The following is a 72,089-nucleotide window of genomic DNA, read 5'->3' as shown; positions in this document are numbered from 1 at the left end:
GGGGAAGCTGAATGTCTTTGCAGGAGGCACAGACTTCCTCAGCTGCCCCAGAAAGCCACCTCTGACTTCAGAACACCCAGGTCTGCAGGGAGAGATGGTGGGGAACCCAAGGGCACACCACAGAGAGCGCACCTGGGAGGAAAGCTACCTGCAAGGACTGGCATCTGCTCTCACTGTGCTTTGGGTGTTCCCCTCAAGTCCTTGCTCACTTTGCTCCAATAAAAAAAAATTACATGAAATTCACTTACAATTTTAGGGGCCATTATCAAAAAGCTTGATTCCATCTTAAGATTGAGAACCATCTCATCACAAAGCCATGAAAAGTTCATTTCTGTTTTACTATAAATTACTGTAATTTCTAAACTAGTTTGCAATTCATGCCTATGCCTTGAACTCACCCATGCCTGGCTTTCCCTAACCAGATGACAGCCTTCTCTGAAACCTCAGTGGCACCTCATAAATTCTAATATTGGGATTTAAATATTCTCCCTACTTTGAAATATCATGCCCTGTAGATCATTAACCTAATATCCACATTTGTATTATACTTGTCAAAATCCTGTTAGCTGTAAGTTCTCAAGACGCTCCTTTTGCAACTTTTTGTGCTATAAGACCTTGTTCCTGGATGCTGACGGGCTGGTCTTTAGCCTGTGTTGGGAGAGACAGCCGCTGATCAGTCTCATCATGTACACAAACACAAGCTTGCTTTAATTTAATTTAAAATTGGAGTTGGTGGTCTTTTCTTTGTGTCAGGGTTCAACAATAGATGCTCAGGGTATATTTGTAGAGGAACTCAATCATGCTTAATTGGAGATGATATATGGGGTTTACTTTATCAAATTCATGGAAATGCTTTTGTTTGTATCTAACTTAAACTACACATTCCTCCTGTCAATGTGCAGACGCAGATGTGGTAAAGGACTGTGACATCATACTACCACCAAGAGTTGGATAATGGGATTCACTTTGACCCTTTCTCTCATGAATGCTAGATGATTCACCTTGTGTGCAACAACAACAACAAAAATTAAAAATAAAATAAAAGTTTCCACCTAAGTGGGTCCAGCCCAGTAGCTCAGCCTGTCTCCTACCTGAAAAGGCCAGAGATGCCTCTTAAAAAGCTGGTGACATCCCTAACTTAAGGTCCTAGATAAATTGACCTCTGATTAATTAGTCTGTCATGTGTTCCCAAGCCCAACTGCTTTGTACTTCAGAGAAATGTGGCCCTGTACTACACTCTAGGATGCTTGTGGCCCTTGATAATTGTCTCAAAGCAACTTATGTAACCTTCCTAAGGAAGGTGGGTCCATGAGACCAATGCTAGGGACAGATAGACCCAGGATTGCATCCAGTGCTATTTATTGGAGACTGAAGGACAGAAGCATGTGTCAGGCAGCAGCAAGATGCTGGACTTCCACTGGGATGATACCTGGACATTCTCAAAAACAATAATGCGTCTGACATGTCAGTGTATATTAAGAAACAGGTCAGGCCAGGCTTGGTGGGGGCACACCTGTAATCCCAGCAGCTAGGGAGGCTGAGGCAGGAGGATGGCAAGTTCAAGGCCATCTGGGGAACTCAGAAAGATCTTCAGCAACTTAGAGAGATCCTGTCTTAAAATAAAAAATATAAAGTAATGGTGAGTAAAACATCCTTGGGTTACATCCCCAGTAAAAAAAAAAAAAAAAGGGCACAAGAAAAGTAAAGGTCTGGGAATCAGAGACTGGGACAACATGTTTGTGTGATTGTTAACAACTTTGTTGGCCTCTAGGGCTTGGGATGTGTGTCAGGATCAACTGGTGGGTAAAATGGTGGTTATGACTGAGATGGCTCTGGTCACATCAAGCTGTATCCCTATGCTATGGTTTGGTGCAGTTTCATGTATTAGAAAGCTTCAGGTATTAGAAAGATAAACCTCATTATGGTGATTTTAGGAGGCAGAATCTCCTGGGAGGTCGTTGGGGGTGTGTTCTTAGAAAGGAATGGCTCTCCTGGGATGCTGCGTCTGTCCTTTTGAGAGCTGTTTAGAAGCCGGAGCCTGAGCCTCTGGGTCTCTTGCCTGTCATGCACCTAGGTAGTCTGTCCTCAGTTAAACTAGTGGTGCCCATTGAAGGTATCCAAATTACCTTTCAGCAAAATAGTAGAATCATATAGGTAGATAACACTTGCAAATATTTCAAAATGAAACTGAATAAATTACAAACTCTGGTGGCGGGGGTCGCACATAACAGACAGATCTTCCCCTAACACTTCCTTCAGCTGAGGACTGGGCTGATGGGGTTGTAGAGTGATTAGCCTTAGCTTCCCATCCAAGGATGAAACGAGATCCACCCAGTCTTCATTTGAGGTGTTCTAAAGCTGCCTGTGGATGTGTTTTAATTATGGCTTGAGGAATTCTCCACACATAGTGAATTGAAACCCACTTGGATGTGTAAGCAGACTGCAGCTCGCTATTGGAACTGGTAGCAGAGTCTGGGCCATGCACAGCCAGACTATCTTTCACCCACAGAGCGATCTTTGTGCCTCACCCTCTCTTCATGGAAGTTCCTTTTCTGTGGCTCTAAGTCTAACTTGCACACGTGGCGGGAGGAAGGTTCTGAGCGGCATTTGTTCTGCACTGCTTCTGGACCCTAGGTTCAAATAAAGCCAAAGATATGCAAAATGAAATCTGTCATCATTTGTTCTTTTAAGAGTTATCATGACTAAAAAGGGACTTGAAGATATCCTGGTGCCTCCACACCCCTTGAACACTGGAAGAGTTTTGAGGGCTCTTGGTCTTCCCAGAGCCCTGGGGATAAAGCACTCACCTCTCTTTGAGCTGCTCATTTTTTACTCTAGGTTCATTTGTGCTGTGAGACAGCATACAAATGTAGGATGTCATGACAAACAGGACCAGGTGTGTAAGGGTGGCTGGATCAGGCAGATGGGACTGGGTTCCACTCCTTGTGTGATAGTCCAGCCAAAGTGACTCCATATTGTTTTGTGACTCCATCTTGTAAAACAACCATGCCAAGTAGAAGGGTCATGACCAGGGCAAGATGTTCTTTTCCTTTTGCTATAGAAACCTTTAAGAACACAGAACTACCTATTGGGGCATTGTTTCTGTCACTAGGGGAACAGGGCTCTGTTTCTCTAACTGGGGTGACTGGGCTAATTGTCATTGGTTGAGCATCCCTCCACCTGACTGCACTCTCCTGCTTTTGTAACTTGGCTTGCTTGCATTGGCTGGACCTCCAAACACCCCTTTTGTGGTTTTCAGGCTTATAAGGAGCAACCTTGCAATTGTTCAGAACTTATCAGGGGAACAGCTTTATGTGGTGGTCAGTCACCACCTGAGTGCTTCAATAAAGGCTTGATTCAATTATATGTCAGTGTTCTAGAAGTCAATCTGTGAAACCCCAGGAGGATGCTTAACTATAACATTTGGATTGGCTACTGAAAGATGCAGAGTCCTTTGTGCATCTGCATCAAAACAGTGTAGAACCCCTTCTGGAACACTGACCAATTTCACCTGTACAGTCTAGGAACCCAGAACCCATGCTTTTCTAGAGAAATGAGTGAACTTCATCAAAACTAATTCAGGGAGCTGGCAACATCGCTCCGTGGTAGAGCACTTGCTAGCATGTGGAAGGGCCTGGGTTCCATCCAAGGCATCACAGAAATAAGTAAACAAATAAATAAATCCAAAAATGAAGTGACCATATTGGGAAAGTTTCATTGGAATATAGGTGTCCATCTGTTAGCAATATTTGAAAATAAAGAACCAGAACCCACATGAAAACAATGGAATGCATTCCTTAATTGGTCTGGACAGGTGGGTCAAATTGATGTACTGAAAGATTCTCTTCCAAAAACGACTGCAAAAGCTGGCTTGGTGGTGCTCAGCTGTAGTCCCAGCAGCCCAGGAGGCTGAGGCAGGAGGGTGGTGAGTTCAAAGCCAGCCTCATCAATTTAGTGAGGTTGTAAGCAAGTTTGTGAGACCCTGTCTCAAAATCCCCCCTGAGGGTGTGGCTCAGTGGCGAAGCACCATAGAGTGCAATGCCTGGTCCCCAAGACAATAACAAATATGAAAAGCTGGTTCGAGTGGCACATGTCTGGAATCCAGCTTCTTGTAAAGTTTAATTAACTCATATCTTCTCCCAATTTTACTAATTTGAGGCATAGTCCATGCTTATATTTTCCAGTCCCTTGACATACAGGACTAGGCCATTTATTTGAGACTTTTTCCTAATGTAGGTATTTCTTGCTGGAAACTTCCCACTTAGAATTACTTTTGTTGTGTCCACAGGTTTGAATATCTTGTGTGGCCCTGTTCATTGGTCTGCAGGCATTTTACACTTTCATTTTGATTTCTTCAAAGACCCATTGGTTGTTGGGGAGCACGCTGAAGAATCCCCATGCTTTGTAACTGCCTGGGGGTTCCTTCTGCTGTGGACCTCTCATGGTATTCTGTTATGATCAGGGGAGAGACTAGGAATGATTCCATTCCTCTTAAATTCATTGAGATTTATTTTGAGAATAAATGGAGTATGTGTCGTGTGCTGTTGAGAAGGATGTTTGCTCTGCAGTGTTGGGTGGGATGGTCTGTAAATGTCTACTGTGTGCAGAGATGATCTGTCCAGTGCTGAAAAGGGGAGTTGAAGCCCCCTCTGTTATTACTGTGTTGTCGTCAACTTCTTCTTTTACATTCCAGTAATATCTGTTTTGCATATGTGGGTGCTCGGGTGTCGGGTACATGTATGTGTACAATTGCTGTCTCATGTTGCTGAATTGACCTTTGATCATCGTGTGATCCCCTTGTCTCTTTCTATTGTGTTTTAATCTCTAGTCTATTTTATCTGACAGGAGTCTATCCATTCCTGCTCTAGGTTGGTTCCTTCGTGTGGAAGATCTTTTCCATCCCTTCACTGTCACTGTGTGTGTCCTGAGGTGAAGTGACTTTCTTGTAGACAGCAGGTGACTGAGTCCATTGGAAAAGAAAATCTATTCAGTCACTTTACATCTTGTAACTGGGGAGTTTAATCCATTTACATTCAAGGTTTATGTTGAGAGGTGCAGGATTATTTCTGACTGGTCTTACTTGGTTCTGTTTGTTTTTCTGATTGTTCTTTAGGTCTCTTTCTCTCTTTTCCTCTCTCACTCTCTCATCTGTCTCTGTGGGATGGTGTTTTCTTCTGGGATCAGCTTTGATTTCCTTCTTTGTCATTTGTGAACATGCTGTCATTTTTTTTCTTGGTGGTTACTCTGAGCTTTAGAAATATTTTATAGATTTTAAAGACTCTTTTGAGCTGAACACAGCCTAATTCTGTCCACACACAGTGCTCTGGATATGGGCCTTTTCCCTGCAATCTGTGCTCTGGTTTCCTTGATTTCCTTCTTCTGTTTTTGTGCATTCATCATCTTCTTATTGTGGCTCTGCTTAATACTCACCGTTTTGCCTTTAATTATCCTATTAGTGATTTGAAAGTCTAAATAACATTGTTATGTAAGCCAGGCACAGTGCTGTATGCATGAAATCCCTCAGAAAGCTGAGGCAGGAGGACCCTGAGTTCAAAGCCAGCCTCAGCAATGGTGGGGTGCTAAGCAACTCAGTGAGACCCAGTCTGTAAATAAAATACAAAATAGGGTGGGGATGTGGCTCTGTGGTTGGGTGCCCCTGAGTTCAGTCCCTGGTACCCCTATAAAAATAACCATGGTTGCTGGGTGGAAACATGGAGGGCTCCAGCTCCCCAGAGGTGAAAACCATAGGTGGAAAGTATAATCCATAGCCCCAACATGCCCCAAGGCCAGTCTTGAGACCCTTGCCGCTGCAGCAATTTTCTCCTCCCAGGAGAAGCTTTACTCCTCTGTGTGTTGCAAAACACCTGAGAAACTACTGTGGTCCATTTCTGAAAACAGCTTCTACCTCAAAGCCTGTCCAGAGGGAGGGGCCATGACCCTTGTCCTTGGAAAAACCCACAGAGCACTCCTAGGCACATACCCACCCTGCTGAGTTGTTTGTCTGCAAATAACAGGAGAGATCTGAGGCACCAGGTGTCCCTGACTCAGTTAGGCTAGGTGAAGACCCATAGCAACCCCCTAGCAACCACCAATCAGCATGAGACAGGGAAAATACCTGGGATGCCAGATGACCCCCCAGTAGTGTATGATTGTTGATAACATGTTGGGAAACCATGTAGTTCAGCACGTACACCCCTCATGGCCTAAACCAATCAGTTCAAAGGAATCCCCCTCTGGTACTAACCAATCACCCCTACCCAACTTGTTCCCGCCAGGGAATGTGCTAATCAATGTTAAGAGTTGTTGCTTGACTTTCCCGTGTTATGGAATGACTTGCTGTGTGATGTTGTGACACAGAGAGTATCCCCCCAAAACCTATAAAATCTCACTGAAGTAAGGGCCGGGACTCACTCCCTGGGACTGCTGCACTGGGAATGGTTGTGAGTCCAGGCTCGAGCTTGCAATAAAGACTCTTGTGTGGTTGCATCGGATTCAGCTCCGGGAAGTCTATTGGGGTCCCAGGAATCTGGCATTACACACCAGCCTTGGGTACCATTGCCTAGGGCTACCTCCTGGGTGTGTCAAGCTGCCCAGGGTCATTCAAGTGCAAGCCAGCCTTTTCCACCTCAGTGGCAGAGTCCTCTGAGGGTGTTCTTGTTAATTTCTTATAGTGAATATGGTCCTCTCAACAGCCTTCTGGAAATGGAAACAGGTCTCAGGCCATGTTCCAACAGTACCCAAGCCTGCCAGTTGTTTCTTAGCAAGCCCTGCCAGGGAGCACCTCTACAGCCCCACCTCCCTGCTCTCCCCTAGATCAAGGGGAAGAGTTGTCTCCCACCTCCCTTCTGTGGAAACCTCCCAGCAGAAAATTCTGAACATCTCCCCACACCCCTTCCCACTCTAGTGGCTTGCTCATAAGGTTATTCCAAGAGACCTGACAAAATGTCAGACTGAAAGACTGTAGGACAGAAAGGACAGGACTCTTTGAATTTGGAAAAGCCCTTGAAAAAGGAAGACCCTTGAGGAGGAAAGTTGAACTGTGTCCTGGGTGGGATGGCACCTCCCTGGGTTATGGAAACTGAGCTAAAACCAGTCATTGTCAGAAGACCTTTGCAGCCAGAGAGGGCTTCTGAAACTGCATTTTGTCAATGATTATCTAGGATTGAGGAAATGCTAATTATCAGAATATACTTGGAAAATACTTGAGTATGGGGAAAAGGGCTAATTAATTCATTGGATGGATTAATCCACTGATTAGATTACAACTTTCATGATCTGATCATTTCACATCTTGCATTAATACAGGAGCTTTTGGGGGACACCTCATATCCAAACTATGACAGGGACACATGCCTTTGACCCATGTCTACTTCTCCCCAACTTCCCCAAGAGCCCATAGCTCCCACCCTCAGTGGATTATGGAGACTAGTCCCTCTGGCTACTAAGGTCCTCTGACAAGATTTGTTTTAGCTGGATGGGAGGCAACTCATCACCTTGAACTAGGGGAGAGCAGGGAGGTGGGCTGGAGAGGTGCCCCCTGGCAGGGCTTGCTAGACAATTGATAGGCTTGGGAAGAATTGGAACATGGCCTGAGCTCTGTTTCCATTTCCAGAAGGCTGCTGAGAGGACCATGTTCCCCAGGGGGAATCAACAAGAAGCTGGGACACCACCAGAGGAATCATTGCCACCAAGGTGCAAAAGACTGGCTTACACTTGAGTGACCTTGGGCAGCTTGTCACACCCTGAGGTGGCCCTGGGCAACTTGACCGAGGTTGCCCTTTTGCACCACACAGAGGAGTAAAGCTCCTCCTGGGCAGGGAAGAAACCTGCAGCGGCAAGGGTAGTAAGACTGGCCTTGGGGGAGTTGGGGAGTTGAGGCCCTGGGTTCCCAGGGGCCACAGGCAGCCAGGCTCTGCCTGCACCAGGGGTCACAGGAGCTCTAGTCCAGGAAGAAACAACACCCAGCAGGACAGCTAGATTCACCAACAGCCGGGGTCCAGTTTTCTAGTTTCATCTCCCCAGGGCCCTCCAAGATGCCTCATTTCTCAGATGGAGAAGCCAAGGTCCAGAGGCATGGTGAAGTGTGCCAGCACCTTCATATCTGGCTGAGACAGACCTCAAAGTGAGCCCCACAAGAGTCAAGGCTAACAATGGTTTGCCTTCAAGTTCAAGCTCTCCAAGCATCAGGACACTGCCCAAGTGCACCACTGGCACCTACATGCTGTCCAACAACAAAAACAAACAAAATCACTTTCGGGGGTTGGCGAGGTCTGGTTTCGAATTAACTTTCATGTCTGCTTTCCAGAGCCAGCGCCAATCACAGAAACCAAATCTGAAGTCAGAGCCACCTGTAAATCAGTGTCAAATGAGCCACTAGGGGGCAGGCTTGTCTCAGGGTGTCCCCTCTCCCCCAAGCAATTTTCTACTGCTGGGTTCTGGTCTAGAGCCAGATGTCATTGTGCCCCTAGAGGGAATGGTCAGCTCATGAGTGGACTCTGCCTCAGGTCTGGGTTGTCCACTTGCCCTTAGATGTTTTCTTTTTCTTTCTCTCTTCTTCTCCTCCTCATTCTCGTTCTGCCCACCCCGCCCCCTTTCTCCTCCCCACCCCTCTTTTTTTTAGTACTGGGGAATGAACTCTGGAGTGCTTAACCACTGAGACACATCCCCAGTCCTTTTTATTTTTTATTTTGGGCAGGGTCTCCCTAAATTGCTTGGGACCTTGCTAAGTTATTAAGGCTGGCCTTGAAATTACAATCCTTGTGCCTCAGCCTCCCAAGCCCTTGACTGCTCTCATGCCCACTCTGTTGTCTTTGAATGTCAAACAATAGCAGTCACCAGGCACGGAGGATATATTATGCATACAGTTTGGGCTCATTATTTTTATCTGAATTCGACATTACCACATTACCATTGTACCCATTTGATAAGAGGAAAAGACAGATTCAGAGATGGGCAGTGACTCCTTCAAGGCCACACAGCCTAGGAGGAGTAGGACTGTAATTCCCACGTCTATCAACATTCTTGGCTGTTACATTATACTGTCCCCATCCTCAGCGAGTTCCAGCAGCAGCACCTCCTCTGGGAACTTGTTAGAGAAACCGTTTCTCTGCCCACCTCAGACCTGCTGATCCACTCCGGTGGACAAGTGACCCTGGGTTAACAGGACCCCCGGGGGAGTCTGGTGCTGATGGAGGCTGAGTGAAGCTGGGCATAGGAAAAGCCACCTCCTTGGGGAGATGGAAAACCCTCCCCTCACTCAAATGGAGCTGCTGCTACTAGTTGTGCACCCAGATTTGTTGATCGGTGGCCATGTTGACTTTTGGACATTTGCTACTCCAGCTCAAGTACTTCTACTGCCTTGGTGTTCACGGTCCCTTGTTGTTGAGAGCCACAGCCGAAGGGGCCCCAGCAAACTTTCAGACTGCCAGCTGATGATTGGCTCACAGCGGCCCCAGCAACATCTAGCTGATTGGCTCCTCTGCGGTGATGCTCATTGGAGATGCTCATTGAGCTGTTTCCCTGCCCTTTCAGACCACGGAGCTGCTCACTGGGGGACTTTTTTGGCTCCACCCACACGACCCAGCCAATCAGCCTCAAGAGCAGGAGGACTGTGGGAGGTGGAGAGGCTGGTGGTTGTGGGAGAGGCTTGTGGGAAGCTGTTGGTGGCAGTTGGGCTCTGAGGGTTTTTCCTGAGGAGCTGTTTTGTTTGACATGTGTGGTTCTAAAAATAAAGTTAGTTTCTTTTGACAAGTGGCTCCTGAATTGTGCTCAGCCACACTGCGGCATTTGGTGGCTCACACTGGGAACAACTGAGGGTAAGTCATAAGGTAAACTGCTCGCCCCTGAGGGCAGGGCGAGAGGATGGGTAGCCATTTTAAGATTCCTCTCTTGTTTTGCTTCACTTTTGTTTTAAGTTGCCTGTCCCTGGAGATGAGTGAGATGGGGAAAAAACGCTCACATCTGAGGAAAAACTATTTGCATCTGAGGAACAGATAGGGAGAAAGGACGGATGCACATGTCAGGAGGATAGAAAGGCTATAATGATTTTTTGTTTTTCCCTTTTTATTTCATTCTGTCTCTGTTTTGTTTGGCGTCATCTTGTTGGGTTGTATTACAGTAGAAATATGGGATCAGAAATTAGTAAAAAACAAACCGAAAGAGTGTTAAGTAAATTGTTAGAGGATGGAGGCATCCCAGTAAAATCAAGAGCAGTCAGGGCATATGTTGATACAATACAAAACTGTAGCCCATGGCTTTTTGAGGAGGAGTTGTTGAATATATCACAATGGAACCATCATGGTGATGATTTAAAAAGAATAGAAAAGAACAGCCCAGGGACTCTGCCAGTTGGCACATTGCCATTGTGGACGTTCGTATCTTGTTTGCTTTGTCCAAAGCCTTCAATTCAGACAAAGGTAGAGGAAGGAGAAGACATATTGATTCAAGTAAAAGAGAAGGTCTCTCAAGTTAGTCAGACACAGGAAAAGATTCAAGTAAAAGAGAAGGTCTTTTGAGCTAGTCAGACAGAGGAAGGAAGTTTAGAGCAGAAAAAGCCATCAGGGGAAAAGTTACAACAGGAGACTGCTACTAACATCTTTCTATCACCAGAGGACGTAAATGTCCAACTAACAAGGCCACCTCCATATGCTCCTCCATGCTTCAAATTTCAAAACAGTGAAGCAGCTAAAAGAGGCTGTAACAACCTATGGTCCTCAAGCACCCTTCACTGTAAGCTTGGTCGAATCCATTAACAACATGAACATGATGCCAGCAGATTGGGCTAATATGTGTAAAGCTGTGCTAAATGGAGGACAATACCTGTTATGGAAGGTTGCCAATGAGGAATTTTGCAAGGAGATGTCTAGGTGAAATGCAGCAGTTGGTTATCCTCAGAGAAATCTAGATATGTTGTTAGGAAAGGGACCTTTTGAGGATCAGCAGCAAAAAATTGCATATGATCCTGGCATATACACACAAATTGCTGCAGAGGCGGTTAGGGCATGGAAGACTTTACAAGGACATGGAGGTTTACAAGGTAAATTATCTAAGGTAATACAAGGAGCTGATGAATCTTACGCTGAATTTGTAGATAGGCTTATTCAAACAGCTACCAGAGTTTTTGGGAATACAGAACAAGCAATGCCATTACTAAAACAACTGGCTTATGACCAAGCAAATTGTTGGTGCAGAGAAATCATTAGACCATGGAAACATGAAGATTTAAACACATATATTAAATTATGTAGAGACATTAATGAACAAGAGCAAGTCGTGGCAGCTGCAGTAAAACAGGCTTTAGATGCTAGAGACATCAATGAACAAGGGCAAATTGTGGCAGCTGCAGTAAAACAGGCTTTAGATGCCAGGCCAAGAACATGCTATAATTGTGAACAAACAGGACATTTTAAAAGGAATTGCCCCATTGGAGGAGGGTTTAACAAAACTAGGTATCAAAGGAGTAGAATACCGGGTATTTGCCCACGATGCCATAGAGGGAGACATTGGGCTAATGAATGCCATTCTCAAACCATCATAGAGGGTACTCCATTATCAAAAAATGATCAAGGACCAGGTGTTTATCCACGATATTGTGGAGAAAGGCATCGGGCTCCGTTGCCAAAAAATGGACAGGGGGGCCCAATACTCTGGGGCCCAAAACCACAAATATACGGAGCAATGGAGGAACCCAGCAACCCCATCAGGTTAGTGCCCAGGACACATTGTCCATCAGATCCCTCATCAGACAAACCAGAGGGAGTGCAGGGTTGGACATCTGTGCCTCCACCAGAGCAGTACTAACTCCAGAGATGGGAGTTCAAATCATTCCCACAGGGGTAAAAGGACCTCTTCCCAAAGGAACAGTAGGCTTATTATTGGGACTCAGCTCTTCTACTCTAAAAGGACTTATGATAAGTCCTGGCATAATTGATCCCGATTATGAAGGTGAAATAAAAATTATAGCCAGTTCTCCAAAGGGTATATCAGTAATTTCACCAGGAGATAGAATAGCACAGTTACTAATAATACCAAGCCTACATGATAAATTTTCCAGTCATGCTGTAGAAAGAGGTTCCAAGGGATTAGGCTCCACAGGTGTAGATTGGGCTATGCTTTCGTTAAATTTAGATTCTCGCCCCATGCTAAAACTAAATATTTAAGGACATGAATTTAATGGGCTCCTGGATACAGGTGCAGACTTTAGCATCATCTCTCGTCAAGAATGGCCAAAACATTGGCCATTACAACAATCCACTCAAACGCTTTGAGGCCTAGGAGTGGCGACTAATCCCCATAGAAGTGCAATGGTATTAGATTGGAAGGATCCTGAAGGATGTGAAGGAACTATACAGCCATATGTATTGGATCATCTTCCTGTAAATTTATGGGGACGAGATGTCCTAGATCAATTAGGTTTGACATTAACAAATAACATCAATCAAAATGCACCCAATATTATGACTAGACAAGGTTTTAGGAAAGGAAAAAGATTAGAAAAACAAGAACAAGGTATAGCAGCACCAATACAAATAGATGAAGGAACAGACAGACATGGAATGGATTTTCAGAAAGGGCCACTGAGACAATAAAAATTACTTGGAAATCAGAACGACCAGTATGGGTTCCTCAGTGGCCCCTGACTAAAGAAAAGATACAAGTAGCCCATGACCTGGTCAAACAACAATTAGTGGAAGGACATATACAACCTTCTGTATCTCCCCATAATACTCCCATTTTTGTCATCAAAAAGAAATCTGGTAAATGGAGATTATTGCAAGATTTAAGAGCCATTAATAATGAGATGGTTATTATGGGACCTGCTCAATCGGGGATTCCTCAATTGTCTGCTTTGCCAAAAACTTGGTATGTTTTAGTTATAGATATTAAAGATTGTTTTTTTTTTCAATTCCAATTCATCCTGAGGATAGTTCACGTTTTGCATTTACTATCCCTGCACTGAATCATGAAGGTCCTGATCAGAGATATGAATGGAAAGTACTCCCTCAAGGAATGGCTAACAGCCCAACTATGTGTCAAATTTATGTTAACAAAGTAATCCAGCCACTTAGAAATCAAAATCCTGAACTACAAATATTTCACTATATGGATGTTAAAAACACATTGCTAGAATGTTATGCCACAATTACAAACTTATTAAAAATTATAATCTAGAGAAAGCAATACAATTAAATTTTCCAATTAATTATTTAGGAGCTCTATTATCCTCAACCATGGTCCATCCACAAAAATTCAAATATGAGTAGATCAACTCAAATCACTTACTGACTTTCAAAAGTTATTAGGAGACATAAATTCGATAAGGCCTTACCTAGGTATACCAACAGGAGAGTTGGGACCTTTATTTGATATCCTAAAAGGTCCATCAGATCCAAGTTCACCCCGAATGTTAACACGTGAAGCAAGAAAGGCATTAAAAATCATTGAAACATATATGGAAAACATGCATTTGGATAGAATTGATATAAGTTTGCCTTTATTATTTATTGTACTACCAACAAAAAATATTCCTACAGGAGTACTTTGGCAAGAAGGTCCATTATTATGGATACATTTATTTTATTCTCCTAACACTATTCTTACTAGGTATCCTGAGGCTGTAGGACAATTAATACTCAGAGGAATAAAAGCAGCAAAGGGAGTGTTTGGAATTTCTCCCAATAAAATTATTACTCCATATACTACGAATCAAATTGATGAGTTAGCTAATGAGTTAAATACTTGGGCAATAATCATGTGCAAATCTAATGTTTCATTTGATAACCACTTACCATCTAATCCTTTATTGTCTTTTTAGTCATCGCATCCTGTAATTTTTCCAAAAATGACAAGAAAAACACCTATCATGAATGCTCCAAATATATTCACTGATGGGTCAAATAATGGTACAGCAGCAATAGTTACCCCTGATCAAACTTTTACATTTTTAGTACCCAAACAATCAGCTCAAAAGGTAGAGCTTAATGCAGTATTACAAGCTTTTGTGATGTTTAAAGATTCTGTATTTAATTTATTTTCCGATAATCAGTATATAGTTAATGCTATAGTATCCTTTGAAGATGGGTAGGATTTCCCCTTCCTCTACTGTTTTCTCTTTGCTTTCCACTATACAAAGTCTAATCTGGGACAGAAAAGATCCGTTCTTTATAGGACATATCAGGGCACATACAGGATTGCCTGGAGCCCTTAGTTTGGGCAATGATTTAGCAGATAAAGCTACACATGACATACATATTTTCTCTACACTAGAAGAAGCTACAAATTTTCATAAAAAGTTCCATGTCAATGCTAATACTTTACAAAAGTGTTTTAAAATAACTAAGGAACAAGCTAGACAAATAATAAAACAATGTCAATATTGTGTGACCTTTTTACCACAAGTTAATCTTGGAGTCAATCCTAGAGGACTGATACCTAACCATATTTGGCAGATGGACGTCACACACTTGCCAGAATTTGGAAAATTAAAATATTTGCATGTTACAGTTGATACTTCTTCTGGATTTTTGATGGGCTCCCTTCATGCAGGAGAAAAAACTAAAGATGTTATAGCTCATTGCTTACAAAATTTTGCCACTGTGGGCGTTCCAAAACAGTTAAAAACAGATAATGGTCCTGGTTATACTTCTACCTCTTTTAAACAATTTTGCTCATCATTTGGCATTACTCATATAACAGGAATCCCATACAATCCACAGGGACAAGGCATAGTTGAAAGAGCTCATCAAACTATTAAAATGTACTTATTAAAGCAAAAAGAAGGAATTGGGAAGGGGTATATATTCCCCAAAGATAAACTTAAAATAACCCTTTTTACTCTAAACTTTTTAAATTTGGATTCATCAGGGCTTAGTGCTGCAGAAAGGCATATGTGTCCAAAAATGTACATAAGCCCAAGGTACTTTGGAAGGATATTCTAACAGGACAATGGAAAGGTCCTGACCCAGTAATTGTCTGGAGTCGGGGGTCTGTTTGTGTGTTTCCACAGGGAGAACAGCAGATGATTTGGATTCCAGAGAGATTAACCAATTTCCACAGGGAGAACAGCAGCCAATTTGGATACCAGAGAGATTAACCAAGGTCCTGACCCAGTGATTATCTGGAGTCGGGGGTCTGTTTTTGTGTTTCCACAGGGAGAACAGCAGCCGATTTGGATTCCAGAAAGATTAACTAAAGCGATTTCTACAGACCAAAAAGAAGATGATTTTGCTCAAATCCATAACACCTGATATCCAGAACTCCAGTTTGGCTACCCTTACATCTGTGACAGAACCAGGATGCTTTTTTCAATATTGATTTTATTATTGCCCTTTCCCACATCATGAAGTTCTATTTTGTTTTTTGAGCTCATACAGACCTAGGTTAATGTTTTGCTGATCAGTTCTATTTTTTGACTGTAGAGTTTTTAAACATTGCAATGGAGATTTCATCTGTAAAAAGTTATAAGGCCTTTACTATCATGTTATGTGTTGTGTGCACACTTGTGTTTTATGTTGTATGTTTGTATGTACTGTTGAGAGCCACAGCCGAAGGGGCCCCAGCAAACTTCCAGCTGCCAGCAAACTTCCAGCTGCCGGCTGATGATTGGCTCACAGCGGCCCCAGCAACATCTAGCTGATTGGCTCCTCTGCGGTGATGCTCATTGGGCTGTTTCCCTGCCCTTTCAGACCACGGAGCTGCTCATTAGGGGACTTCTTTGGCTCCGCCCACGTGACCCAGCCAATCGGCCTCAAGAGCAGGAGGATTGTGGGAGGTGGAGAGAAGCTTGTGTGGGAGAGAGAGGCTTGTGGAAAGCCGGTGGTGGCAGTTGAGGCTCTGAGGGTTTTTCCTGAGAGGCTGTTTTGTTTGGAGTGTGTGGTTCCAAAAATAAAGTTAGTTTTTTTTGACAAGTGGCTCCTGAATTGTGCCCAGCCAGACTGCGGCATTTGGTGGCTCGCACGGGGAGCGACTGAGGGTAAGTGAAACTGCTCGCCCCTGAGGGCAGGGCGAGAGGATGGGTAGCCATTTTAAGATTCCTCTTTTATTTTGCTTCACTTTTGTTTTAAGTTGCCTGTCCCTGGAGATGAGTGAGACGGAAGAAAAACCGCTCACATCTGAGGAAAAACTATTTACATCTGAGGAACAGATAGGGAGAAAGGACGGATGCACATGTCAGGAGGATAGAAAGGCTATAATGACTTTTTGTTGTTCCCTTTTTATTTCATTCTGTCTCAGTTTTGTTTGGCGTCATCTTGTTGGGTTGTATTACAGTAGAAATACGGGATCAGAAATTTGTTGAGAGCCACAGCCGAAGGGGCCCCAGCAAACTTCCAGCTGCCAGCAATCCAGCTGCCGGCTGATGATTGGCTCACAGCGGCCCCAGCAACATCTAGCTGATTGGCTCCTGGGCCCCAGCAACATCTAGCTGATTGGCTCCTCTGCGGTGATGCTCATTGGACTGTTTCCCTGCCCTTTCAGACCACGGAGCTGCTCATTGGGGGACTTTTTGGCTCTGCCCACGTGACCCAGCCAATCGGCCTCAAGAGCAGGAGGATTGTGGGAGGTGGAGAGAAGCTTGTGGGGGGAGAGAGAGGCTTGTGGAAAGCCGATGGTGGCAGTTGGGCTCTGAGGGGTTTTTCCTGAGAGGCTGTTTGTTTGGCGTGTTTTGTTCTAAAAATAAAGTTAGTTTCTTTTGACAAGTGGCTTCTGATTGTGCCCAGCCAGACTGCGGCATCTGGTGGCTCGCACGGGGAGCGACTGAGGGTAAGTGAACTGCTCGCCCCTGAGGGCAGGGCGAGAGGATGGGTAGCCATTTTAAGATTCTTCTTTTGTTATTTTGTTTCACTTTTGTTTTAAGTTGCCTGTCCCTGGAGATGAGTGAGACAGAAGAAAAACCGCTCACATCTGAGGAAAAACTATTTACGTCTGAGGAACAGATAGGGAGAAAGGACGGATGCACATGTCAGGAGGATAGAAAGGCTATAATGACTTTTTGTTGTTCCCTTTTTATTTCATTCTGTCTCGGTTTTGTTTGGCGTCATCTTGTTGGGTTGTATTATAGTAGAAATACGGGATCAGAAATTAGTAAAAAACAAACTGAAAGAGTGTTAAGTAAATTGTTAGAGGAAGGAGGCATCCCAGTAAAATCAATAGCAGTCAGGGCATACGTTGATACAATACAAAAATGTAGCCCATGGCTTTTTAAGGAGGAGTTGTTAAATATATCACAATGGAACCATCATGGTGAAGATTTAAAAAGAATAGAAAAGAAAAGCCCAGGGACTCTGCCAGTTGGCACATTGCCATTGTGGACGTTCGTATCTTGTTTGCTTAGTCCAAAGCCTTCAGTTCAGACAATGGTAGAGGAAGGAGAAGACATAAAGATTCAAGTAAAAGAGAAGGTCTCTCAAGTTAGTCAGACAGAGGAAAAGATTCAAGTAAAAGAGAAGGCCTCTCAAGTTAGTCAGACAGAGAAAGAAAGTGTAAAACAGAAAAAGCCATCAGGGGGAAAGTTACAACAGGAGATTGCTACTAACACCTTTCTATCACCAGAGGACGTAAGTGTCCAACTAACAAGGCCACCTCCATATGCTGGGAGGTCCCCAACCCCCGCAGTTGATAGTTGGGATCCTGAGACAAGATCTCAAATATTAACATGCCCTGTATTTGAGGCAGGAGGGCAGCGATTTTACCAAGTTTTAAATTTCAAAACAGTGAAGCAGCTAAAAGAGGCTGTAACAACCTATGGTCCTCAAGCACCCTTCACTGTAAGCTTGGTCGAATCCATTAACAACTTGAACATGACGCCAGCAGATTGGGCTAATATGTGTAAAGCTGTGCTAAATGGAGGACAATACCTGTTATGGAAGGTTGCCAATGAGGAATTTTGCAAGGAGACGGCTAGGCGAAATGCAGCAGCTGGTTATCCTCAGAGAAATCTAGATATGTTGTTAGGAAAGGGACCTTATGAGGATCAGCAGCAACAAATTGCATATGATCCTGGCGTATACGCACAAATTGCTGCAGATGCAATTAAGGCATGGAAGACTTTACAAGGACATGGAGGTTTACAAGGTCAATTATCTAAGGTAATACAAGGAGCTAATGAACCTTATGCTGAATTTGTAGATAGGCTTATTCAAACAGCTACCAGAGTTTTTGGGAATACAGAACAAGCAATGCCATTACTAAAACACCTGGCTTATGAGCAAGCGAATCGTTGGTGCAGAGATATCATTAGACCATGGAAACATGAAGATTTAAACACATATATTAAATTATGTAGAGACATTAATGAACAAGAGCAAGTCGTGGCAGCTGCAGTAAAACAGGCTTTAGATGCCAGAGACATTAATGAACAAGGGCAAATTGTGGCAGCTGCAGTAAAACAGGCTTTAGATGCCAGGCCAAGAACATGCTACAATTGTGAACAAACAGGACATTTTAAAAGGAATTGCCCCATTGGAGGAGGGTTTAACAAAACTAGGTATCCAAGGAGTAGAATACCAGGTATTTGCCCACGATGCCGTAGAGGGAGACATTGGGCTAATGAATGCCGTTCTCAAACCACCATAGAGGGTACTCCATTATCAAAAAACGAACAAGGACCAGGTGTTTATCCACGATATCGTGGAGAAAGGCATCAGGCTCCATTGCCAAAAAATGGACAAGGGGGCCCAATGCTCCGGGGCCCAAAACCACAAATATACGGAGCACTGGAGGAACCCAGCAACCCCATCAGGGTAGTGCCCAGGACACATTGTCCATCAGATCCCTCATCAGACAAACCAGAGGGAGCGCAGGGTTGGACATCTGCGCCTCCGCCAGAGCAGTACTAACTCCAGAATTGGGAGTTCAAATCATTCCCACAGGGGTGAAAGGACCTCTTCCCAAAGGAACAGTAGGCTTATTATTGGGACGCAGCTCTTCTACTCTAAAAGGACTTATGATAAGTCCTGGGGTAATTGATCCCGATTATGAAGGTGAAATAAAAATTATAGCCAGTTCTCCAAAGGGTATATCAGTAATTTCACCAGGAGATAGAATAGCACAGTTACTAATAATACCCAGCCTACATGATAAATTTTCCAGTCGTACTGTAGAAAGAGGTTCCAAGGGATTAGGTTCCACAGGTGTAGATTGGGCTATGCTTTCTTTAAATTTAGATTCTCGCCCCATGCTAAAACTAAATATTCAAGGACATGAATTTAATGGGCTACTGGATACAGGTGCAGACCTTAGCATCATCTCTCGTCAAGAATGGCCAAAACATTGGCCATTACAACAAGCCACTCAAACGCTTCGAGGCCTAGGAGTGGCGACTAATCCCCATAGAAGTGCAATGGTATTAGATTGGAAGGATCCTGAAGGATGTGAAGGAACTATACAGCCATATGTATTGGATCATCTTCCCGTAAATTTATGGGGACGAGATGTCCTAGATCAATTAGGTTTGACATTAACAAATAACATCAACCAAAATGCACCCACTATTATGACTAGACAAGGTTTTAGGAAAGGAAAAAGATTAGAAAAACAAGAACAAGGTATAGCAGCACCAATACAAATAGATCAAGGAACAGACAGACATGGGTTGGATTTTCAGAAAGGGCCACTGAGACAATAAAAATTACTTGGAAATCAGAAAGACCAGTATGGGTTCCTCAGTGGCCCCTGACTAAAGAAAAGATACAAGCAGCCCATGACCTGGTCAAACAACAATTAGCAGAAGGACATATACAACCTTCTGTATCTCCCCATAATACTCCCATTTTTGTCATCAAAAAGAAATCTGGTAAATGGAGATTATTGCAAGATTTAAGAGCCATTAATAATGAGATGGTTATTATGGGACCTGCTCAATCAGGGATTCCTCAGTTGTCTGCTTTGCCAAAAACCTGGTATGTTTTAGTTATAGATATTAAAGATTGTTTTTTTTCAATTCCAATTCATCCTGAGGATAGTCCACGTTTTGCATTTACTATCCCTGCACTGAATCATGAAGGTCCTGATCAGAGATATGAATGGAAAGTACTCCCTCAAGGAATGGCTAACAGCCCAACTATGTGTCAAATTTATGTTAACAAAGCAATCCAGCCACTTACAGATCAAAATTCTGAACTACAAATATTTCACTATATGGATGATGTATTATTAGCACACAAAGATAAAAACATATTGCTAGAATGTTATGCCACACTTACAAACTTATTAAAAAATTATAATCTAGAGATAGCAATAGATAAAGTACAATTAAATTTTCCAATTAATTATTTAGGAGTTCTATTATCCTCAACCATGGTCCGTCCACCAAAAATTCAAATACGAGTAGATCAACTCAAATCACTTAATGACTTTCAAAAGTTATTAGGAGACATAAATTGGATAAGGCCTTATTTAGGTATACCAACAGGAGAGTTGGGACCTTTATTTGATATCCTAAAAGGTCCATCAGATCCAAATTCACCCCGAATGTTAACGCCTGAAGCAAGAAAGGCATTAAAAATCATTGAAACATATATGGAAAATATGCATTTGGATAGAATTGATATAAGTTTGCCTTTATTATTTATTGTACTACCAACAAAAAATATTCCTACAGGAGTATTTTGGCAAGAAGGTCCATTATTATGGATACATTTATCTTATTCTCCTAACACTATTCTTACTAGGTATCCTGAGGCTGTAGGACAATTAATACTCAAAGGAATAAAAGCAGCCAAGGGAGTGTTTGGAATTTCTCCCAATAAAATTATTACTCCATATACTATGAATCAAATTGATGAGTTAGCTAATGAGTTAAATACTTGGGCAATAATCATGTGCAAATCTAATGTTTCATTTGATAACCACTTACCATCTAATCCTTTATTGTCTTTTTGGTCATTGCATCCTGTAATTTTTCCAAAAATGACAAGAAAAACACCTATCATGAATGCTCCAAATATATTCACTGATGGGTCAAATAATGGTACAGCAGCAGTAGTTACCCCTGATCAAACTTTTACATTTTTAGTACCCAAACAATCAGCTCAAAAGGTAGAGCTTAATGCAGTTTTACAAGCTTTTGTAATGTTTAAAGATTCTGTATTTAATTTATTTTCTGATAGTCAGTATGTAGTTAATGCTATAGTATCTCTTGAAGATGCTGGTAGGATTTCCCCTTCTTCTACTGTTTTCTCTTTGCTTTCCACTATACAAAGTCTAATCTGGGACAGAAAAGATCCATTCTTTATAGGACATATCAGGGCACATACAGGATTGCCTGGAGCCCTTAGTTTGGGCAATGATTTAGCAGATAAAACTACACATGACATACATATTTTCTCTACACTAGAAGAAGCTATAAATTTTCATAAAATGTTCCATGTCAATGCTAATACTTTACAAAAGCGTTTTAAAATAACTAAGGAACAAGCTAGACAAATAATAAAACAATGTCAAAATTGTGTGACCTTTTTACCACAAGTTAATCTTGGAGTCAATCCTAGAGGATTGATACCTAACCATATTTGGCAGATGGACGTCACACACTTGCCAGAATTTGGAAAATTAAAATATTTGCATGTTACAGTTGATACTTCTTCTGGATTTTTGATGGGCTCCCTTCATGCCGGAGAAAAAACTAAAGATGTTATAGCTCATTGCTTACAAAATTTTGCCACTGTGGGTGTTCCAAAACAGTTAAAAACAGATAATGCCCCTGGTTATACTTCTACCTCTTTTAAACAATTTTGCTCAACATTTGGCATTACTCATATAACAGGAATCCCATACAATCCACAGGGACAAGGCATAGTTGAAAGAGCTCATCAAACTATTAAAATGTACTTATTAAAGCAAAAAGAAGGAATTGGGAAGGGGTATATATTCCCCAAAGATAAACTTAAAATAACCCTTTTTACTCTAAACTTTTTAAATTTGGATTCATCAGGACTTAGTGCTGCGGAAAGGCATATGTGTCCAAAAAATGTACATAAGCCCAAGGTACTTTGGAAGGATATTCTAACAGGACAATGGAAAGGTCCTGACCCAGTAATTGTCTGGAGTCGGGGGTCTGTTTGTGTGTTTCCACAGGGAGAACAGCAGCCGATTTGGATTCCAGAGAGATTAACCAAAGTCCTGACCCAGTGATTGTCTGGAGTCGGGGGTCTGTTTATGTGTTTCCACAGGGAGAACAGCAGCCGATTTGGATTCCAGAAAGATTAACTAAAGCGATTTCTACAGACCAAAAAGAAGATGATTTGGCTCAAATCCATAACAACTGATATCCAAAACTCCAGTTTGGCTATTCTTACATCTGCAACAGAACCAGGATGCTTTTCTCAATATCTATTTTATTATTGCCCTTTGCCATATCATGAAGTTCTATTTTGTTTTTTGAGCTCATACAGACCTAGGTTAATGTTTTGCTGATCAGTTCTATTTTTTGACTATAGAGTTTTTAAACATTGCAATGGAGATTTCACCTGTAAAAAGTTATAAGGCCTTTACTATAATGTTATGTGTTGTATGTATTATGTTATGTGTGCACACTTGTGTTTTGTGTTATATGTTTGAATGTCCATATATCATATATGATGAGCGCTCATGATAAAATGGATCCAAATATATTTTTTTTTCACGTGATTTATATGGTTTAATTTATATTGGGTAAACAACTGTTGAGGATTGTTTTAATATGTAAACAAAAAAGAAGGTTAACAAATCTGTTTGTTTACTTTCACCTTTCCTTTTCATTATATTTAATAATTCTCTTAAAGATAATGTAAATTGTTAAGAAAATTGTTTTCTTTTAGTGCCTTCTGTAATGTTACATAATTTTTTCTTTAGCCATTATTGCCAGAATTCCTATCTTCATCCCAGTGCCGGTGAAGACAATGTAAATTGTTAAGAAAATTGTTTTCTTTTAGTGCCTTCTGTAATGTTACATAATTTTTTCTTTAGCCATTATTGCCAGAATTCCTATCTTCATCCCAGTGCCGGTAAAGACAATGTAAATTGTTAAGAAAATTGTTTTCTTTTAGTGCCTTCTGTAATGTTACATAATTTTTTCTTTAGCCATTATTGCCAGAATTCCTATCTTCATCCCAGTGCTGGTGAAGTCAAAGATAAAACCAATCTACACCTTCTACAATAGCCATCACTGAACTGCTTGCAGAACTTGCCTGGACACATTGTGAGCTCACCTGTATGCATTTTGAACTATCTGTTGGTGCAGCGACTTGTGGTAGTGTTGGGGTATTTTTGCTGATGATGTCACCGGTGGTACAATTTTTCAAAGGAGCCCTCAATTGGCTTTATGTCATGGCATTTTGCATCCTCCTCTACTAGTGATGGTCTAAAATTTGGGGGCCAACAGAGGTGAGGCTAAGAACCTCACCCCCCCACTGGTGCAAAGGCCTATCCACAAGTATAGCTGTATGCTGGACCGGTAGTCAGTGACGGGTATGATCCAATTGCAGTGGTACCAACCTAAGACAGGAGGCTGACGCCTAGAGGTCAGTTCATCCGATGACGGGTAAGGACCATATGTTGAATTGGACTGCCTAACAGGCACGGTCCCTAAGCCACATGCTTGTTGTTTAAACAGAGAGGGGGAGATGTTGAGAGCCACAGCCGAAGGGGCCCCAGCAAACTTCCAGCTGCCAGCAATCCAGCTGCCGGCTGATGATTGGCTCACAGCGGCCCCAGCAACATCTAGCTGATTGGCTCCTGGGCCCCAGCAACATCTAGCTGATTGGCTCCTCTGCGGTGATGCTCATTGGACTGTTTCCCTGCCCTTTCAGACCACGGAGCTGCTCATTGGGGGACTTTTTGGCTCTGCCCACGTGACCCAGCCAATCGGCCTCAAGAGCAGGAGGATTGTGGGAGGTGGAGAGAAGCTTGTGGGGGGAGAGAGAGGCTTGTGGAAAGCCGATGGTGGCAGTTGGGCTCTGAGGGGTTTTTCCTGAGAGGCTGTTTGTTTGGCGTGTTTTGTTCTAAAAATAAAGTTAGTTTCTTTTGACAAGTGGCTTCTGATTGTGCCCAGCCAGACTGCGGCAGAAATTAGCAAAAAACAAACTGAAAGAGTGTTAACTAAATTGTTAGAGGAAGGAGGCATCTCAGTAAAATCAAGAACAGTCAGGGCATACGTTGATACAATACAAAAATGTAGCCCATGGCTTTTTAAGGAGGAGTTGTTAAATATATCACAATGGAACCATCATGGTGAAGATTTAAAAAGAATAGAAAAGAAAAGCCCAGGGACTCTGCCAGTTGGCACATTGCCATTGTGGACGTTCATATCTTGTTTGCTTAGTCCAAAGCCTTCAGTTCAGATAAAGGTAGAGGAAGGAGAAGACATAATGATTGAAGTAAAAGAGAAGGTCTCTCAAGTTAGTCAGACACAGGAAAAGATTCAAGTAAAAGAGAAGGCCTCTCAAGTTAGTCAGACAGAGAAAGAAAGTGTAAAACAGAAAAAGCCATCAGGGGGAAAGTTACAACAGGAGACTGCTACTAACACCTTTCTATCACCAGAGGACGTAAGTGTCCAACTAGCAAGGCCACCTCCATATGCTGGGAGGTCCCCAACCCCCGCAGTTGATAGTTGGGATCCTGAGACAAGATCTCAAATATTAACATGCCCTGTATTTGAGGCAGGAGGGCAGTGATTTTACCAAGTTTTAAATTTCAAAACAGTGAAGCAGCTAAAAGAGGCTGTAACAACCTATGGTCCTCAAGCACCCTTCACTGTAAGCTTGGTCGAATCCATTAACAACTTGAACATGACGCCAGCAGATTGGGCTAATATGTGTAAAGCTGTGCTAAATGGAGGACAATACCTGTTATGGAAGGTTGCCAATGAGGAATTTTGCAAGGAGACGGCTAGGTGAAATGCAGCAGCTGGTTATCCTCAGAGAAATCTAGATATGTTGTTAGGAAAGGGACCTTATGAGGATCAGCAGCAAAAAATTGCATATGATCCTGGTGTATATGCACAAATTTCTGTAGATGCAATTAAGGCATGGAAGACTTTACAAGGACATGGAGGTTTACAAGGTCAATTATCTAAGGTAATACAAGGAGCTAATGAACCTTATGCTGAATTTGTAGATAGGCTTATTCAAACAGCTACCAGAGTTTTTGGGAATACAGAACAAGCAATGCCATTACTAAAACACCTGGCTTATGAGCAAGCGAATCGTTGGTGCAGAGATATCATTAGACCATGGAAACATGAAGATTTAAACACATATATTAAATTATGTAGAGACATTAATGAACAAGAGCAAGTCGTGGCAGCTGCAGTAAAACCGGCTTTAGATGCCAGAGACATTAATGAACAAGGGCAAATTGTGGCAGCTGCAGTAAAACAGGCTTTAGATGCCAGGCCAAGAACATGCTACAATTGTGAACAAACAGGACATTTTAAAAGGAATTGCCCCATTGGAGGAGGGTTTAACAAAACTAGGTATCAAAGGAGTAGAATACCAGGTATTTGCCCACGATGCCGTAGAGGGAGACATTGGGCTAATGAATGCCGTTCTCAAACCACCATAGAGGGTACTCCATTATCAAAAAATGAACAAGGACCAGGTGTTTATCCATGATATCATGGAGAAAGGCATCAGGCTCCATTGCCAAAAAATGGACAGGGGGGCCCAATGCTCCGGGGCCCAAAACCACAAATATACGGAGCACTGGAGGAACCCAGCAACCCCATCAGGGTAGTGCCTAGGACACATTGTCCATCAGATCCCTCATCAGACAAACCAGAGGGAGTGCAGGGTTGGACATCTGTGCCTCCACCAGAGCAGTACTAACTCCAGAGATGGGAGTTCAAATCATTCCCACAGGGGTAAAAGGACCCCAACCTGGGTGACTCTCCTGAGGAGAGCAATGGAGTTCCTCTTTGGGAAGTTCCTTCAGAGGAGGAATAAGGCACTGTCATTTGTCTATGTTCCCTGAATTCTTTTCACCTTTAATCAGCAGGGCCACCTTAGGAAGAAGGCCAGGAAGGTTTTTGAAAGTCTATATTTGTTAAATTCATAATTTTGATCTGATACACCTAGGTTAATATGTTTTTCTGATTACATTCTGCTTTGTTCTAAGGCCAATTCACAAGGGTTAATTCTCAGTCTAATAGGTTTTTAACAAATAACCTACAAGGCTTTTGTCTGTCTGTTTTGTGTAGGTGCACCAGTGTACTGTCCGTCAACATGTATTGCTGTGTCTACATATATTTGATACTAAATATTGACATATGAGCTCATAAATTAAAATTTAAAAAATGGATCCAAATACTGTTGCTTCATATGATTTAAAACGTTCAATTAAAATTGGGTAAATAAATAAAGGTAAAAATGTCTTTAAACTTACTAATGCAACTTAAACAAGTTACAGATTTGTTTCTAGGTGGTCAAAGAGTTGTTAATAAAAAGTTAATGTCTATAAAGTGTTTAATATCCATTGTCTCTAGGATTTTGCTTCAATCGGAAAAAATTACAAATACTATTCAATGCACTTGTTTTATACCTTTTTAAAAAAATGTAAATTAGAGCTGACCTATATGAAATTAATCATGGATGTGTTGTTAGAGACATCTCATTGGTTTACAAAGTTTAAATATTAACTGTTAAATATAATATCAAGTAATCTTAATTCCTTAAATTCCATAAGGTAAAATATTTTTATGCACTGTTGGTGTTTTCATATATTGGTAAATTTAAAAAATTTAAAATTACTCTACGTTATCACAAAAACAAGGTTACTAAAAGTTAAAACTCCCAGCGGGTATAATTCTATATACAAAAAGTCAAGAGGTTTCAACTGGATTTCAATTAGAGTACTGTAAATACATTTCGTGTTATTAAAATGGAGTAATTTGTCTAAAGTCAGAAATTGATAAGGGTTATTTCAAGGTATAAACAAAAAGAGGGATCCATGGATTAAAAATTATTTTAAGGTTCTAAATATAAAAAATATATTTAGTAAAATAAACATGTTTCCAGGTCAGAAAGTCTTTATGTGGTAAAATATAATTATAATACATCTAAGTAAACAATAGGGTCTAAGTAAGTAATATAAATATCTATAAATAAAGGTTAAATATTACAATGTTTCTTTATAACTAAGTTGTTTATATATGTAACACAAATAGTTAAAAAGATTCAAGGTTATTCCCTAAGAGCAAATATTAATGTGCTGATATAAACCAAAGTTTGATTTACATATAAAATGACAAACACTTCTTAAAATATTAATTACATGGTGTCTGTTAAGTTTTATTCTCTAGAGCAACTAACTGGACAAATGAAGGTTTGGACATCTCTGCTGAAACAGCGTCTGTTATTTTAGAGTATTGTTCCACCTTACAGAGTATAAAACTTGGTTAATATAAAAACATCAATAAAATTGTAGTACACTGCTCTTCTTTTCATATTCAACATGCTCCCTTACATTGGCTAGACCCCCAAAATCTCCCTTTTGTGTTTTTTTTTGGCTTAAATATGAGGCATCACTGAAGGTGGTGTGCTACTCTGACCATCTCCCTCTTAGAGAGCAGAGTGTCTGATGATGGCCAGCAATAAAGGCTTAATTGGAATGGCAATGTGTGGTCTGAGAGTTATTTGAGGGTCTAGGTATTGGTATAACATTCATCCAGAGGAATTTTGCAGTCTGAGGCTATTATTCTCCTTTTAGTTATGGCACTTGCTCCCCGGTGCAATGTAATCTCTTGAAAGTTTTTAATGCTCTATGGCCAGGTACTGAGGTGCACACTTACAATCCCAGTAAATTCGGAGGCTGAGGCAAGAGGATGGGAGATTCCAAGCCTGCCTGGGCAATATAGTCAGACCTTGTCTCAAATAGATATATAAAAATTGGGGGGTGGTGTAACTCAGTAGTAAAGTGCCCCAAGTACAGAATCCCTGGTACTACACACACACACACACACACACACACACACACACACACACACAGTCCAGCAGCCTCATGCATGCCAAGTGATTGTCATCAGATTTAGACAACTCAAGGGAGCCAATACTGACCATGTAATAGCTTAGAATATTCCGTGGACACAGTATCCCAGCTGATGATGCTACTGTGAAAGACTGCAGGATCAAAATGGAACTATTTGTACCAAAACCTCACAAAAGTGGAGGGCAGAAAAAGGTCCTTGAGCCTGAGAGTTTGATAATAGACTTACAGGAGGACTGACAAAACCACAACATTACACACAAAAAAAAAAATGCTTCTAAACTCCTTACTCTCCAAACAAGATCATAGGATTTTTATCATTGGCTCTCAAGAGATTAATAAAACACAGAATGGGACATGCAAATTCCAAGAAATTCCAGGAGAGCCTTTCTTCTGCACTGCTGATGAGTCTATTATGGTTCCTTCTCAAGCACATTTTGAAATTGGTGGCCAAATGATTTCAAAGACAATTAAAGAGTAATGGCTTCCACGTGGAATGTTACAGTTGAACATCTCTCAAACAGCTGCTGTTTAAGAAGTACATTTTAAGCCAGGTGAGGTGGGCCATGCCTGTAATTCCAGATTCTCAGGAGCCTGAGGCAGGAGGATGGCAAGATTCAGGCCAGACTTGGCCATTTGGTAAGCCTGTTTGAAAATAATACAAAGAGAACTGGGCAGGTAGCTTAGTGGTAGAGTGCCCCTGGTTCAATGCTCAGTACTGGAGGAAGGGAGAGTAAGTTTTTAGGCTTTGAGTTGTTTTTATCATGTTCTCTGATTACATGGGAAAAGGAAAACTGAATCATCTCTGTTAAAAGTTGAAGTATTATTTCATAGGACATAACTTTCCTTATTCACTTTAAATATCTTTCATGACTCTGGTTAAATGACTTATCTTTTATAATGATCTAGGACCCCAAGTTTCATAAAGTGCTTTAAACCTTTTGAGATTATTTAGTAACTTCTCTAGGATCAAAGTCTACATTGTCACTTGACCTTGAGCTAACATTGGGATGTTCTAGAGAATTCCATAGTTGCTCAAGGGATTTCTAGAAGAGAGACACTAAGGCAATTAGCCTAATTTGATATGATGGGAAGTCCTGTCAAATATGATATAATTTTTCAAGTTATATTTATTTGGATATTTTATTAATATTTGCTTAAAAATGGCAAAAATTCATAAAAAACTCATATGTTTTCAGACATAATTCTGGACTCTATATTAAAAGGTATGCCAATAAAATCACCTTGTTAATATCTGGTTATAGTAAATTCCCAACAGATTTTTAAACATGTTAAAAATCTAAATTTTTATCATCAAGAGCTATCATTTGTTTTTTTTTTCCCTGAATATAACTAAAATCAGATTAATTGATTAAGAAGAAAAATCCTCTAACAAGTTTATTTGAATACAGGTCTCTCATCTATCTATCTATCTATCTATCTATGTATTTATTTATTCATTTCTTTTTTTATTGTTGCTAGGTATCAAACCCAGGGCCTCATGCATGCTAGGCAAATGCTCTTCCTTTTCAAAATTGTAATTCAAAACAGATTGTGGTGGTGAACACTTGTAATCCCATCTGCTGTCTGGCGAACTGATAAATACAATCAATAAGTGTGTCAGTTACCGGTTATGGATTAGTAAAATAATATAGATGATGGAACAAAATTTTGAAAAGTGAGATAAGACAATTATAAAGCAATAACTGTCATAGGCAGGCCTGAGACTCCATTTTGCTGCCTCCTATGAACAACTGTTACAAGAGCTGTTTCTGAGAAATTGAAATGACAGTTGTTTTCTTATTTAAAAAAAAAAAATGCCATTCTGTTCTTTGTACCCCACAGATTGTACCCTACTCAGGAGGCAGTGGTGGTCGTGGAGAGCTACATCCTGGGCTTGAATGCTATTGTGGGTCTACATGACTTTGAAGTACCTTCTCGCCCCACTGACCCCCACCCAAATTCAGGATGTGACTGTCGAGCACCTGCTTGAACCCAGGACCATGCTCAACTGAACTGCAAAGCGAATGTGCTGGCTTTCTGACTGGAAAATTCTGGTCCTGCCTAGAGCCCAGAGGCCCCACTTATTAATGTTTTAATTTCTATGATTGGTAGCTTACATGACAATAAGAAAGTCACTGAGTTGTGGATTTTGTGCTTATATTGTCTTTGAATGGACCAGGAAGCTGCTGTCCTCTCACAGAGCTTGATCTCTGTGGTGGGTGACAGTCCCTAGTCAGGTAAGGAAAGCTCTCTTTTGATTTGAAATTCAGACTTAGAGTGCTTTCTGGAGGGACTCCCCATAACACCATCTACTTAGCAGGCTAAGGCAGAAGGATCTCAAATTCAAGGCCTGTCTCAGTAATTTAGTGAGAACCTGTATCAAAACAATTTTTTTAAAAAAAATGGGCTGGGAATGTAGCTCAGTGGTGTAGTCCCCCTGGGTTCAAACCTTGGTACCCAAACTGAATAAATGAATAATTTAATAAAATAAGTAATGAATTTTAAAAAATGAGGATATAGCTCAGTGGTAAAGCTCACCTGGGTTCAATCCCCAATGCCAAAATATAAAAAATAAAAATAAATAAATTCTAGGCCTAAATATTTTTTAAAAATGAACACCTGTACTAATAACATTTCTCCAAAGTCTAACTCTTCCTAGAAAAATAAAGGCTGGAGCTTGCAGGTGAGGTACCCAAGGCCTAATGAACAGGCAAAATTGAATTTAACAGTGTCTTCCTGGTGGAGGGACACTGAGAGCTACTCCCTCAAAACCCACCTTGTTCAAATGTGGCTCAATGAGTTTCAACATTGATTCCTACTCATCTATTAATTCCCTCTAATGGGGGATTGGACCAACCAGGAAGAGTTCATCCTGGCACGGAGAGAGAATCAAACCCTAACCATTGTGTGATGCATCCAGAGAAAAAAAAATCTTCATTCCAAGGGGGAAACATAATGGTGCACAAATCAACAGGCAGGAACTGTGTCAAACCCTGATGAAGGGGAAGCAGGGTCCTGGGAAGGGAGGGTCCATGGGCAGTCCTGCCTAATGGCAGGAACTATCACAAACCAGTCAGCCACAACCTCAGCTGTGCATAAAACCTACCCCAACCTGAACTCCCATGTTTTCTAGGAGGACACTTGGCCAGTCGCTGCCTGTTGTCCTTGAACTGAGGCCACCCTTGGTACTGAATCTGTGGAGCCAGTGAGAATTGATTCAAAGCTGCCTTTGACACCCTGTCTCCCTTTGCCTCCTGGATGGGGCTCTGACTCATCTTTCTTTGGGTGTCCTGCATTCCTGCCCTATTATGTCTGAATACCCTTGTTCTTTGGAGAGCCACTGTCTGTTGGGACTCAGGTTGACAGTAACATCTACCTGCCTCCTGCACCAAGTCAAGGGTGGTAAGAGAAGGCAGGGCTGTGGTGTGAAGTCACCCTTTCAGCTGGTGACACACAGACAAATGGCAGAGAGATTTAGAATTCAATTGAGAGACTAGATTTCAATTGTTGTGGAGCCTAAAAAGCAATGAGGTCTTTGAAATAGCCTTAGTCCTACTTCACTGCACATATAGGAGATTAAATGTGGGTCATTTGTGGTAAGTTATTAGGTGAAACAGAAACCAAAGATCATCTCAGCCAACTGTAAGTATCCAACTGTGATGTGAGCAAGGATGTTTTCCAACAAGATACCCAAGAAGACTATCACGGTTTAGATGCTGTGTCTCCCAACAGCTCACCTGTGAGACAATTGTTTTGGAGGAGACATGATTAGTTTATAGCCTTAATCTTGTCAGTAAGTTAATTCCTAATGGGATTAACTGAGTGATAACAGGGGGCAGGTGGGGTGTGGCTGGAGGAAGCTGATCATTGGGGATGGGAATATGATGTGTATATTTTGTATCTGGCAAGGGACCATCTCTCTGCCTCTCTGTTCCCTAATAATGTGAGCACCTTCCCTCTGCCACAATCTCCCACCATAATGGTCAGCCTCACCTTGAAGGTGAGGGCCCAAGAAATGGAATCTGCTGTGTGTGCATTGAGACCTCTGAAACCATGAGTCCCCAAATAAACTTTACCTCCTCTGTAGTTGTTGGGGTTGGGTGTTGTAGTGACAGCGTGAAAAAGCTGACTAACACAAAGACAGAACAACAAAGCAGAAATGCAACTCTGTATCTGCCGCCAATCAAACCATTCCTTCTACATCTTCCCTGTAAGTACTCCCCTCACATGGCTCATCAGCCAAGCACTCCCTCTCTTTCCGTCTCTCCTTCCTCAATTCCTGAATTACTTTTTACTCAGACGCTTCAAATTTTTCTTTGCCTGTGAACTTCTCACAGCCTAAAGAGCCCTGGAAACTGCCTGGAACAAAGGTGGCCTGGGAGATGTGCCCTCGGGTCCCTGATTCTGCAGGAAGACTCTCCAGTGGGTGGCCTCCCTGATGTCAGGAACACATGCTGTCCAACCCTGTGTCTTTCTCTCCCATTCCCAAGTTGCCTACAGTTTCCACCCTTGGTGTATTTCAGACTTTTCCAAGTCTCATGGGGCATGTAGGCTCATGCCTATAATCACAGCAACTCAGGAGACTGAGGCAGGAGGATGGCAAATTTGAGGCCAGCCTCTGCAACTCAGTGAGGACCTAAGCAATTTAGTGAGACACTCTCTCCAAATAAAAGCAAAAAATAAAAAGGGCAGGGATATGGTTCAGTGGTTGAGAACCAATGGGTTCAATCTCCAGTACAGACAGACAAACAGGAGAAGTCTTGCCCTAAGTCTTGAAGACTGATTCCACCCTCCTTGTCTGCTCTTCCTCTCTGAGTGTGCCCAGATTTGCTGCAAGGTAACTCGACACTTTTGTGACTGTTGTCAACATGGTTCCCATTCTGTGGTCTTCGTGGATGACACTACTGTCTTCAAAAAGCTGTTTTTACTATGGAATTTTTGGAAAAAAAATTCAAATAATTTTGATATGGCCAAAGACCCCTTTGAAAGCTATTTTCAGGTGTTGTTTTTTCTTAGGGACTCAGTGCTTTTCTGTCTCACGGGAGGAACAGGAGGGTCACATATGGACAAAATTGAGTCCATGGTGTGGAGTGCATGGAAGGACGCATCCCTAACTGTCACACTCTCCCGGATTCTGCGCACTTTCATGAGATTGGATTCAATCAATCAATCTGGAGGAAGAAATCCGATAAGGATTAAATGGGTGGAGACTGGAGAACCTGATTAGATACTGCTTTCTGATTGGCTGGCATCCAATCAGATGGAGGTGGGGGCGTGGTCAGAGAGGTTCATAAAGGCTTCTGTGGAGCCAGAAGAGAAACACAAGAGTCCTGGAGCCCAAGGAGAACCAGCCTGACCTGCTGAGGCTCCAAGAACCCTGCACACCTGGACAGATCAGGTAAGTCCCTCACTGCCCTGAGCACCACCTTGTTCCCGCCTCACCTGTGCGGGTTCAGAAACAATTATTTTCCCTGTCTTTTCTCATGAACCAATTTAGAACGTCGATTTTGCCTCTCAGTGTAGTTTTACCTTGATCCTGAACACTAGGATTTCCACTTTGGTTTATGTCACTTTCAATTTCCTTTCTTTCTTTCTTTCTTTGGTATGGGCTATTGAACCCAGGGGCACTCAAACGCTGAGCCACATCCGCATCCCTGTTTTGTGCTGTATTTAAAGACAGGGTCTCACTGAGTTGCTTAGTGCCTGTTCTTGCTGAGGCTGACTTTGATCGCATGATCCCCCTGTCTCAGTCTCCGGAGACCCTAGGATTACAGGCTTGTGCACGCACACCCCGCACTTTTTCTCAATTGTTGTTTTCTAAAGTTTAATAGACAATATAGTTTATTTATCCAATTATTTATTTGGTGGTATGGTGACTGAACCAGGGCCTTGTGCATGGGAGGCAAGCACTCTATCAACAGAGGTATGTCCCCAGCCCAACATTTAATAATTTTTACCTGCTGCTGAGGATCAAGCCCACTGCCTCACATGTCCTAGGAAAGTGCTCTTCCACTGACCTCCTGGAAAAGCCAATTTAAAATTACTTAACCAAGGAAGTGGGTTGCAATCCTATTTCATTCTAATTGATTGGAATTCTATTTTCTGATAATAACAATATTTATTTTGTATGCCCTTAAAATTATACTGTTTTGCTGGGCGTTGTGGCACACACCTGTAATCCCAACACCTCCAGAGTTTGAGGAGGCCAGAGAATTAGAGTTCAAAGCCAGCCGCAGCAGCACCAGGTGATAAACAAATCATGGAGACCCTGTCTCCTACTAAAATGCAAAATATGGCTGGGGGCAGTGACTTACTGGTTGAGTGTCCTAAATTCAATTGCCAATATTGCCTCATCCCCCAAATTATACTTTAAGGCTTATGCAGTTTTGTAATTTTATAATTTCTTTAAACAAATAAACCAAAAGCTTCAAACTATCTCATGGAACAATTCACAGACTCTGTTCTTCTGATCTGTTTGTTTTCTTGATCTCCCCCCTAAGGTAACAGAATCTCACATGTGTAACAGATATCCATGAGACTCTGGTGTAATTTCCAAGTGTTTTATAATATGGGCACATACTTTATAATTGCCCATTTAGTTTTTTGAAATTAAAAATAACATCACCCATGTGAGGGCAACTCCTTTCTGAGTCTCGGTAATTGTTGAAACTGAGGAGCCTACTGCATTAAGTCACATGACACTCCAATTCCCATTTTATAAAGACAAAATAATAATCAAAGGCTTTCCCCCATTAAGGTGGGGGTGAGTTTTAGACTCCCCAGTACCCTCTTCCCAGTGGCTGGCAATGGATGGGATAGTGGCCTTTTCTCTGGACCATTTTCCAGGTTCCTTCTTGTTTCAGACTCCCCAGGATGAGCATCCAGTCCCCACCCACGCTGCTGGAGCTGTCAGGGCGCAGCCTGCTGAGCGACAAGTCCAGGGCCATCCTGGATCTGGAGGACCTGCCCATAGAGCTCTTCCCACCACTCTTTGTGGAGGCCTTCAGCAGGGGACACACTGAGGTCCTGAAGAAAATGGTGCAGGCCTGGCCCTTCACCTGCCTACCCCTGGGGGCCCTGATGAGGCAGCCACAGCTAGATATCCTTCGAGTGGCACTGGATGGGCTGGACATGCTGCTTGCCCAGCAGGATCGCCCCAGGTGAGGGGGACCCAGGTGGCCTTGGAGGGAGCACCCAGGGTGCAGGTAAGGGATGGGTATAGGCAGGGAGAGTGGGTGCTGAAGTGTGCTCCACAGGCTTCCTGTGCTGCCAGCAAGGAGGGGTGGAGAGGCCTTGGCCATGCTGATCCCCATCTGGGAAAGGCTTCCAGATTTGGAGGTGCTTGTGGCAGCTGTGCTGACCCCTGAATGAGGCTGTACCTGCCCCTCCCTCAGCTGGTACAGGTGGGGGCCAGGCTGGATTGGAGGGAAGTGGGTGGAGAAAAGTGAGACAGAAGGAAGAGGTGGAGCAGGGAGCAGCAGCTGAGAGGGGAAAGAAGGGGCCTCAGGTCTGAGACTCTGCTGTGGTCCCCGCAGGAGGTGGAAACTGCAGGTGCTGGATTTGCGGATGGTTCCACGGAACTTCTGGAGGACGTGGTCTGGAGCCGTGGTCGATGCCTGCTCACCAGAGGACATTAAGAAGAATCAAACATTGAAACTTGGCCCAACAATGGCAGCTAAGCTGCCCTTGAAGATATTCATAGACTTGTGCCTCACAGAGGGGCCCCTTGATGAATTCCTGACTCTTTTGTTCCTATTGGTCACACAGAGAAGGGACAGACTGCACTTGTGTTGCAATAGGCTGAAGATATTTGGGAAACCCACCGTCCACACCAGGAAGGTCCTGAGACTGTTGCAGCTGGACTCTGTCCAGAAGGTGGAAGTGCACTGCTCCTGGGTGCCCTCCACCTTGGCTGCTTATGCTCCTTTCTTGGGCCAGATGAGGAACCTGAGGAAGCTGCTTGTCTCCGAGGTCTGCATGCCTGCCCACACCTCCCCAGAGGAGCAGGATTGGCTGCTCTCCCAGCTCACCTCGCAGTTCCGCAGGATGGACTGCCTGAGGAAGTTCTGTATGGATGCTGTCCTCCTCCTCGAGGGCCACCTCGAACAGGTGCTAGGGTGAGTAAGGGTGGTGATTTTCCTCTGCAGAGCAGTAACAGGCAATCTGAAATTGCACCTAATGTGTGCCAGCCACTGACACTCTAATGGTGAATAAGGCACTGGAAGGTAAATAACCCATCATCTGTTCCTGTTGTATCCTGAAGCTCCATCTCCCAACCTGTGTTAGAGCAAAGGGCTAAACCAGGGTTCATGGTCTGGGAAGTGACATCATGCTGGGGAGCCAGCTGATGAGGACAGGAGCTAGTGAGGTGGGTGTGAGGTTCCTTCCCTGGGAGCCCTGTCCAGCGACAGGGGTACAAAGCAGGGTAGAGGTGAGGACTTTGAAGGAGGGAAGCCCCCACACCTCTACCTGTTCAACAAGGAAGCCCTGTTGTCCTCCATCTGGGAGCAGAGGAGCCCACTTCTAATGCCCTCCTGGGGAAGGCAGGTCTGAGCTCCCGGTGATGACTCAGGGGTTGTGAGTGAAGAGCAGGGAGTGAGACCTTGCTGAGGGGACAGGGAGTGAGCCCTGCAGGGGCTAACCCCAGGGTGTTTCGACACATCTTTCCTGGATTTGTCTTTGGCACATGACTCTTCCCGACTTCCTGGGGCTAGATTTGTGGCTTTCTGCTTGTCATTGAGGGTGACATTCATAGAGATGGAGGACCCACCTGGTCACACAAGTAGTGGTAAAAGTTTCAGGTTGAAATGGAGTGACCTGAATGAGCAGATTCTACAAAATGTCAACCATGTTCAGATGGTCACAGTGACCTTGGGTTTGGGTCAATTTGTCTTCTCCCTCAGAACTAACTGCCTGGTTCATCCTTAGGCACCTGAAGACCCCCCTGGAGTCCCTCTCGATAACCAAGTGCCCGCTCTCAGATTCCGACTGGAATTATCTCTCCCGCTGCCCAAACACCAGCCAGCTCAGACACCTGGATCTGAGATACATCAAACTGACCAATTTCAGTCCAGAGCCCCTCAAAATTCTGCTGGAGACTGTTGCAGCCACCCTGAACAGGTTGGACTTGGAAGCCTGTGAGATCACGGAATCCCAGATCCAAGCCATCCTGCCTGCCCTGAGCCGCTGTTCCCATCTCAGGACCCTGTGCTTATTCCGGAATGGCATCTCCATGTCGGTCCTCAGGGACCTGCTCTGTCACACTGCCAGGATGAGCCAGTTGAGCGTAGAGCTATACCCTGCCCCTCTGGAAAGCTATGATGCCCAGGGTGCCATCCACCCAGGGAGATGTTCCCAACTCTGTGCTGAGCTCACAGCACTATTGAAGGACTTTAGGCAGCCACAGGTCCTTATTTTCTATACTTTGCCTTGTCCTCAATGTGGCCATATTTTCCTCTACAACCAGGGCCTCAATCATTGTTTCTGTCCAACAGCTGCCTAGTTGGGTGTATATAAAAAGTTGCCCTCTATGCAACTGGATGTATAACCAGGATTTAGAGGGATCATGAAGGAAATTCAGAGCCCAGCATTTCAGACATTGCCTGAAGTGTGCATGGGGAAATGAATCAGATCCTAGGGCTACATTGGAAGGAAGCCCCTGAAGATTGGACCTTCTGTATAGAGCCATATGTGTCTGTATAGAGTCATCACAAGGGGCCTGGATTTTTAGATTGGGATTTAGGCTTCATGCACACATGAAGAAACTATTTTCTTTCATGGATAGTCCATAAATAAATAGTCTGAAATGAACGGAATCTCAAGATTAGTCCTCTGACATCTTCCATGATGGTTTTACCTAGTTTTCTGATTTTGACACTGGAATTCTCCAGGGGCTGATGGAGAAATACCACCAAGTACTTGGTGATCAATGAGGTTCATTCCCAGAAACTCAAAGCATCCAACTGAAATCAGGTCATTATCTGTGGCTACACTGTGGCATAATCCTTGTAGGTTAACACAGGAGGCCTGGAGCATTCTAAGTGGACAGTAAAATTTCAAAACGCCCTTCTTAGGTGACCTCAGTGCCACCCAGACCCTCAAGGTTCGCCCATCCTTGTGGGTCTCCACATAGACCTAGAAACTTGGTGTCTTGGTCTTTGGAAGCAATGAGAATAAAATAGGGTTTTTGGGCCTCACAAAACCTTGCCTGTCATCCTGCTACCAAGTCTTTTCCTGAAATAATGTAGTCATTGCCAGTGAAACCATCCAAATTAGCTTTCATCAAAATAAAAGAATTATATATGTAGATAACAGTTGCAAATGTTTCTAAACTAAACTTAATAAATTACCACCTTCTGGTGGGGGAGAAAACTGCACATAACTGACAGATCTTCCCCTAACACTTCCCATCTCTCCCTACCCAGGGACACAAGGTTATCAATTAGCGGATGATCAGAGGATGGGTAAACATGAGGTGGCTGTGGGCAAAAGGTTTGCCCTGCCTGTGCTGCCTGGTCCTAGATCAAGGTCCCCTAAATGGCGACTCCTGCTGAGGACTCAGGCTTGTGGGATTATGCAGTGACGTTAGTCTTAGCTTCCCATCCAAGGAGAAGAAGGAGGTCCACCCAATCTTCTTTTGAGTTATCCTAAAGCTGCTTGTGTATGTGTTCTAATTTGGGCCTGAAGGCTTCTCTAAACACAGTGAACTAGAACCCAGTTGGATGTGTAAGCAGACTGCAGCTCACTCTTGGAACATGTAGCAGAGTGCCGCAGTCTGGCTGGGCACAAATCATGAGCCACTGAAGCAGGACAAACTTTATTTCTGAACTCCACCAGCACACTCCACACATACTCCCAGGATCTCCCCCAAATGCCTCGCGGCTCCTCCAGGAACCAGCAACTGGAAATGCCCTCCTTTTTCACTTCCCCAACCAATGGGAACTCTTCGGGAATCCCCACGAGAGCTCAAGCGGAACTCAACAGGAACTCCGCCAGAACTCAAAAGTCATCATCTTAATGCTTGCTAGAGTCACCTCTCAACCACTACTTCTGGCAAAAATGCCATGCATCACCCCAACTCGGCTGTGGCCCTCAACATCTCCCCACTTCTGTTTAATTAAACAACAAGCAATGTGGCTTAGGGACCGTTCCTGTTAGTCTCTCCAATACTACATATGGTCCTTACCCATCATCAGATGAGCTGACCCCAAGGCGTCAGCCTCCTGTCTTAGGTTGGTACCACTGCAATTGGATCATACCCGTCAATGATTACCGGTCCAGCATACAGCCATACTTGTGGATAGGACTTGGACCAGTAGGAGGGTGAGGTTCTTTGCATCACCTCTGTTGGCCCCCAAATTTGGCCTTTGCACCAGTGGGGGGTGAGGTTCTTTGCCTCACCTCTGTTGGCCCCCAAATTTTAGACCATCACTAGCAGAAGGGAGGAGGATACAAAATGCCATGACACCAAGCCAAATGACGGCTCTTTTTGGAAAAATTGTACCACCGATGACACTGTCTGCAAAGATACGCCAGCACTACCACAATTCGCTGCATCAACAGATAGTTCACAATGCATACAAGTGATACATAGTCCAGGCAAGTTCTGCAAGCAGTTCAAGGAGGAATCTATCAATATGTCCATTTCCTCCTAAAGTAAATCGACTCCTTGATTGAGCATTACTTGTTGAGTTATTATTCATTGATGCATCAGTTTATACAGTTTACTGTGATAGCTATCGAAGAAGCTGTAGTTTGGTTTTTTATCTTTGTCTTCACCGGCACTGGGATAAAGATAGGAATTCTGGCAATGATGGATAAAAAAAAATATGTAACATTCCAACAGGTACTAAGAAAACAATTTTCTGAATAATTTACATTATCCTGAACAGAATTATTAAATATAATGAAAAGGAAAGGTGAAAGTAAACAAACAGATCTGTTAACCTCCTTTTTTGTTCACATATTAAAACAATCCTCAACAGCTGTTTACCCAATTTAAATTAATCCATATAAATCATGTGAATAAAAAAATATTTGGATCCAGTTTTTCATGAGCGCTCCTCATATATGATATATGACATACGCACATACAAACATACAACACAAAACCGAAGTGTGCCCATAACACAATACAAACAACACATAACATAATAGAAAAGGCCTTGTAGCTTTTCACAGGTGAAATCTCCATTGCAATGTTTAAAAACTCCACAGTCAAAAAACAGAACTGATCAGGAAAACATTAACCTGGTCCGTATAATTTCCAAAAATAAAATAAAACTTCATGATGTGGGAAAAGGCAATAAAATAGATATTGAAAAAAGCATCCTGTTTACCACCTGGGTTTGACTCTTATTTGGATATCCCATCCTTTTTCCTGTAACTTGCATATGGTTCTGAAGGTATTCCCACAAGCAAGCCTCAAGGTGTTTTACATTTGAAATAGGCCTTAATGTTGTTCATTATTCATTAGCCTTCAGGTGTGGGAGAATCACTGTCGCAGATGTAAGAATAGCTAAGCTGGAGCTCTGGATATCAGCTGTTATGGATTTGAGTCAAATCATCTTCTTTTTGGTCTGTAGAAATCGTTTTGGATAGTCTCTCTGGAATCCAAATTGGCTGCTGTTCCTCCCTGTGGAAACACACAAACAGAACCCCAACTCCAGACAATCACTTTGTCAGGACCTTTCCATTGTACTGTTAGAATATCCTTCCAAAGTACCTTGGGCTTATGTACATTTTTTGGATACATATGCCTTTCCACAGCACTAAGCCCTGATGAATCCAAATTTAAAAAGTTTAGAGTAAAAAGGGTTATTTTAAGTTTATCTTTGGGGGGTATATACCCCTTTCTAATTCCCACTTTTTGCTTTAATAAGTACATTTTAATGGTTTGATGAGCGCTTTCAACTATGCCTTATCCCTGAAGATTCTACGGAATTCCTGTTATTTGTGTAATTCCAAATGATGAGCAAAATTGTTTAAAAGAGGTAGAAGTATAACCGGGACCATTATCTGTTTTTAACTGTATTGGAATGCCCACAGTGGCAAAATTTTGTAAGCAATGAGCTATAATATCTTTAGTTTTTTCTCTGGAATGAAGGGAGCCCATCAAAAATCCAGAAGAAGTATCAACTGTAACATGCAAATGTTTTAATTTTCCAAATTCTGGCAAGTGTGTGATGTCCATCTGCCAAATATGGTTAGGTATCAATCCTCTAGGATTGACTCCAAGGTTAACTTGTGGTAAAATGGTCACACAATATTGACATTGTTTTATTATTTGTCTAGCTTGTTCCTTAGTTATTTTAAAACACTTTTGTAAAGTATTAGCATTGACATGGAACCTTTTATGAAAATTTGTAGCTTCTTCTAGCGTAGAAAAAATATGTATGTCTTGTGTAGTTTTATCTGCTTAATCATTGCCCAAACTAAGGGCTCCAGGCAATCCTGTATGTGCTCTGATATGTCCTATAAAGAATGAATCTTTTCTGTCCCAGATTAGACTCTGTATAGTGGAAAACAAAGAGAAAACAGTAGAGGAAGGGGAAATCCTACCTGCATCTTCAACGGATACTATAGCATTAACTATATACTGACTATCAGAAAATAAATTAAATACAGAATCTTCAAACATCACAAAAGCTTGTAATACTGCATTAAGCTCTACCTTTTGAGCTGATTGTTTCGGTGCTAAAAATGTCAAAGTTTGATCAGGGGTAACTACAGCTGCTGTACCATTATTTGACCCATCAGTGAATATATTTGGAGCATTCATGATAGGTGTTTTTCTTGTCATTTTTGGAAAAACTACAGGATGCAAAGACCAAAAATACAATAAAGGATTATATGGTAAGTGGTTATCAAATGAAACATTAGACTTGCACATGATTATTGCCCAAGTATTTAACTCATTAGCTAACTCATCAATTTAATCCATAGTATATAGAGTAATAATTTTATTGGGAGAAATTCCAAACACTCCCTTTGCTGCTTTTATTCCTTTGAGTATTAATTGTCCTACAGCCTCAGGATACCTAGTAGAATAGTGTTAGAAGAATAAGATAAATTGGACCTTCTTGCCAAAATACTCCTGTAGGAATATTTTTTGTTGGTAGTACAATAAATAATAAAGGCAAACTTATATCAATTCTATGCAAATGCATTTTCCATATATGTTTCAATGCTTTTTAAAGCCTTTCTTGCTTCAGGTGTTAACATTCGTGGTGAATTTGGATCTGATGGACCTTTTAGAATATCAAATAAAGGTCCCATCTCTCCTGTTGGTATGCCTAGATAAGGCCTTATCCAATTTATGTCTCCCAATAACTTTTGAAAGTCGTTAAGTGATTTGAGTTGATCTACTCGTATTTGAATTTTTGGTGGACAGAACATGGTTGAGGATAATAAAACTACTAAATAATTAATTGGAAAATTTAATTGTATTTTATCTATGGCTATCTCTAGATTATAATTTTTTAATAAATTTGTAAGTGTGGCATTACATTCTACCAATGTGTTATTATCTTTATGTGCTAATAATACATCATCCACAGAGTGAAATATTTGTAGTTCAGGATTTTGATTTCTAAGTGGTTGGATTGCTTTGTTAACATAAATTGGACACATAGTTGGGCTGTTAGCCATCCCTTGAGGGAGTACTTTCCATTCGTATCTCTGATCCGGACCTTCATGATTCAGTGCAGGGATAGTAAATGCAAATCGTGGACTATCCTCAGGATGAATTGGAATTGAAAAAAAAAAAACTTTAATATCTATAGCTAAAATGTACCAGGTTTTTGGCAAAGCAGACAATTGAAGAATCCCCGATTGAGCAGGTCCTGTAATAAGAATCTCATTATTAATAGCTCTTAAATCTTGCAATAATCTCCATTTACCAGATTTCTTTTTAATGACAAAAATGGGAATATTATAGAGAGATACGGAAGGTTGTATATGTCCCTCCGCTAAATGTTGTTTGACCAGGTCATGGGCTGCTTGTATCTTTTCTTTAGTCAGGCACCACTGAGGAACCCATACTGGTCTTTCTGATTTCCAAGTAATTTTTATTGTCTCAGTGACCCCTTCTGAAAACCCAATCCATGTCTATCTATTCCTTGATCTATTTGAATTGGTGCTGCTATACCTCGTTCTTGTTCTCCTAATCTTTTTTTCTTTCCTAAAACCTTGTCTAGCCCTAATAGTGGGCACATTTGGATTGATTTTATTTGTTAATGTCAAACCTTATTGATCTAGGACATCTCGTCCTAATAAATTTATAGGAAGATGATCCAATACATATGGCTGTATAGTTCCTTCACATCCTTCAGGATCCTTCCAATCTAATACCATAGCACTTCTATGGGGATTAGCACCACTCCTAGGCCTCAAAGCGTTTGAGTAGCCTGTTGTAATGGCCAATGTTTCGGCCATTCTTTATGCAATATGATGCTAAGGTCTGCACCTGTATCCAGTAGTCCATTAAATTCATGTCCTTGAATATTTAGTTTTAGCATTGGGTGAGAATCTAAATTTAAAGACAGCATAGCCCAATCTACACCTTTGGAGCCTAATCCCCTGGTACCTCTTCCTATAGTACTACTGGAAAATTTATCATGTAGGCTGGGTATTATTAATAATTGTGCTATTCTATCTCCTGGTGAAATTACTGATATACCCTTTGGAGAACTAACTATAATTTTTATTTCACCTTCATAATTGTGATCAATTACCCCAGGACTTAACATAAGTCCTTTTAGAGTAGAAGAACTGCATCCTAACAATTAGCCTACTGTTCCTTAGGGAAGAGGTCCTTTTACTCCTGTGAGAATGATTTGAACTCCCATCTCTGGAGTTAGTACTGCTCTGGCAGAGGCTCAGATGTCCAACCCTGCATTCCCTCTGGTTCTTCTGATGAGGGATCTGATGGATAATGTGTCCTGGGCACTACCCTGATGGTGTTGCTGGGTTCCTCTATGGTGTTTCTGGGTTCCTCCAGTGCCCCGTATATTGTGGTTGTGGGCCCCGGAGCATTGCCCCCCCCCCGTCAGTTTTTTGGCAATGGAGCGGGATGCCTTTCTCCACGATATCGTGGGTAAACACCTGGTCCTTGTCCATTTTTTGATAACGGAGTACCCTCTCTGGTGGTTTGAGAATGGCATTCATTAGCCCAATGTCTCCCTCTATGGCATCGTGAGCAAATACCCAGTATTTTACCCCTTTGATACCTAGTTTTGTTAAACCCTCCTCCTATGGGGCAATTCCTTTTAAAATATCCTGTTTGCTCACAATTGTAGCATGTTTTTGCCCTGGCATCTAAAGCCTGTTGTACTGCAGCTGCCAAGACTTGTCGTTGTTCATTAATATCTCTACATAATTTAATATATGTGTTTAAATCTTCATGTCTCCATGGTCTAATAACCTCTCTGCAGCAACGATTTGCTTGGTCATAAGCCAGTTGTTTTATTAATGGCATTGCTTGTTCTGTATCCCCAAAAATTTTGGCAGCCGTTTGAATTAGCCTATCTACGAAGTCAGCGTAAGGTTCATTAGCTCTCTGTATTACCTTAGATAGCTGACCTTGTAAATCTCCATGTCCTTGTAAAGACTTCCATGCCCTAACTGCGTCTGCAGCAATTTGTGCATATATAGCAGGATCATATTCAATTTGTTGCTGTTGACCCTCATAAGGTCCTTTTCCTAACAACATATCTAGATTTCTTTGAGGGTAACCGGCTGCTGCATTTTGCCTAGCCGTCTCCATGCAAAATTCCTCATTGGCAACCTTCCATAACAAATATTGTCCTCCATTTAGCACAGATTTACACATGCTAGCCCAGTCTGCTGGCATCATGTCCAAGTTGGTAATAGATTCGACCATGCTTACAGTGAAGGGTGCTTGGGGACCGTAAGTTGTTACAGCCTCCTTTAACTGCTTCACCATTTTGTAATCTAAACCACGGTGTATTTGCTGCCCTCCTGCCCGCTCAAGTACAGGGCATGCTAATCTTTGAGGTCCTGTCTCGGGATCCCATCTATCAACTTCGGGGGTTGAGGGCCACTCAGCTCTCTCCATAGGTGGAGATGTTGGTTGAATTACACCCTCTGGTGATAGAACACAGTTAGTAGCAGCCTCCTGTTGTAGCTTCCCCCTGATAGCTGTTTATCCTCTAAGCTCTCTTCCTTTAAATTTTCTTCCTCTATCTGACTAGCTCACGAGGCCTTCTCTTTTGCTTGATCTAACAAGTTTTCTACCATAGTCTGGACCTCTAACAATTTATGTAACACTCTTTCAGTTTGTTTTTTACTATTTTCTAATCTACTATACAGATAATGCAACCCAACATGATAATACAAAACAAACCGAAACAGAATTAAACCAAAACCGAACAAAAAATCGTTGTACAATTTTCCTATTTTCTTCACATGTGGTCTATTTTTATCTCTTCCTCAGGGGTGAACAACTTCAAACCTTCAGCCAACCATTTTTCCCAGTTTGCCTGAGAAACTTCTAGGGATAGGCAGCTTGAAACAAAAAAAAAAAAAACAACTTAAAAGAAGAACACATTATTTTTTCAAATGGTCACCCATTCTCTCGCTTTCCCTCAGGGGCGAACAATTTCACTTAACTCCGAGCTTCAGGCGTTCCCCACACGGGCCGGCAAATTCTGCAGTCTGGCTGGGCACAAATCACGAGCCACTGAAGCAGGAAGAAACTTTATTTCTGAAATCCACCAGCACACTCCACACACACTCCCGGGAACTCCCCTGAACGCAACCCAGCTCCTCCAGGAACCAGCAACTGGAAATACCCTCCTCCGGCACTTCCCCAACCAATGGGAACTCTCCGGGAATCCCCGCTAGAGCTAAAGCGGAACTCAAAGGGAACTCTGCCAGAACTCAAAAGTCATCATCTTAATGGCTCACTAGCATCACCTCTCAACCACTACTTCTGGCAAAAATGCCATGCGTCAGTCATCCCAACTCGGCTGTGGCCCTCAACAGCAGAGTCCAGGTCCTACACAGCAAGCCCGTCTATCCCCCACACAGGGATCTGTGTGCCTCACCCCTCTTTATGACACTTCCTTTCCTCTCACTCTGTGTCTAACTTGCGTGTGTGGTGAGGGGGAACTTCTGAACTGCATTCATTCTGCTCTGCTGCTGGATTCTAGGATCAAATAAAGGCAAGGAAATCTGCAATATGAGATGTGTCATTACTGGTTGTTTTAAGGGTTTTCATGACCCAAAAGGGACTTAAAGATATTCTGGTGTGTCCAGACTCCTTGAATTGTATAAGTACTGTGAGCTGCATGTGTCCCCACACAGCCCTGGGAATAAAGCACCCAGACTGCTCTTTGAGCTCCTCATCTTTTGACTCTAGGTTCATCTGTGCTGTGAGACAGCCCACAAATGTAGGATGTCATGACAAACAGGACTGGGTGTGTAAGGTCAGAATTGGCCAGGTCAGAAGGGGACTGGGTTCCACTCCCTGCAGTGCTACTGAAAGGTGCACATTCCTTTGTGCATCTGCATCAAAGAGTCTAGATCCCCTTCTGGAACATTGGCCAATTTCACCTGTACAATCTAGGGACCCAGAACCCATGCTTTCCTACAGAAATGAGTGAACTTCATAAAAGATAACCGAGGGCCTGGGGACATAGCTCAGTGGTAGAGCACTTGCCTAGCATGGGGAATGACCTGAGTTCCATCCCCAGAACCACAAAAGTATGTGAACAATAAGTGAATAAGTAAACCCAATATGGATGTGACTCCAGGGGGGGGGGAGTTTTAATTTGAAGAAAATTGTCTATCTGAGAGGAGATCCAGAGCCCATATGAACATAATGATATGTGTCGCAGTCCCGCTGGCTGGGCAAAATAACCGGGGGGGTGATGAACAACTTGTGTACATTGATACAGCAGGAGTGGGAGTCGTTTATTGTAGGACAGGAGCGGTATTTATACATTCCACACAGCTTATCTAATTAACATAAACTAGATACAGCAGTCAACCAATCAGGAATCTCCACACTTAATGGCTCACTGGCGTTATTTCACAAACCACTCCCTCTGGCATTTTGCCAGGCACCATCCAGACTTGTTTACAGACTCTAACATTTCTCTGGCAAAATGCCAGGTGCCATCCTGACTTGTCTACAGACTCTAACAGATATGCATTCTTTAATTTGTATTTATACTTTCTACATTTAATTGGTATGCACTGGCATGTAAAATTGATGTCCTTAAAGATTCTTTTCAAAAAAAAAAAAAAACAAAACTGAAAACTTGGGTTGATGGTGAAGGGAAAGCAAGGAATGAAAGATAGATAAGCAACAAATGAAAGACAGAGACCAGGCAGAGATACACATGAGTTTATTTTTCAGACTTGACAAGTGAAGGCCATCTCTCTATAGGAGAGAGAGGTAGAACAGACTTGAGTTCTGGGACTTTTATGGGGGAAGCTCAGGAATCAGAGCTCAGTGCGCCCTAATGAAGGTGGTTAAGGGTTTGGTTGGTATGAGGGAGTGATGAGCCTTTCTCAGTAACTCCCTTGGGTGGGAAAGTGAAATGTTTTCCTTAAAATGGCAGCTGTCATTTAAGATGGTCATCCAGGTGCTAAGCAAGAACCTTATAAATACTAAAAATAAAAGAATAAATTGGAAGAGAGTTGTTAGAGACACAGCAGAGACTCCCAAAACCACCCGTGAGAACAGGGAGGGAGAAGCATTCTTTGGTTCCCCTAAGTAAAGGGTGTTTGTGGGGATTGGCTCAGCAAGCAGGCTTGAGAAGAATAATCATGCAGAGGGAAGGTCTCTTATTAGCCTGTCATGATTAAGTGTGTTTGCAGTGCTTAAAATTAATCTAGAATTGTTTTCTGTGAATTGATTATGTCCATTGCAGTGCCTAGCATTAAGGATTGTCATTTTCTTGATTAAGAACCTATAGAGGGCTGGGATTGTGGCTCAGCAGTAGAGCTCTCACCTAGCATGGGCGGGACATGGGTTCAATCCTCAGCACCACATAAAATAAAGACATGGTGTTGTGTTCATCTACACCTAAAAAATAAATATTAAAAAAAAATTGCATTGAGTAATTTGAGTGAATAAAGCACTGAAAGGGGCAGAAGCACGTGGACATTCTTTATTTCTCCCCTGGACTGCATACATTGCAATTTTGTCTCCTTGTGACAGATGCTTTGAGAGGGGGCTTCTAAATCCCAAAGCTGAGATTCTGGAAGTGACCTTTAAGGTGTATAATGAGAGAGATGAGAAGGCCTGGAAGCAGAGATAGCAGATACTCACTCAAGAAATTATGTCCCAAGCCAGAAATTATGAGGCTTGGGACATGTACGAGCCCAGTGTCCCTGGTGTCACTGGCCCATGGGACGGTCCCTCAGGACCACTCAGACCCTGTTTTAAATGTGGTCAGATGGGTCACTGGGCTCGTACATGTCCCAAGCCTCATAATTTCTGGATTTTTGTCCTAAATGCCATCAAGAGGGACACTGGGCTGTTCACATTCCCCGAGCACATGGGGGCCCCCCAGCCACCTGGCCCTTTGGGTTCCCCTTTCCAACTCTTAGGACTGGCTGCAGAGGACTGAAAAGATCCAGGTCCCCATCACCCAACCACTACCATCACTCCATGGAAACTCAGGGTAACACTGCATATGTCAGGTAGGACCTCTCCTTCCTCCTAGACACCAGGGCTACATATTCAGTCCTCAAGGTGTTCTGGGGGCCGGCTACCAACCCTTACAGACACCTAGCCTTGTTTGTGCTTGTGGCTCTCTAATTTTTACTTAGTCCTCTTTGGTCAATCCAAAGTGTCCTATTCCTCTTATGGGTAGTGATATCCTCACAAAGTTGGGGGCTATGCTCTCCTTCTCCCCTCATAGTTGCTTCCATGCAGACTCACTTGCTGTTCCCCTGACCCTCACCCTTACCTTACGACCATCCCCTACTGTGTGGCCAGTGCCTTCCAATGACCCGCTTCTGAGATGGATGTTTCCAGTCCTTCTATCACCTCACACCACGAGCCCATTCACATCTGTCTCAAAACCTCCTCCATTTTCTGCCCAATCACAACACCTGGTCTCCCTCTTTGCTGATCCTGTCCCTCTCTTTGCAGAGCAGACTTGACCCCAACAGCTTTTCTCACCCCTATGGGGATTTCAGCTGCTTTGGACCATGGCCTGAGGGTCCTGGACAATGACCACTCACCTTCTTACATTCACGTAGGGCTCTTCTTCTTTATCCACACATCGGCTTCCTTGGGGAAGTGATTGTACCCTTCTCCTCCCCTCCTCCTCACAAGTCTACCCCCTAGAGATGGCAGTGACAAGTCTCTTCTTGAGACACAAAAGTTAACTTAGATCTTGGCCCAGCACCAAGATTCTTGACCTTCCCAACCCTTCCCCTTGGCAAGTTCACTCTGAGTCTTGGTTCACAGATGTCTCCTCCTTCCTTCAGGAGGGAATTCACGGGGCAGGGTACACAATAGTCTCTCTAGCCTCCACTCCCAATATCAGCAGGCTGAACCCTTTGCACCCATCAGAGCCTTCACTTTGGCAAAGAGAGCCTCCCTCCTTATCTACTGTCCCTTGAATTACATTTCGACTGAACTAAACTCCTTCCTTGGCTCTTCCTCTGTCACAGGCCCTCCCAAAGAAGCCACTCGACACCTCCCCTTTGAGCTTCTATATGGACAGCCCACCTCCCTGCTCAGCTCACCACCCTCCGATTCTCCACTACCCCTTGCTCCTCATCTTTTCTGGCCCCTTCTTGCATACACTAGGATCCTTCTTTGGCAACACAGGGATGTTGTTCTGGCAAAGCCAAATCTGCCTCTTCTCTTTCTCCCACTCTGTCTCCTGGTGACCTGGTACTTTTCCCACTCCCAAAAGCCCGCCGCCTCCTCTCAGTTCTCTGCAAAATGGACTGGACTCTATCGGGTCATTCTTACCACTTGTTTGGTGGCCCACTGTGGTGAGCCACTTCTGCCGTTTCTGCAGACTATGGTCGCCATTACGAGATGGCGCTGGCTCCGCTGTGGTATGTGACAAACAACTCCTTATCTGAGAGAGTTGGCACATGATTTTTCACCACCCTGTGAGAAGGCTCCACGCGGCAGCTTTGCATTGGGGCTTGGGATGCTTTATTAAGGCTGGGAGGGCATCCGGGAGAGAGAGAAGAAGAAAGAATAAGAAATATCAAGGGACCTGAATAAACTGCTGAGAGAAGATTCCTGAGTTGCGTCTTCCTTGCGGGCAAGGGGTCGCGACAAGTGGTGCTGAAACCCGGGAGTCAGAACTCTCAGCAGTCAGGGGTGGTGCACCGGTTAGTCCCCAGGTAAGTGGGATCCGCGATCAAAGCGGGGTTAGTCCCCAGGTAAGGGGGATCCGCGATCAAAGCGGGGTTAGTCCCTAGGTAAGTGGGATCCGCGATCAAAGCGGGGCAGTTCCTCTGTAATGAAAGAGGAAGCCTTGCATTTTATTGCAGCTGCGCCGTGTACTTTTGCTTCTACTTTCGCTTTTGTTTTCTGTGTTTTTTCCCCTGCGTCAGTGTGTTTCTGCTGTCTGTATTTTTTTTGTCGTTGTGTCATGGGTGCCGCATCTTCAAGTCCGCTTCTTCTGGCCCTAGATGGCCTGTTACGTTCCAAGGGACTGGAAGTGAAGCATAGTACATTACAGAGATTTTTACAGAAGGTAGATATCGCTGCACCGTGGTTTGCATTTTCGGGCAGCCTTACTGTGCCTAGTTGGGATAAATTAGGCAAAGATCTTGATTTTGCATCTGAGCAGGGCATGTTAGAGGGTGGGGTGATACCCCTTTGGAAAATGGTCCGTGGTTGCCTTACGGATGGCAGATGCCAGGAAGCACTTGCTAAAGGACAGGAGGTTTTAGAGCGATTACATGAGGAAAAGTCGGAGATGGCAGAAAGCGAAGTGACTCGGGAAGAGGGGAGTGTGCGGAGCATGACACGGGGGAGGAGACGGTTGTACCCAGATCTCAGTACGCTGCGTACACCCCCATGCGAAAGTGGGTCAGAGGAGGAGGAGGATGAGGAGGAAGAGCTCGGGAGGCTGTCTTGTCAGCTAGGGAGTTTAGCTATAGGAGAAGGGAACAAAAAGAAACAAGGGCTCAGGAAGAACGATCCCCCGGATCCACCGCCGTATGGTGGGGGCACTACGGGGAGAGCTTTCCATGCCCAAACATGGAGGGCTGTTCACGCTGAGATGGGTCTTGCTTATCCAGTTTTTCAGGATGACAACAGGGGAAGAGTCCATGAACCCTTAGATTTTAAAATTGTAAAGACCCTGGCGGAGTCTGTGCGCACTTATGGGGTGGATGCCGCCTTCACACTGACTCAGGTGGAGAATCTATCTAGATACTGTATGACTCCTTCTGATTGGGCTAGCCTTGTTCGGGCTTGCGTTTCCCCGGGTAAATATCTGGACTGGAGAGCATTCGTGCTAGAGGGCGCAATAGAGCAGGCCGCCCAAAACCATGCGGCGGGACATCCCCATTGGGACAAGGATATGCTCTTAGGGCAGGGTAGATTTGCAAATCAACAGACAGGATTTCCTCTTGAGGCATATGATCAAATTAACAACATTTGCATTCGGGCATGGAAGTCGCTTCCAAATAGAGGAGAGGTGTCTGGTAATTTGACCAAGATTCTACAAGGCCCTACAGAACCCTTTTCAGATTTTGTAGCAAGGATGGTGGATGCCGCTGGAAAGATTTTTGGGGATCCTGATAGAGCCATGCCCCTTATCAAGCAATTGGTCTTTGAGCAGTGCACCAAGGAATGTAAAGCAGCAATCACTCCTTATAAAAATAAGGGCATAGAAGCATGGATGAAAGTGTGTAGAGAGATTGGAGGACCTTTAACTAATGCAGGTCTTGCAGCTGCTGTCCTTCGGATGGCAAAAGGGGGCAGTCCTGGTGCCAGAACATGCTTCCATTGTGGTCAACCTGGTCATTTCAGACGTGAATGTCCTAAAAAAGATAATTTTACTGGACCCCCTCACGGTGGCCCTTCCAATGGCCTTCGTCAACCGGGGCTGTGTCCAAAATGTAAAAAGGGAAAGCATTGGGCAAAAGAGTGTAGATCAGTGAGGGACATCTATGGACAGCCTGTTTCAGCTGGGCCAAAAAACGGCCGAAGGGGCCCCCGACCCCAGGGCCCACAAATATATGGGGCAATGGAGAATGTCACACCCAAACCCGAGACATGGCCATCTCTACGCCATCCCATGAGACGCGGAGAGCCACTACAGGTGCCGCGGGATTGGACCTCTGTTCCACCTCCAGACTCGTACTAACACCTAAGATGGGAGTCCAATTGGTGGAAACTGAATTCAAAGGGCCTTTACCACCTGGCACTGTAGGTTTGCTAATTGGACGTGCATCCTCTATATTACAAGGTCTTCATGTCTTTCCTGGAGTCATTAGTCCTGATACTGTAGGATCAGTAAAGGTTATGGTGGAAGCTCCAAGGGGTATTGTGTCCATTTCCCCAGGAGACCGGATTGCCCAATTACTAATTCTACCCAGTCTGCATACCCGCTTTCCTGCTGATTCCTTTTCAAGGACAAGTGATGAGATTGGAGTCACTGGAGGGAATTCTGTTTATTTGTCCTTAGATATGAATGACCGTCCTACTTTAAACTTAACCATAGAAGGCAAATCAATTTTGGGGTTGCTAGATACTGGAGCAGATCGTAGTATAATAGCACAAAAGGACTGGTCAAAGGGGTGGCCGGTGCAGCTCTCAGATCAATCACTAAGAGGTTTGGGATATGCCCAAGCCCCTCAAATCAGCTGTAGACATCTATCTTGGAAGGACCCAGAAGGACACAATGGCACCTTTCAGCCTTATGTACTTGATTTACCTATCTCTTTATGGGGTCGTGATCTGATGAAAGACATGGGGTTCACTCTTAGTAATGACTATTCTCCGGTGTCTCAACAGATTATGCAAAATATGGGGTATAGGCCAGGTCTAGGACTAGGAAAACACCTACAGGGGTGTAGGCATCCTGTGCAAGGTCATCAAAAGCTTAACAGATTTGGTTTGGGTTTTTCCTAGGGGCCACTGGGGCTCAAATACCCATAACATGGCTCACCGAGGAGCCTGTTTGGGTGCCTCAGTGGCCTCTTCCCTCGGTTAAATTGGCAGCGGCCCATAATTTAATCAAAGAACAACTAAACTTGGGTCACATCCAACCTTCTACTTCTCCATGGAATACTCCCATATTTGTTATTAGGAAAAAATCAGGAAAGTGGCGCCTACTACATGATTTACGAGCAGTTAATGCTCAAATGCAACTTATGGGGCCCATTCAAAGAGGGCTACCTCTGCTCTCCTCTATTCCTCAGGGCTGGCATATTATTGCTATTGACATTAAAGACTGTTTCTTTTCTATTCCTTTGCATCCTAAAGACTCACAACGTTTTGCTTTCACCCTTCCCTCGTGTAACCACGAGGAGCCAGATCTTAGGTTTGAGTGGGTAGTGTTGCCGCAGGGAATGGCTAATAGTCCCACGATGTGCCAGATGTATGTGGGGAAGGCACTTGCACCTCTCAGACATAAGTATTCCTCCATCAAGATTATTCACTATATGGATGATGTGTTATTGGCCGCTAAATTAGAGCAGATAGTTAATGAGGCCTATAAAGACTTAGTAAAGCTGTTAGCTCAATATGGGCTACATATTGCACCTGAAAAGGTTCAAACGGGGAATTCTATTGAGTATTTGGGAGCAATAATTGGGTATGATAAACTAAAACCACAAAAAATCACCATAAGAACTCAAGATCTCCAAACTCTAAATGATTTTCAAAAACTGCTGGGAGATATTAATTGGATAAGGGGATATTTACATATTCCTAATGGTGTGCTCCAGCCTTTGTATGCTACCCTTAAGGGTGATCCAGATCTTGCTTCTCCTCGTAGCCTCACCAAAGAGGCTAGAGCGGCCCTTATAACAGTAGAAGAAGCTATACAACATGCTACTCTATGCAGGCTCCAAAGTGATAAATCTTTCCAGTTATGTGTGCTTGCCACTATGCGGCAGCCTACTGGAGTACTGTGGCAAGATGGGCCTTTACTATGGATCCACCCACATATATCCCCAGGAAAATCTTTAGAATACTATCCTGATGCTGTTGCAGCATTAGCACTTAAAGGGATTCACCAAAGCATTCAATTTTTCGGACAATCACCTTCTTCTCTTATTATACCCTATACTAAGGCTCAACTTAATGTTTTGTGTGCTACTCTAGACAACTGGGCTATTCTATGTTGCTCGTTTCAAGGGGATATTGATAATCATTACCCTTCCCATCCATTACTCCATTTTGTTAAAGAACATCCCATCATTTTCCCTAAGGTAACTTCACCCAATCCAATTCCGGGGGCTGTTAATATTTTCACTGATGGTTCCAAGTCTGGAATGGGAGCTTATGTAATTAATGATTCTCCCCCTGTTCAGCATCAATTTGCTCCTGGTAATCCACAATGGGTTGAACTGCAAATTGTTATTGAGGTTTTTAAACAGTGTTCTTTTCCTTTTAATCTTATCTCGGACTCCATTTCTGTGGTACAAGCACTCAAAGTCCTGGAGGCCGTGGGAGCTATTAGTAATGCCCATAATGTATCTGCTTACTTTAATCAGCTTCAACAACTTATCTGTAGCCGCACTGCTCCTTTTTATCCAATGCACATACGGGCTCATACTTCTCTTCCTGGTCCGTTATCACAGGGTAATGCCTGTGCGGACTCAGCCACTAGAGGCCAGTTGATATGCTTGGCTTCCTCCTTAGAGGGGGCTAAATTATTTCACCAAAATTTCCATGTTAATGCTTTAACGCTGCGCAGGCGTTTTTCCATTTCAAGAGCGGATGCTCGTCAGATAGTATTACAATGTCCCCATTGTGTCACATTTCTTCATCCCCCTACTTATGGAGTGAACCCACGGGGATTAAAACCATTGGTTGTCTGGCAAATGGATGTGACGCACATACCTGACTTTGGTAACCTCAAGTATGTACATGTTTCTGTTGATACGTGCTCTGGAGTTATTCATGCCTCTGCTTTGTCGGGAGAGAAGGCACGTAATGTTATCACTCATTGCCTAGAAGCATGGGCAGCATGGGGTGCTCCTGCATCCCTTAAGACTGATAATGGACCTGCTTATACTGGCAAACAATTTACATCCTTTTGTTCTACCATGGGAGTGCAACTTACTCATGGTCTGCCTTACAATCCTCAAGGACAAGGCATTGTTGAGCGTGCTCATCGCACCTTAAAGGAAACTTTACAAAAACAAAAAGGGGGAATAGGAGCTGAACACACTCCTAAAGAACGCCTGTCCTTAGCTCTCTTTACCATTAATTTTTTAAATTTGGATATTCATGGTCGCTCTGTGGCTGATAGACATGTGTCCCCTCAGCCCTCTGTGATTGGTTATGTTAAGTGGAAGGATGTTCTTACAGGCCAATGGAACGGCCCCGACCCCGTGCTGACATGGGCACGAGGATCTGTATGTGTTTTTCCCCAGGATCGCATGGAGCCGTTGTGGGTCCCTGAACGCCTGACAAGAAGAGTCTTGACATCAACCGACCAGCAACAAGAGATACCACAGCAACCCTGTGATGAGGATCTTCACTCTGCTACGTGCTCTGGTTCTGGTGCTGGTGCCGATGGCACAGACGACACCAATGCAGTGGTGGGCAGTGGCACGGGCTTGGCCAATGCCGATGCCGGTTCATGGTAGTTCTAGTGTCCTCCCCACTCTTTTCTCTACCTCATGTGAGATGTCTGCTCCCTGTGCCTCTCCTAGAGGGGACGTGGAAAGCATTTTTAATCGATCTCAGGTTAGTCTCACAGGAGTTTTTTGTTTCAGCCTTGGAAACGCTAATTGCATTAGCCTTAAGACCAAAAATTTGACTAACTGGGAGGACCCATTGCGGTCCAATCAGGTCTCAGGGAGTATTATTAATGCTGTACTGAGCCAAGTAGTTTCGGGGAAGCAATCAGGTTCAGGGACCCCTGTAAATAGCTCTGCTTTAAACATAACTACCTTGGCTATGATCTCCAAGGTACTAATCCCAGTACCTCCTTCTTCTAATAGTACTTACAATGCCACTCATTTCAAGGCCTCTCCTTACTGCACCCCTAATCTTGGTTTCCCCCCAACATTTACGCCTTGTCAGGATCATTCTTGGGAGAAACTTCAAGTTGCTAAGTGTTTCTCCTTTTCCCCCTCTCTTAAGAGGTATGTTTATAATTTTAACCATAGTGCCAACTCCTCTACAGGAGTAGGTTGGTCCTGGTTTCAATGGCTGATTTCCAATGAGAAGGGGGCTTCAGCTGATATTTCTGCATTGGCTCAATTGCTGGGAGCCAAAAGCTGGCTGGCTAATGTTTCTGGCACTGTTAGGAAAAGTGAACGAGGTAATAGGCTCACATCTGTTTCGCTCAACTCTTTGCTATATAATGCCACATTGCCTCCTGCAATGGTCTGCGTCCAATCCCCGTTCTTGCTCCTTTTGGCTAATAATACCTCGTCGGGGATGCTGGATTGTTCTAGTGTTACCTGTCTCTTATCTGAGTGTTGGAATGGTTCTTGGACTGTAGCAGTGGTTATGAAAATTCCAACTTTTGTCCCAATCCCAGTCACTGCGGACCCAGATAAATTCCCCATTGTTGAACTACTTAGAGTCCGTAGAGATTTTGGAATTACGGCAGCTATAGTGACAGCTGTGGCAGTGTCTGCTGCTGCAGCAGTTACAGCTGGAGTAGCCATGGCCAGTCAAGTACAAACTGCTGCCACCATTAATCAAGTTGTTCAACAAACTTCCACCATACTTGAATCCCAAAATTCAATTAATCAACATATTTTGTCAGGGATTTTAGCTGCCAACCAAAGGATAGATTTACTTCAAGCTCAGGTAGAAGAATTGGCTGACTTAGTGCTTTTGGGTTGTGTTGATCAACGTGCACATTTATGCATAACCTCTGTCAGATTTAATGATTCCAGAAATGCCTCCCGCATCATTGGCGAATATTTGGCCGGAAATTGGTCCATGGCAGCGGAAGACATGATCCAGTCTCAACTAACTCAGATTGCTGTTTTGAATAGTACCCATGTTGAACCAGTGACTTTGGGTCAATTCACCGATTGGATATCTTCTGCTTTTTCCTTCTTCAAAGAGTGGGTGGGAGTAGGCATTTTTGGTGCAATGTGTTGCTTCAGTGTTATACTTTGTTTGTGGTTTCTCTGTCGCCTTAAAACTCGCCATGCACAAGAAAAGGCTATGATCATACAAGCTCTTGCAGCTTTAGAAAATGGCAACTCACCTCAAGTCTGGCTTGCGCATCTTAAACAGTAAACCTTTGTCATGGTCGTTGCACCCCAAGTTATTATAACATTGCACTGGGATCGACATGACTTTCCTTGTTATTCTCTTAGTGTTGGAAAGCCCTTGCACTCTGCCGGTCTTGCTGCCATTGCACGCAGATGGGTTTCCACACTAGTGCTTTACTATCGCTTTACAGTCCGTGCCTTTCTTTCAGCGTGCTGTCAACTTGTTTGTCATTAATAACAGCCACAGTTCAGCCTCAGCTATCCCCCTTCGTCCACCATCGTCACGATACAGGATGCGAGGCAAGGCACTGCACTTGAGTGATCCTTGACGTGGACCTTAAGGAGAGCATGTCCTATTGCATGCGGGTTAGACGCATCCACGCCCCGCCCCACGAAAAAAGGCGTCGGCTGATATGGCCTCGGATCTGGGGAAGGGCCCTCCTTAGGACTGAGCCATACTATGCAGCCACTTCTGCACAGTGGGATAGGACCTCTACTCTCGCCTGTATTGTTTTAATAAAACAAAAAGGGGGAACTGTGGTGAGCCGCTTCTGCCATTTCTGCAGACTATGGTCGCCATTACGAGATGGCGCTGGCTCCGCTGTGGTATGTGACAAACAACTCCTTATCTGAGAGAGTTGGCACATGATTTTTCACCACCCTGTGAGAAGGCTCCACGCGGCAGCTTTGCATTGGGGCTTGGGATGCTTTATTAAGGCTGGGAGGGCATCCGGGAGAGAGAGAAGAAGAAAGAATAAGAAATATCAAGGGACCTGAATAAACTGCTGAGAGAAGATTCCTGAGTTGCGTCTTCCTTGTGGGCAAGGGGTCGCGACAGCCCACCTTGAGGGCATCCCATATTGAGTTCCTAAACCCCTTTTAAAACAGTCCTCTCTGCCCCCTTATACAGTGAGACCCCCAGGCCCTCTCAAGCTGCGTCTCTCCAAGTTTGAACCCCCAATCTTCCTTGGGTCTCTGAGGACCGTGGGGACACTGCAGAACCACGAGTGCCCTCCTTCCCTTTTTCATTTTGCCCTTCCCATGTAAGTCGAGGGTAGGGACAGACTTCACCTGCCTGCCCCTCTGACCGCCTCCTACTTCACTCATAGCAGACGGGGGGACCCCAAGAGTAACAGCTCACCAAAACAGGGGAGTCATCAGAGGGTGTCTCTAAAATGTTATGAACTGTTTACCCTGGAAACTGCGTCTCCTATGACCAGGTGGCTTCCTCATGGCAGCCTGGGGAGGAAGTGCCAGAGTCTTTTGTTCCCACCCTGCCCTCTCTTCCTGGCTTCTCTCCCTTTCTCTTCCTTTTGGAGGCATAGTGGCTCCAGAGCCAGGTTGCTTGGGTTTGAATCGGGGCTCAGCCATTTACTAGCTGTCCCACTTTGAGTAGTGACTTCACCTGTCTGAGCCCATTCCCCATCTGAAAAGTGGGGCTGATATCGACGAGGCCTTTCTACGGAGTTGTTGTAAGGATTAAATGAGTTCATCTAAGTCAGGTGCTCAGAACAGAGCTTGGGTGAGTCCTATGGAGCGATCCTTGTGGAGATGTTGGTGTGGTGGTTATTATTAGCAAGCCCTTACTCAGCATGGGCTTGGTCTTTAACATTTTTCTAGACTGGAGGGTTTGAGGCTTCTTCTTAAATTAGTCAAACACTCAAGTGAAATCCTACAGTCAACCCAATACAGAAAGCAGAGTTCAAGAGGCCTCCTCTGGTCATATCAGGGGTGGGCTCAGGCCCCTTCCTTGGATGTTTGGATAGTGAAGCTTCTCAAAGTTGCCTCCGGCCACAATAGAATCCCCCAGTTATTAGAAAATGCAGAGTGGGCTGGCGCAGTGGTGCTTCCCTGAAATCCCAGCGGCTCAGAAGGCTGAGGCAGGAGGACCGGGAGTTCAAAGCCAGCCTCAATAATTTAGCAAGGCCCTGTCTCTCAGTAAAATGTAAATAAAAGGGCCGCGGATGTGCCTCAGTGACTAAGCACCTCTAGTTTCAATGCCCAGTACTAAAAAAAAAAAAAAAAAAGAAAAGAAAATGCAGAGAAGCCCCCCCCCTCCCCACCTCTGGATGGATCCCTGGGGAGCCTGCATCCAAGCACAGTCTTCTGGTGACTCTTCAGCACATGGAAGCTTCACTCAAGTTCCAAGTACTAAATACTCCATCTGGGGATAGTGGCACATGCCTGTTGTCCCAGTGATTTGCTGAGGAGGCTGAGGCAGGAGAATCCCAAGTTCAAGGCTAGCCTCGGCAGCTGATGAAACCTGTAACTCAGTGGTGGATGACAACCTTGGGTTCAGTCCCCAGTACAAAAAATAAAAAGTACCAGATGCCACCGGAAGGCCCCCTCCAGCTGCCTCCTCTTCCTCCCCTCTCCTGTGTCGGGGTGGTGGGGCTTTACACGGTGGCAAGCCTCTCTTCCTGTCTGCCCTGAGGACGGTGGAGAGGAGCGTGGCATCCAGTGGGGCGATGGCCCTGCAGCCTGGAGGGTCCTGCCACCGGGTGGGCCCTGCTCCTAGTCCCTGCACCTGCTGCCACCTCCTGCTCCCCCACCATGGCTGCCTGTGACCGGGTCTAGAGAGGTCCCCAGCCCTAAGTGGAGTGTAGCGTCCCCCATGCCACCCTAACTCCAAACCCAAAGGGCCCCTAACCCTCCAGGAGCCCAGGGAAGAGCCGTGTCCTGATTCTCCCCACGATGGTGACTCTGAGGTCTAGAGAAGTCCCAGTTCCGCTCGGTCCAGCTCCTGTCCCCTTGTGTCTGGGGTGGGGCGGGACTCCCGCTGGGCAGGGCAGAGGCTGACCCTCTGGCCACCGCCTCTCCACAGGCCTGGATGAAATCCAGTGCTCGCTGCCCCCGGAGAACCGCAGGGTGGCGCTGCAGCAGCTGTCGGAGGCCAGCTTCAGCGAGTGCAAGTTCAGCCTGTGGCTCAGGGAGCTGTTCATCATCATCTTCTCGGGCGTGGCGGTCTCCATCGCAGCCATCATCTCCAGCTTCTTCCCGGCCACCGTCGTGCAGTGCTTCCAGAGATGCGCCCCCAACAAAGATGCAGAGGACGAGGACAAGGACCAGGACAAGGACGACTGAGCCCCCTGCTTGGGTGAGTCCCTTGGCAACACCCAGCGGGCGGAGCCTCTCGGAGAGGGAGGGGAAAGCGCTGAGGACAGGGAGGCACCAGCCACCCTCCGTGAACAGAACAGAGTCTCCTCTGGGAAGGAGACTGGGGCGCCCGCTGGCCCCGCCCATCGCAGCGCTCAGAAGCCCGGGGAGCTTGGGTGGGTCGCTCCTGAGCAGGGCCGACTCTTGCTGCAGGCTGCAGGGCCTGGGAGGACCCAGCCAGGGTCTCTGCAGGAGATGCCAAGACGCATCTTCCAGCCCTTCTTTCTGGGCCTGAGCTGTGCTTGGAGACCAGGATCAACCTCTTCCCCGCAAGGCCGGGAAGCAGTCCAGGCAGGGCCTCCAGTTCAGAGCCTCCTCCAAGGAAGCAGGATTCTCTCCATGTAATAGGCCTCAGCAGCCTTGGGATGTTGTATGGAGAACAAATCAATCTATGTGCAATAGACCTTTGTATCACCCCCCCCCCCCCCCCGCCACTTCCTTGTGTGGATTCCTCATCCCCAGGGTGGGTGAAGCCCTTGGGATGTCCTGAGGGTGGGACTCTCCTGATCGCCCTCAGAGTAGAGATGCCAGAGAACCCCTCACTCCCTCAGCAGGTACGACACAGCCAGAAACCAGCCATCCATGAACCAGGAATCGGAGCTCAATCCTGACACCCCCGTCTCCCAATTCCAGCTCCCAGAACTGTGGGAAATAAATGTGTTGTTTATAAATCACCCCAGTGTGGTGTTCTGTTATAGTGGCCCAAGCAGAGTCGGAGACTGCGTTCAGCTAAGGTGGAACAAAGTGTATGCCTGTAATCCCAGTTCCTTGGGAGGCTGAGGAAGAAGGATCACAAGTGAGGCCAGCCTCAGCAACCCTGTTTAAAAAAAGGGAGGTGGAGCTGGGCATGCAGCTCACCCCTTCTTAAGGTTCTAAGTTGCAGAGTTTGGCCTCTAACTTGTGAAACTACTGCCTCAGCCTCCTGAGGAGCTGGGATTACAAGTCTGTACCAATGTGCCCAGCTTCATAATATATCTGCTATATTTCCTTCATCTCTCTATTTTTGCTTCCATTAGTAATTATTGAGTGATTGCTAAAAACCAGATACTGCTTTAATTAAGAAAGACAGTCCTGCTCTCTTTGGAAGGCCTTATATTTTTATGGGTAGGACATAGGACCAGCAAGGAGCCAAAAGTATCATTGCATGTAGAGAAACTCTGCACAAAGAAAATCAATGAACTCCTGTGATAGAGAGTAACTTGGGAGCTGCTATAGAGCAGGTAGAGGGCATATTCTTCAGGGGTCTCTGAGAAGTAGAGAAACAGAGTCAATAGGAGGTGTAAAAAGAGATTTACTATAAGAGATTGGTTAACATAGCTGTGGAAGCTGAGGAGCAGGAGCCGTGGCTGGTGAGCTGGAAGCCAATGGTGACATTTGATCCAAGGGTAGGAGAAGCCCCAGCTCAGCAGTCAGGGGGACAGAGAGCAAATGTCCCCTTTCTCAACCTTCTTGTTTGCTTCAGGTCCTCAGTGGAATGGATACATAAGGGAAGGTCATCTAAGTCATTCTACCTATTCCAATGTTAATTTCATCCAGAAACACCCTCAGTGGACATACAGAACTAATCAAATACCTGGGCACCCTGTAGCCCAATCAAGCTGATATAAAACCAGTATTCCTGTGATCGGTAGCCTTCAAACCATGTTCTGACTCCCTCTTCTCTCCCCTCCCTCCCTCCTTTCTTTCCTCTTCTGCCCCTCTCCTTCCCTACCCTTCTTTAACCTCGTCAACCCTGAGCAGACGCAGAGATCCTTGGCTCAGAGGGGCTGTCTTCTCAGAGTCCCTGGGCAGGAAGAGAAGTGAGCAGCCTCCTCCTGGTCTCCATGGTTACCTCAGCACCTTAGGGAGCTGCCAAGTGGGCTCTGATGTCGGGGAAGGTGGCTCTTCTGTTGAGAAAACCATGTAGGCACCCGAAACTGTTCATCCCGAGCCATGAGACGCTGCTAGAGTTTCTGTCTGAAAGCTCCAGCCGACACTTACACCCTGATGGGAATGGAGGCTCCTGGGGGAAGGTTTTCACTCAGGACAGAGGGAGGCTCCACTCACATTGGGCCATGCAGGGAGGGGAGAAGACTCCAGAAGAGCTCAGTGGAGGAGCACAGAAGCCGGGAATCAGACACTACTTAATGTCATCACCTCTCGGTCACTGGCTGCTCACAGCCTGACCACACACTCAGCCAGGCTTGTGTGGAGCAGCTGCCATCACCTGATCCCCATCCCCAGGAGCACCACTCTCTGGGTCACAGCTGCAGGCTTCAACCCTTCTCGGCCCCATTGAAGAGTGTGTTTCTCTGAGAATCCTCAGGAGGTTGTGCCCAGGCAATGGACATGGCGCTAGGCCCTGTTCTAGTGGGTTCTGGAGGATGAAGTTCCCACCCTGTCTCCTCTAGTCTTTCAACCTGCCTCCCGAGGGTCACGCTGCCTCCCGAGGGTCATGGTACCAGCCCTGTGCAGCATTCCCTGAAGGGGTTCATGAGTGAGGCAGGGTCAGTATTTTCCACATCCCACAGTTTTAGCATGAACATTATTCTGGGGGGAAAAAGAGGGGTTTTCACATAATGCTCAGGGAAACCATTACTTCCTGGATATAAAATTCCTTTGAAAACCTGGGAACAAGCCATGTGCAGTGGCGCACGCCTGTCATCCCAGCAGCTCAGGAGGCTGAGGCAGGAGGATGGCAAGTTCAAGGTCAGCCTCAGTAGCTTAGCAATACCCTGTCTCAAAAAAAAAAAAAACCTAAAAGAACTGGGGACGAGGCTCAGTGGTATTCCCTTGGGTTCCACCCCCACTACCACAAAATATAAATGTATATTTTCTTCCTTATGCTAGTGTCTATATATGTTTTAATATTGTCACTAGAAATTGCCATTTTTCTTTTTGTGAGTTATATCTAATCACGATAAACTGGGGCAATAAATGGGGTGCATGGTGATTTACCTTTTACACATGGGTGTAGTTTTGAAAAGCTGGTTTGCTCTTCTCTGTAGAGTTCCTGATGACGTGGCTGCTTCCCAGCACATGGAGTAGCCTCACAGAGATGCCTAGTAGTGATTTGTGCAAAGAAAAGAGCCAAACAAAGCACACCAGTTCCTATCAGGAAAGATCAAAAGTTCAAGGCCAGTCTCAGCAATTTAGGGAAACCCTGTCTCAGAATAAAAAAATAAAAAGGACTGGGGACATGGCTCAGTGGTAAAGCACCCCTGAGTTCAATGCCCAGCTTAAAAAAAAAAAAAGTGTCTTTTTTCCTGACTTCTCATTTAATCTTTGCAACTTGCCTTGCAGGGAAGGCTTCAGATGTAGAACACGGTGACATGGGGCCATACATGGTGCCCCCACTTAATGCCACTTAACGATGTAGCCTGGGGTAAATTCTGATTGTTTTTCTACTTGCACTCTAGAGTTTTATCCATGAGCATTTCCTTTATACGTATTGGAAGTTACCACTTGTAGGAACCGTCAGACCAAAATATTTAACATTTTCTCCTTGGTTTTTTGGGCTTTTCTGCTTTAAAACATGTATACCACTATTTATATCTTGTTAACTGAGGGAATTTTGAATCTCTTTTAATAGAACTGCATTAAGTTAATGGTTTTATAGAAATTAACTTTTGTTTAGGCAACTACTGGTGCAGATATTGTACTGAATTTTGACATTTATGATTTTTGTAATAACAATGGGCACAGACAGATAAAACGTCAAGTGAAAAAAAAAACAGTGTTCTAAGAGTGCATTAATATTTTGTCTTAAAACTATTTTTATTACAGCTGGATGGAGTGGCACTTGCCTGTGATTCCAGCTACTCAGAAGGCTGAGGCAAGATGATTCCAAGTTCAAGGCCAGCCTCAGCAACTTAGCGAGACCCTGTCTCAAAATAAAAAATAAGGGCTGGTGAGACTGGGATTGTGGTTCAGTGATAGAATGCTTGCCTAGCATGAATGAGGCACTGGATTCGGTCCTCAGCACCGCATTAAAAAATACATACATAAAATAAAGGTATTGTGTCCATCTACAACTCTGTGTGTGTGTGTGTGTGTGTGTGTGTGGGTGGGTGGGTGGGTGTGTATACACATATATGTGTATATGTATGTATGTATATATATGAGCTGGGGCTGTAGCTCAGTGGAAGAGCACCCCTGGGTCCCATCCCCAGCCCCAAACACCAACAAATTGAATAAAAATCTCCCACAGTCAAAAAATATTTTTTACTAAGATAGCCACCATCTCTGTACCTTGGCTATAAACTCCTTTTTAGCGGCCTCAAGGTTTAAGTGACTCATTATTTGCATAAGTGATCTGTTCAAACCCTGTGCAGTGATCTGAGAAGGAAACCCCTTTGGGTCTTCTTTTCTTTTTCTTTTTTCTTTGTGGTGCTGGGGTAGAACCCGGGGCTCTGCATGTGAGGCCAGCGCTCTACCCCTGAGCCACATCTGCAGGCCCCTGTGGGTGTCACCTCCCTGCAACCAACAAGGTAGCTTTGTTCTTAAGTCCCCAGGCTAATAAACACACGTCCAAACTTTAAATGTTTTTCCTTGGAAAAAAGAGAGTTTAAAAAGGAGAAAGACCACTGTTCTCTGCTGTTTGCAGATGGGATCATTTTTTTTTTTTTTTAATGAACATACCTTCCCAGGGTGTGACTTATATTTTGGCCCTGGAAAAATACTATGTCCTTTTTTGGGAAATCCTCACACCCACAGTTGGGACCATTTGCTGCGCACGCTTTGCTCCGAGTCCCGTTGGAAGCTGAGCCAGGAGCTGGTTTTCCAAGAACCATCCTTTCAGCATCCGGCACAGACCACCGTGCTCAGGCCCCCTCGGCCTCTGAATGGAATCCCACCACGGAGCGAATGAATGTCAGCTGTCTCCACAGCAGCTCCCAGGGAGTGACCAGCCGGTCCTCACAGCCAAGTGGCCTTGGTGGGCTGCAGATCCTCTTGGAGCCAGGAGCCCTCCTTGGGGGGGGTCAGTGACCCTGACTTCTTGGCAGAATGGGAAGAGCCCCGTGCAGCAAGGGGTGCACCCTGCCCGCCGACTGTCTTCCCTGCCCTTGTCCCTGAGAGTCCCAGAGTGCCTTCTGGGGAAGCAGAGCAGAGTCCCAGAGTTAGTCTGCAGACCAGCCTCTGGCTTCTCCATTTCGTAGCTGTCCCCAGCCCTGCTGTGGTGGCCTAAGGACCCAGCTTCCCCTCTGCACTCAGAATCTGGATGAATGTTGGAGCTGCTTCCACACATGCGACCCACCCACCCCCAGATCCCACTTGCCTAGGAAGGCAAATGAGGACACCTGAACACCTAAATAATGTCCTGGCCACCGTCACCCTTCCTGCCTGAATGCAAGAGTCCCCCTGGCCCAGGCTGCAACCCTCAGGTGATAGGTGGGGACAGGGAGACTTCCTCTTGAGAAGGCCAGTCTGATGGCACCCATCGAGAGGCCACCATGTCTGCTCAGCTTGGCCCAGGACAGCATGGCGGCCAGTGGCGCTGCCTGGCCCCTTGGGGGACCACCTCAGGCCATTCCTGCCTGCCCAGGAGCTTGATCGGGAAGTGCCTGTTTCTGGAGGTGCTCACACACTGAGCTTCCTTTCAGCCCCCAGCACACGACAGGGCCACCCTGCCTGTCCCAGAAATGCGAACCATGCCCGCTGCCGGGGACCAGGCCTAGTCCCATGGACAGGCTGAGGACCAGCCCTCTAATATCTGCCTCCAGTCTCTTCCCTGGACTCTAAGACCTCCCCTTCCTCAGGCTCCCTCCACTCGTGTTTAGAAACTTGAGCAGCTTCCCTGGGGCAGGGCTGCCGCTGCCCAGCCACAGCAGCCGCGGCCCCGGAGCAGGCGCAGGATGGACGTCGAGGAAGCCGGAAAGTCCTAGGGCTCCGGGGAGGCTGTGGACTCGGCACACACCCGAGCCTTCACCTCAGAGGTGAGAAAGGCAAGGACCTCCTCAGGGGCTCTATGGTGGCCCCATGGGACAGGTCCCTTCCTCCCTGTGAATCCTCTGTCCCCACAGATGAGGCCAGAGCTAAGGTTGTCACTCGTCATTAAATAACAACCTTGGCCCAGGCCCCTCAACTGTGGCCCAAAGAGATGGACACAGGGTTCCCAGGTCAAGAGCTACAGCAAGTGATCTGGCTGGAGGGCGAGTCCCTGGGAGTGGGGAGGCGAGGCAGAGTGCAGCTGGTCCACAGCAGAGCCCACTGTGCTGGCCTTTCAGAAGCACTGCAGCTGTCTAGCTGGGCATCTGGGGAAGCTTTGAAGTAGACCCTTGTTCATAGAGACCCCAGGGGATGCCTGCAACCACAGAGGGTGCCCAACCCCACTTATTCCATGTGTCCCCCTGCACATACGCACCTATGGTAAACTTTAATTTATAAATTAGTCACAGTGCCCAGCACAGTGGCCACACATCTGTAATCCAAACTACTCAGGGGGTTGAGGCAGGAGGATCACCCCTTCAAGGCCAGCCTGGGCAACTTGGTGAGACCCTGTCTCAAAATCAAATAAAAAGGGCTGGGGATATGGCTCAGTGGAGTGCTTTCCTAGCATGGGTGAGGCCCTTGATTCAATTTCCAGAACTGTAAATAAATAAATAAATTAGACACAATAAGAGGTCAGCAATACTCCTAATAAAATATAATAAGTCTAGCATTATACTACAATAGAATTTATTTAGCCAGGTGTGCTGGTGCACGCCTGTAATCCAGAGATTCAGGAGGCTGAGGCAGGAGGATCACAAGTTTGAGGACAGCCTCAGCAACTTAGCGAAGCCCCCTAAGCAACTTAGCAAAATCCTGTCTCAAAAGAAAAAATAAAAAGGGCTGGGGATTAGGCTCAGTGGTAAAGCCAGATTTTGTACTAGCAATCCCCAGTACAAAATAAACAAACAAACAAATGAGTAAATGTTATTAAAACTTGTGAAGTGTTTATCTCAGGAATTTTCCATTTAATGTTGCCAGAGTATGGTTGACTACAGCTAACTGAAACCATAGAAGGTGAAGGACTGGTGGGGGGCATATTGTACCCAAGGGTTAGGATGCTAGAGTCACAAAATATTCAAGCAGAGCAGAGTATCTCCACTCTACCTGAGCACCTGGGGCACTTGAGTGGGGCCTGCTGCTCACCCCAGTGGCCCTTAGCCCATGATGCTGTCCTGAGGTCCTAAAGGGACCTGCTTCTGTCCCTCTGCCCATTATTAGCACCCTGAAGCCCCCCACCCACCTTGGGGTCCTTGCATAATTCCAGCTGGTCCCAGCCACAGGACCCTTGCTCCTGCTGTCCTCTCTATCTGGGAGGCTTTCCCTCAAGTCTTTCCTCTGTCTTGGCATCCAGATCTCCTCTCGAGGTCACCCTCTCAGTGAGGCCCTCCCTGCCAACCCCAGCAAAGAAACCCTCCCCTGTCACCCTCTGTGATGGTTAGTTTAAGGCATCAGCTTGCCTGGGCTAAGGCGTACTCAGCGGGCTGCAACAGCTCCCTTTCTGGGGGTGTCTGGCGGAGCCTGGCCTTTCAGTTGGTGGATGGTGGCTCCTACCCAGTGAGGACAGTCCTTGTCCCATCAGCTGAGGGCCTGGATAGAACAAAAAGGCAGAGAAAAGGTGAACTCACTGGCACATTCTTCTAGAGCCAACACCCTTCTCCTGACCTTGGACGTCAGACCCCAGGTTCTCCAGCATTCTGACCCCTGGACTTGTGCTGCCGGCTCCCCTGACCCCCAGGCCTTTGGACTTGGACTGAAACACAGGCTTCCCAGTGTCTCCAACTTTCTGCACATCATGGGACATCCCAGCCTCCATGATCACCTGAGCCAGCTCCCCTAAGGAACCCCTCTGTCACCTCTCGGTCCCTCCCTCCCTCCTCTCTCTCTCTCTCTCTCTCTCTCTCTCTCTCTCTCTCTCTCTCTCTCTCTCTCTCTCTCTCTCTCTCTCTCGGGTTTGGATAAGTGGTGGGTTATGCACAGATGCGTGGGTTGTGGATGGCAGGTGGGTGGGATGAATGGATGGGTGATAAATTCCTGCCCTTTTCAAGGATTTAAAAGCTTCACATCCTGTGTGAGGCCCAGGGACAGGGAGATTCACACTCCCTACATTAAAGGAAAACTTCCCTCTCTGCCTTACAAAGGTCACGGCCCTGAGCCTGGGGCTCTGGGAGCCGCTTATGTTTCCTTCCTTGGTAGTTGCCTGTCTCTGTCATAGCTCAGGCTGCTAGGACACCTGGCCTTCCCCAGAGCCGTGGTCAGACTGCCACGTCATCAGGCCAGCCCCCTCGCCCTTGGCACTGCCGGCCCTGGCACCAGCGCTGGATACTGAGTGATTTTCATTTGTGACCATCTGACCCCTAATTACTTCTGTTAATTACTTGGACAGGATTTCCATATAAAAGCAGCTTAAAACCTAGGGAAGTGGGAGGGGGTGTTCTTCATCTGTCCTTGTCCACCACCTGCCCCTCCAGGGAGGAGACTGGACACAGCTTAGGTTATTTTATACCCCAGAGATCGATTCTTGCAGATTCTGAGCCTGGCTGAGGTCAGCCTTTCGTCTGATGGACTCCCTCAAAGACCCGATGCTCTGCTAATCCCGTGTCTTCTAAAGTGACTGATTTGCTTGTCCAGGGGGGGACGAGTGTGATAGTGGGAAGGAGGGAGAGGGAGGGCAGAGGTCCCGGTCCACTGTGCAGTGTGGAATTAACTGCTCTTGTTACTTGTGGTCCCCCTCTCTGATTTCCACCAAGGAAAGGCCTGCCTATAGCAGCCCTGACCCTGTACAGAAGTCCACGGGGGACACAGCTGGGCCTAGGGGGGTTGCTCAGTGGTAGAGCACTCACCAGAATGCGTGAGTTCAATCCCCAGCACTCTCCCCACAACACACACACACACACACACACACACACACACACACTCACACTCACAAGAACAAAAGCCTACAGCTCCTACCACCCCTCAAACATCTCCTGATGCACAGGGCTATTATCTTGGCCCCTCCTCTAGTGCAGAAAGGCAGGGCACCAAAGATAGCAGGAAACAGTTCTATTTGGTGCAGCCAAGTTCAGAGGGCACAGCTTTCACTGTAATCAATTAATTTCCTGAACCCCGAGTTCAGGCATTTTCAGAACTTTATACCCAGCATGTAAGGGGAGGAGCTCAGAAGTTCACATAAAAGCAGCTTTTTCTTTCCCTGTGCTGGGCAAGTTAACCCTTCAAGGACAACACCTGAGAAGGGGAGAGCTTCTTCTCCCTTTTCTTTCCTCCCCTGCCAGCTGTTACCATGGAGCCCAGGTGGTAACTTCTCTGATCTTAGAAATGTAGGCATCTCCGTGAAGCCCAGCTCAAGGCCAGAGGCCGTGTTAAAGGATTTATCTTTTTATTATCACATTTTGCATTTGCGGACACACTTCTATACTGTACTACTATACTGGATGCATGTTTGTGGAAAAGAAGTATAGGGGCCTCGAGCACCTGGGTGCTGATCTCGTCCAGGCCAGTGGCCAAGTAATAGAGCAGCAGGAAAATAGGAAGTTTACCTCCATTGAACTCTTTTGTAGAGACTCTTGCTCTTAGTCTTAAATCAATTATGGTGAAGATTTCTAGAGAAGCTTAGTTCAGGTTTTCTGTGGAGGGCGGGTGCCACTACATACGGGTACCAGATCCTTTGGTCTGTTCTTTCCTCTCATTCCCTCCACTTTTCCTGCCTAAGCCCTCCCTGTCCTAGAGCCTTCGTATGCAAGACCAGTTCGCTCGTTCATTCAGGATTTGTTAAGTGGCCACCCCAGGCCAGGCTCTGGTCAGGCAGCAGGCCATCAGGCCTCCACTGTGGTGGTTTCCTGCCAGAGAAGACAAGTACAGGGGCAACCACTTGTCATGGGTATGATGACATCAGGGGGTCCCAGAGCAGGAGCCATCCCAGGGTCATGGCTCAGGGGTCAGGGAAAGAGTCGCTGGTGAGATCTGTGGAATACTCAGCAATAAGGGGTCCGTCCAAATGTCTGGAGATGGCCAGACTCCGGCAGGGCTTGCAGTAGTGGGAGGCCAGGCCCAGGGGTGGTGGAGACACTGAGCACTGGGACAGCACCTGCCCCGAAGCCGACCCCCCTCAGAGCATCTACATAAAGGGCTTAGCATAGTGTCCTCTGTCCCTTTGAGATGTGTGTGAAATTCATGCCTGCACCTCAAGTGTGTCTCTGTCAAGGACTTGGGAACCAGCTCTTTGACATGTGTTCAGGAGAGGTGGGGCCTCTGCCTCCAAGCCTCACAGGAGTGTGGGACTCTAACTTCTGTCATTGCCAGCTGCAGACCCTGGGCTAATCACTCTCTCCTTGGCCAACGTTGCGTGATTCTTTACTTCTTTGACTCCCCTGAGCCCTCGACCGCCCCCTCCTTTGTGCAGCCTCTAAAATGCCCAGTGGTGTGAGCTACTCAGGAGGCTGAGGCAGGAGGATCGCAAGTTCAAGGCCAGCCTGGACAACTTTTAGTGAGACCCTGCTTTAAAACAACAACAACAAGAACTATGTAATGTTTTGAACAACCAACAATAAAAATTAAACAACAACAACAACAACAACAACAAAAAAACAAAAACCTGAGCATCTCTGGGTTCAAATCCTCAGGACTGCAAATAAAATAAAATGCCTGGTGACCTCTGCACAAGCCAGAATTGAGGTCCGCTTTTGCCCCGCAATAAAAATCTGCTTTGTCTAACTAAGCCTGTTCTTGTTTCTCTTTGATGTTGTGAGAGGGACATTGTGAAGAGAGCATGGGCTGCCCAGGCTAAGTGGGAGGGGTCGGAGCAAGGGGGCAGGGGGAGGATGTTCTAGGAGAGAATCAGGGAAACCAAGGGAGGCTCAGAAGAGCTGGAGTGGAGAGGGGAGGGGGTCGCTGGGGCCCTTGGTCCCCCCTGGCACGGGTGTTCCTCTGCCCTGTGGGCAGCCTGTCCACGCATCCCCATGACCGCCTCTCAGGGGCACAGGGCGCCTCCTGCTTCCCTGGGGCTTCTCTTCCCTCCTGGATCTGCCCTACCAGGGTCCCGCCCCCTCTCTGCTGGGCTGCTTTGGGGCTGTCCAACCCTCTCTGGAGACCAAGAGGATGCAAACCACAGGGCTTCTTCCTTCTCTTAAAAACTGGGATGTGGTCACACACCTAACGCCCATTCTTCTGTTCACCTTGGCGCTGGGGATGGAGCCCAGGACCCGGAGCTTGCTGCGCTCTCCCCGAGAGCCACTCGCCAGCCTGGAAGCTCAGCCTTCGCAACGGTGCAGCCAGGGGCCCTTAGCATCACGCAGCTGTCCCCACTGTCCAGCTCCAGAACACTTCATCTCCATGCCCAACAGCAGTGACCCCCATGCCCCTTCCCCAACCCCTGGCAGCCACCCATCTACCTCTGTGTCCACTTCCTATTCTGGACAGTTCCCAGGAGCTCTTTTCCTCAGCGTCCACTATGCGGAGCCCACGCCTTGTTTATCCCTTCAGTGGGACATGGACATGGGACACCTCTGCCCCTGGGCGGCTGTGAGTGGTCTGCTGAGGGCGCCCGTGGACTGGAGTGTCTCCTGAGCACGCTGTCCGTCCCCCCAGGTGAATCTGTGAGGGTGGGTCCCCTAGTGACTCCCGGAGGTGCC

General features: G+C 45.0%; 1 protein-coding gene across 1 annotated transcript; it reads left to right on the top strand.

Moving 5' to 3' along the window:
• Positions 1–34,830: 34,830 nt before the first annotated feature.
• On the top strand, positions 34,831–60,420 carry LOC139707341 (PRAME family member 20-like). Its single transcript, XM_071618550.1, has 4 exons — positions 34,831–35,117; positions 35,493–36,074; positions 36,886–37,286; positions 60,161–60,420. The coding sequence occupies exons 1-4, from the start codon at positions 34,831–34,833 to the stop codon at positions 60,418–60,420; spliced, it is 1,530 nt and encodes a 509-aa protein (XP_071474651.1).
• The last annotated feature ends 11,669 nt before the right edge of the window (positions 60,421–72,089 follow it).

This window comes from Marmota flaviventris, chromosome 10 (assembly GCF_047511675.1).
Source record: "Marmota flaviventris isolate mMarFla1 chromosome 10, mMarFla1.hap1, whole genome shotgun sequence".
NCBI classification, from domain to species: Eukaryota; Metazoa; Chordata; class Mammalia; order Rodentia; family Sciuridae; genus Marmota; species Marmota flaviventris.
The sequence above is the reverse complement of the archived record's forward strand: the minus strand, read 5'-3'. Positions and strand labels throughout refer to the sequence as shown.

Coding starts and splice junctions, on each gene's coding strand:
- LOC139707341 (XM_071618550.1), top strand. CDS start 34,831: ATGAGCATCCAGTCCCCACCCACGCTGCTGGAGCTGTCAGGGCGCAGC. Junction 36,075..36,885: donor CACCTCGAACAGGTGCTAGG/GTGAGTAAGGGT, acceptor GTTCATCCTTAG/GCACCTGAAGACCCCCCTGG. Junction 37,287..60,160: donor GGAAAGCTATGATGCCCAGG/GTGCCATCCACC, acceptor GCCTCTCCACAG/GCCTGGATGAAATCCAGTGC.